Source organism: Lactuca saligna, chromosome 1, assembly GCF_052625555.1.
Source record: "Lactuca saligna cultivar CGN05327 chromosome 1, ASM5262555v1, whole genome shotgun sequence".
Classification (NCBI taxonomy): domain Eukaryota; kingdom Viridiplantae; phylum Streptophyta; class Magnoliopsida; order Asterales; family Asteraceae; genus Lactuca; species Lactuca saligna.
The window spans coordinates 104,197,851-104,269,939 of NC_136417.1; the positions used below are offsets into that span (position 1 = coordinate 104,197,851).

The following is a 72,089-nucleotide window of genomic DNA, read 5'->3' on the forward strand; positions in this document are numbered from 1 at the left end:
ATAAGATAATCCTTACCTTATTTTGTAACTATCACATAATTACAAATCAGCCCCTCTAGTTTAATTAATTACATTTGATCACAAAACTAATTCTTAATTAATTATTGACCAATATTAATTAAACAAATATGACTTCTCCTTTAATATATTATTCTTATAACATATTAATAAATCATATTATCCTCTCTCTCTTTATTCATTTCTCCAATCAAGTTGCTTTGGTGAAGGCAACCCAAAAGGACCATGCACCATCGGGTCAAGTACATACCAAAATAGTTATGGACTTAGACACTAATCCAACAGTCTCCCACTTGGATAAGTCTAACAACTATTCTGCGTATGACTTCAGATCCTGATCTGCAATCGTAGCTTTCCAAAGCCGCTGTCAACTCTGATCATATCAGATACGCGTGTCCTTAGATAAGGGATCATATATTCCTCCATTCTAGATATCGTATGAGATATGATTTCTAATCATTCTCTTTGTACTATATCTCGATTTCCGATTTATGACGACAGACTAATTGAACAAATCAAATTAGCCCTAGCCCGGCCGAGCATTTACGTATGTCATCACTAAACCATCGAGGGGCCCAAAGATATCGCTTTTATCCTACTTTGGATAAAAGGAACGGATAAACTTTGATACAATGCTCGCTTGCACTCACTCACCGAATTACACATAACAATATGTTTTATAACACCAAGTTACTGGTGCGTTTACATATTATCAATGTGCAACCGATTCGCAAGATACAACTCACACATCTCGGTTTCAAGAATATAAGATGTTATCGTCTCACCAATCACTTGTAATACAATTCATGGAGTGATCCAAGTGAGCGTGGGTTTAATCCAATGCTCAAATCATATTCATAAGCACTCATGAACGTTGCAGCAAACATTTGCTTATGTCTAATACTCTTCTAGACAATCCACACACCAATTCACGACAGTCTTCATTCATATCTACTTCCAACATATGAACGACTGTGGCCCGTTCGAATAATTCGATTATTCTTAATAAACTCAATTATTCTGGAAGTCAAAACATGCAAAGTGAAACACAAGAATAATACTAATCCCATATGGCCTCAACCCTTTGAGTATAAACAAAACACGTTTTATTTATCACCATATCGATTACTCATTATTTGTCGTTTCGGGTAATCAACTTTATACTTGAATTATTACACTTGTCCCATGCTCCTAGCTTGCACACAATGTTTACCTATGGTTTTTACTTTGTGAAATAGACAAATTGAACACATTTCCAATCATTCTCATTTTACAACTCCAAATCCATTTTCATAAGTGTAAGAATATCAAATTCTTGATACTTATAGAATATACTAGATTCTAACACTTTATGCAATGATCTTTTTGTAATGTCACTGCACCAAAGTCTCAAAGACTATTGCCAATGATATTACAAAGTCCTCTAACGTAGATTGTTACAAGACAATTCCTTAGATATGATGTCTCTCACTCAAAGTACATTCCTTTGAACATCCTTTTGCATAAATGTTTCTAATCTAGTCATAGATTTTTCAATATTTACTTCCCAATATGGATACATTTCCATACTTTCCATATGACAACTCATTTCTTAATAGAATCTTTTCTATTCATCATAATGTCAATATGGTCCATTAATACCATGCTTCCAACTACTCACAAGCAACCAATCTTCGTCGAACTTTGGATTGTTCTTTGATAGTTGTTTAATTATTTTAGTCAAAACCGATTCTAGTCCCTTTTCCCTCTAAATGCGCTAGACATTTGGAAAATTTTAGAATGGTCAAACATTAAAGCATTTGCAATCGATCCTATACTCGAAGCGTATGGGACACGACGCACAATGTTTTATTTGCTATGTTCTTAAAATTCGAATTGTGAAGAGGAATGCCGTAATCATAATCGAAATTTTAAGAACACACTATGTACCTTTGACTAAATTTATTAACATTCCACAACCTAATCCTTTAGATTTGAAATGAAGCATAATATTCTCTCCCTTAATTATAGCAAAACAACTATACAACCCTTACGACTTTGCAAGGTATAACTCTTGTTTTTCTATAATTAATATTGCCAACTATGCAATACTTGCCTTAATAATCATACAATCATAACATTTATGTTCCCACTATCATGATGATTATTATAAAACATAACACTTATGCTCCCACTAGCTTCGACATGTATTCATAAACATCTTAACTTTCAGAAAAACAATACTTATTGAATTTCTTAAGTTCATGTTTCTAATACTTAGTGCTTTGATAATCTTTTATCAAGGCTTCTTGAACTTATACACTTTTGCCTTAGATAGTTCATATGTGTGTCTTAACAATTAAGACTAATTGCCAAACCTCACAATTCAAATTATGGAAAGGGATGTCGTAACCATGATCAAATTCGAGAATGCAATTTTACAATCACTATCTTCTTAAAATCTTTCTTAGTGAAAGCATTTTCTCACAATCATTTTCATGAAGGAGGAAATCTTATGACACTTAGATTTAAATGGTGTATTTGTTCCTATCCATGTGAATTTGTTAAAACAAATTTTACAACAAATTCAAACTCATATGGACCGAACTTTCTTAATCTTGATTTCTTGCCTTATGGTAGCACAGCTGCCCACCACGTCTTCCAAGTAGTTGAGCATCTCACCTTCTTCCTATCAATGTACCTTTCATTGATCAAGGTCCTTGCCTTTTATGTATTCAAATGAGAACTCATAGGACTCACATGCATGATTAACTTGATTGGATTGGCACAGAAACAAAATAATGTCTTCACGATAGGTTGTAAACCTCAACTTGTGTGCTAGTGATGATCGATAAGGTTTATTTGATTTGTTCTTGAAACTTTTCAAGACTATTAAGACTCCCACTGACTCCTTGACATATAAGATTCTCTTGTCAATACATTTCTTGACAAACAAATATTCAAGAGTTAGTGTAGCTTTTATCAAAACACTTCATAAATTGGTCCAAGTTGGTCTTTGTCTTATTCAAGACATCACAACTTTCCACATTTGATGAATGTTATAAACCTTTAATACTTTTCACTCATTGTCACAATCTTAACTTTAATACTTGTTATTGGAACGAAGTATGATAGACCTCTTGATTTAACCATTTCTTTAATCCTTGATTCCTCTTCTTAAACATACAATTGTACTAAGACTCACTTAGAGGATCAATTGAGATATGGTTCTTAATCATTAAGACCTATCATAAAGCATAAAAGGTACTCTCCCTTCTTCTTAGAATGGAGAAACTTTTATCTTTCTGCCTACTTGACTCTTCTTATTCGTTCTGCTATTGATTTAAACATTTTCAATCAATTCAGAATTACACTTAATCTTATAAGCATAATCATATTTACTAAACCTTTAGTAAATCATGACGAATATCTTTGTTACTCTTATGGTGAACTGGATCAACACACAACTTTGTGTACTCGATCTCCTAGTCCTTCACTTGACACTTTGTCAATGAATTAGTCTAATTTCCAAATACGTAATTTCTCATTCATCGTGCATCCACGTTGCATGATTCCAAGTTTCTGTCCAATTGAAACTTGGGCGAAGAGAAACTCTCCTTATTTGGTAAATTCTTGACATTTCCATAAATAACATAACTAAGAATCATATCCATTCGTTGTAGAAATATGCAAACATCAATTTTCATAACAATTTCATTGCAAGGAAGTAAACAAATAAATAAGTTAAACAAAATTTGTTTTATTTATAAAAGCAGTGGAAAAACATTTGTCCTTACAATGCAAAATCTATTGAAAACTATGTAAAAAGAAAATTTCTAACAACTCTATCATAACTATCTAAGCTCAAAATCCAATCTTCAAGTCCATGAGATCGAGATCCATCTTTTGTGATTAGATTCATCTTGCTCTCTTATCAAGCTTCCTTTCTTTTCACCGATCCTTCAAAACATTCAAATGCAATCTTATCACATCATGTATTAAGAATCAATGAATAGGAACTTAATGGAGTTAGATAGTGGATTCTTACCTAAAGCGTAGTCATACTTTTGACTCTCCCATCTCTTAGATCTCTTAGGTAAATAGGGCAACTTCGTTTCCAATGCCCCTTCTCTTGGCAATAAAAGCAAACTGACTCCTTTGGAACAACACATGGAACTACCTCAGACATCGCCTTTCTCTTATGATCAAACTTTTCGATCATTGCATGTCTTTCATTGCTATTGTCTATATCCATAGAGGTCTTGAAGGCAGATTCACCAATCAACTTTGTTTTTCTATTGCGCCAAACCATTGCTGATTCAGCAACAATAAGCATATAGGTGAGATCCATAAGGGTCACGTTGTAGCTCATCATATAGTACTCTCTTACTAACTTACTATATGAGTTGGGAAGTGACTGAAGAACCCAATCAACAGCCATTTCCTCACAGACAACGGATCCTATCAATGTGTGACTTCATCCCTAAGACGTGTGCACACACGGACTTTCCCTTTTTACGTTTACTTGCCAAACGGGCTTGAGTGATATTGAACCTTTCAATTTTACAATCTTATGGGTTAGGGAGAATAATTGGAGGAGGAGGAGGAAGTGAAGCATGATTTCTTGTTCCTCGATCGAATCGTGGAATATCATCTTCATGTGGAATACTTGTTCCACGGGATTTGAGAAGACCATAGTTGTCGAACTTTGACATCGGGAGAAAAACGGATTCAAGTTAGTTGATTGATTAAGTCCTTAGTAAATCACCCAAATGAAATACTAAGGCTAGGACCCAACACAATTTTCTACAACTCGGGAGAGGGATGCCGTAACCCAAATCGCAGAACATTTGAAGGTAAGTGAATGACGATTCACTAGTTTCCACCATGAAAAACGAAAAGGAAATTTAAGTTTTAAATCTATGAAAACTCCTAGATCCTTTGAGATTCATTGAACATTTCAATGGCATGTTTAAATCTCGATATGCCCCTCTTGTGTGTGACTGGGATGCCGAGGATCACAAAGCGGGTGTGAATAACCATGCAAACTACATGGTGCCCTCACATGTTACAATCACCTATTCGATGTGCCGGTAAACCACACACGCTCCACCGAACTATGACAAACATTGAGTCACCCTTTGCTACCTTTGCTTAGAACCATTTAGTGTGCCGGTAAACCACACACGCTCCACTAACGTCTTCGCAAGGGCACAAAGTGTAATTTCATGGAATTGCATCAACTCACTTTGCCTAAGTAACTAAGAATGGGAATTTAAAAAAAAAACATTTAGTTACTTGGTATTTCATTATACTTATAATGGAAGGTTTTGTCCTATCCTACCCGTTCGGCTAACGACCCTCCACTAGTCAAGAGTGCGGTGGGTAAGAGTAGATACCCATTCAATCGCCATTTTGTAGGCAATTTCCTTAAACACCCCTTATAGACCAGCTTCGTGAATGAGGCCTACTAACGGTAAGACTGACTTTTACTCATACATATATATAATGTTAGACTTTTAATGTTATATATAGTATAGGGTGTATTTTATACTTTTAAAATACTATATGGTTAACTTTAACAATTACACTTTTAATTCAATTAAAAGGTTAACCTAAACTTTTATGGATTTATTAAATCTCTTTTAATTATACACCTTAATTAATTAATAAAACCATAAGGGTGTGATTTGAACTTTTTCAAAACAATACAAGAGTTTTAGAATTTAACATTTCTAATTAACCTTTTAATCAACCTTTAAATTCCAAAACTTGAGGGCAAGTTTTGAAACATTTCAAACCATAAGGGTTTAGAATTTAAATATGCATCAAAATTAAACTATTCAATCAAAATTTAAAATCCAAAACTTGAGGGCAAGTTTTGAAACCTTTTTCAAAACATTAGGGTTTTAACTATTTAAATTTCAAAACAACAAAACTTTTGGGGTTCAAATTTAAACTATAAAACCTAAAGGGATAAATTGAAACTATTTCACAAGATAATTCAAATCTAAATTACAAATAATCAAACTTTATCTAATAAAACAAGTGATTATCTAAATTTTGACAATTATCTTCTATTTAGGTAAGGATAATCACATAATAATGAAAAAATTCGGATTTTATCACAAAAACGAGTTTATGGTAATTATCCAAAACCAAAACAGGAAGAAAATCGTGAAAACGAGCTGGCAGACACTTTGACTCGTCGAGTCTGGGCTTGGACTCGTCAAGTTCAGCTGACTCGGCGAGTTCACCAAGTGACTCGGCGAGTCAAACCTTCAAAACTCAAAAAAATCGATTTTCAGTGCTTATTACGATCAAATATGCATCAATACAATAGAAACCAATCAAGGCTCTGATACCACTGATGAGTTTTAGTCATAAGATATCCTATGTGCTCATACAAACCCTAATGCTTGGATCTAGGTTTCTCTATTGTACATGCTTTGAATCCAAGACTATAAACCCTAATTCTAGCATACAAGTAATCATATTAATATGTAATTAGGTTTAAGAACATACCTTGATTGTTATATAGCAATAACAATCACAACTCCACCTTGGATTGACTTTGGAATGCATAGAGTCACAAGTATCACTCCTCTAATGGCTTACAAACACCATAAGCAAATGGAGAAGGTATAAAGAGAGAGGTGAGAGGTTAGAATTCGTATCTAGGACCTCTTGGGAAGGGATACACGAATTCATGACCCTAGGGGTGTTTATATAGGTGTAGAGATAGGGTTTCAGTCATTATCCTTATCTAGTTGATTATCCATTAAGCAACCAATAAGATAATCCTTGAATCCTTATCATACTCGAATTCTAAGGGATTTACACCTCAAATTCGTTCACCATATATATAAGATAATCCTTACCTTATTTTGTAACTATCACATAATTACAAATCAGCCCCTCTAGTTTAATTAATTACATTTGATCACAAAACTAATTCTTAATTAATTATTGACCAATATTAATTAAACAAATATGATTTCTCCTTTAATATATTATTCTTATAACATATTAATAAATCATATTATCCTCTCTCTCTTTATTCATTTCTCCAATCAAGTTGCTTTGGTGAAGGCAACCCAAAAGGACCATGCACCATCGGGTCAAGTACATACCAAAATAGTTATGGACTTAGACACTAATCCAACAGTTTTAATCAAGAAAATTTTGTTAAAAATATAATTATACACAATGCTTTAAAAATCGGTTTAAACTGGCTGGTAAAACCGATTGGACCGGGAACCGAATAAATGATTGGTTCAATTATCACTAGTTTTATGTCTATTTTTGAACTAGAACGACGAACCGTCAATTTTTACAAAAGTCCGGTTAAATTACACCGGTTGAACAAGTTAAATTGAATAAAACACATGAAAGAAAACTATTTTGCATAATAATTTTTGTGATTTTTTTTCACATTTATTTATATTTCTTCAAATAAAAATATATGGTAAATGTTATAAAGTTTTTTGATGCATTTGTATTTATCTAAAACTATATTTTGTTTCGATATTATATTTTAGACAAAATTGCAAAAATGGTCCCTGTGGTTTGCATTTTTTCAGGAAAAAAGTCCACACCACGAGTTTTTTGGTTTTGTGGTCCTTTTGGACTGGTTTGTTTGTGAGAATGGTCCCTATACTTAACACCCGTTAAAAAAAATCCGTTAACCCCCTCATGTGCCTTGCACGTGAGGGTATTTTTGTCTTTTTACTTACAGTGTCAACACTTCCTTCTACCTTTTATCCCTCATTTACAATCCCAAACACCCGTCAACTCCCCACCTCCCTCCTTCTTCCTTCTGCTCCATTAAACCTGCAAAAAAAAAAAGTCGTTATCGAAAGAACCTAATCGAAGCAAAAGGAGACAAGGTCATACTTTAAAGTCGAAATGGTGTACGTAATGTGGCAGATCAGACCAAAAAATGAAGTTGTCGACGTATCATCCTTATATGGTAAGTTGCTCTGTTTTCTTAAACATTCCTATTTTTCATTTTACCCTTGATTTATACTAAAATCCGCCAAATTTTGACTTTGTTATCATGTACAATTTTGACTTGTAGCGGGTGCACCCACATGGTTTAGTATTAAGCTTCATCATGGTGGGAAGTTTACTAAGTTACCTGACATAAAGTATACTGGAGGTGAAGTGCGTTATGTTGATTATGTGGACAAAGATGAGTTTTCTGTACATGAACTTGATGCCATAATGCTTGACCTAGGTTACCCAGACCCACGGATGATTGAATTGAGTGTTGAATCCCCAGTGATATACTACCATTTCAGGATACCCAATGGTGACTTTCAATTTAGTCTTAGAGCTTTAGGGAATGATCAGGATGTTATCAATCTTTCTAAATTTATTCAAAATAACAAGTTGATTGAAGTGTACACAGAACATGGGAAGACAAATCTACTCACATACTTCATGTCTCCAAATGCAAAGGGTAAAGTTGTCATTGAGGAATTACCAGAAAATGATGATCAAGGGGCTAAATATGAGGCTGAAGTTCATGTAGAATCTCCATTGAGAAATATGAACCATGTCAATGATGAACCAATTGGTGAGTACATGTCTTTGATTCTTTTTGGGAGTAAAACTGATGCATTATCTCCAGAGTATAGAAGGGGTAGAGTTGGGAATTCAAAAAGAGAGGAAGGTTCTTGTAGCAAGAGGCTTAATTTAGAGGATATTGATGATTTAAAAGAGAAGGAAAACACTAATGAGGGTGTTAAGGAGGTTCATGAGGCTGCAACTGTTGTTGAAGGATGCTACAATCCATTTACTTCAAATATTGCTAATGTAGGGGATGAGATGATTGGGGTTCATGATAATGACCATATTGATGGATGCTACAACACCCCACCCATTAATGATGATGAACAATATAATGAACTTTTTGACAACCTTATGGAAAATTTAAATGGAAGTGATGAGTATGTTGAAGAGTATGAAGGGGATGTTGAATCTGAAGAGAGTGATGAAGAGTATGAAAAGGATGAAGGTGATGATCATGATGGGAAACAATCAGAAAATGAAGATAAAGTGGATGACATAATGGATGAGGAGAACAATATAGAAGATGTTGATGTGGACATGGCAGACTTCTTTGTAAATGTTGAAAGTGATGTTGAAGGAGCATGTATTAATGATGGTCATGAACCTGAAGCTATGGAAGTGATCAACAATGAGGAGTTCGAATCATTGGATGAAGGATCAGACCAAGACAGAGAAAGAAGAGCTCTCATAAGAAATTTGGGAAAAGAAAAAAGGTGCAACCTTGGGTCAGTACATATACAGTCATTCTCAGTGGGGCAAAAGTTTAAAAGTAAAAAAGAATTAAAGGAGTTAATTGATGTGCACGCACTAGAAACAAGAAGGAATCTATTCTTTAAAAAAAATGACAGTCAAAGGCTTAGGGCACAGTGCAGAGGAGTTGTACCTGTCATTAATAAAGGTCAAGTGGGGACTAAACCTACCACTTCAAAAAGCAAGGGCAAAGAATTAAAGACACAAAAAGAAACATGTGGTTGGTATATACATGCATCTAGGTCAAACCCCGGATCTGATTGGTTTATAAGGACCTTAAACCAAACTCATACATGCTTACAAACAAGAAAACTCAGAGCTTGTACTGCTTCTTTAATCTGCAAGAAAATCATAGATCAAGTTGAGGCAGATCCGAAGATTCCTTTGAGAGCCATACAAGATCACTTTCAAAAGACCTACCAGGTGGGTATTTCAATGGATAAGGTGTTTAGGGCAAAAGATATGGCAAGAAAGCATGTAACTGGGGACTACACAAAACAGTTTGAGTTGTTGAGGGACTATGCTCTTGAACTTCAAGCTACAAACCCAGACACAACAGTCAAAATAGATGTGTGTCCTAATGGCAACCCTGCATCCCCAACAAGGCAGTTTAGAAGGATTTATGTATGCTTGGGTCCACTGAAAAAAGGTTTCAAAGCATGTCTTAGAGACTTAGTAGGTTTGGATGGTGCCTTCATGAAAGGCCCATTCCCTGGTCAGGTTCTTACAGCAGTTGGTCTAGATTCCAACAATGGAATTTATCCCTTAGCCTATGCAATTGTTGAGTCTGAAAACACAGCTAGCTGGAAGTGGTTTTTAGAAAACCTTGGGGATGACTTGGAGCTTGGGAGCAACTCAAACTATACTTTCATAAGTGACAGGCAAAAGGTAAATTAAAACTCATCAATTGATCATTTAGATTGTGTTTTTTTACCAAGAAATTAATTCTAATTATTGTATGTTGAGTCATGTAGGGATTACAAATTGCAGTTGATCAATTGTTTCCCAATGCTGAGCATAGGTATTGTATTAGACATATTCATGACAATATGAGAAAGAAGTGGGGGCAAACTGAGTACAGGGACCATTTATGGAGGTGTGCATCAGCAACCACCATTCCTGAGTTTGAACATTTGATGAAAGAGTTTAGTGAGTATGATAAGGAGGCATGTCAATGGTTGAAGCAAATTCCTCCTGTACATTGGGCAAGGAGTCATTTCTCAGGTAATTGTATATGTTTGCATATGGTAAAGATTATGTGTTTCAGTTATTTATCAGCATTAATTGTATGTTATTGTAATGTGCAGGAAGAGCTGTTTCTGATGTGTTGATTTCAAACATGTGTGAAGTGTTTAATGGGAAGATAGAGAAAGGCAGGGACAAACCTGTAATTTCATGTTTAGAGTTCATTAAGGAGTATCTAATGAAGAGGATATGCAATGTCATGAAGGAAATGAAGAAGGCTAAAGGTCCACTAACACCTACAGCAACAGACATCCTAGATGCAAGGAAAAAAGGTGCTTCACAATATATTGCTAGGTGGAATGGGGCAAACAAGTATCAAGTCACTGCAGCATTGCAAGATCAACATGTGGTGGATGTTAGGAACCAAACCTGTACTTGCAGAAAGTGGGAATTAATGGGAATACCTTGCAGGCATGCAATTGCAACTCTGAATGAAATGAGCAAAGACCCTGAGGCTGAGCTTGACATTTACAAGTGGGTACACAAGGTGTATTGGCTAGAGACATGGCAAAAAGCTTATTCATTTAAGGTGGAACCAATTAAAGGGAGACCCATGTGGCCTAAAAGTAATTGTCCAACAAAGCTAATCCCTCCTCCACATCACACTCAGGTGGGAAGGCCTAAAAAAAAAAGAAGACAAAGTGAGGGTGAAAGGTTAAGCAAAAGGCAGAAGGCAAGTGAAGGTGATGGAGTCAATGAGATGCAAGGAGAAAATTCCCAAGGGCCAAGAAATGATGGAGTGCAGAAGCTATCAAGGAAACATGTTAGTGTTACTTGTAGCAAATGCAAGAATAAAGGACACAACTCTAGGACCTGTAAAGGGCAAGGAGGGAATCAATCTAAGAAGTGATTGTGGTTATTTGTTGTGGTGCAATGACTATTTAGTTTCTAGTTGTTAAAAACTGTTTGTTTTTGAAAACTTTAGTTATGGTTTGATGATGTGGTTATGTATGGTGCACAGACACTTGTATGCTTAACTTGGTAATGGTTTTTGGTTCCACTCATGTGGTTAATGGAATGTTCATTTTGGTAAATTTATGACATGTATTTTGGTAATGTACTTTTGTTACATTTTGGTTCTATTTATGTGCTTATATCTGACAACTGATACACATTTTGAACACAACTGATACACATTTTGGAATTCATTACAAACATGATGAAGTCAAATTACAACAAAATTATACCATTTTTACCCTGCATCACTTGATCAACAAAAATCCCCACATTTGCCTAACCCTATCCCTTACATAGACCAAGTACTAAAGATAACAATCACAAACATAAACCAACTTGCACATAAATACATCTTCAGCTTGAAACCTTCATCCTTCAATGCATCACACCTTGCCTCCAACATGTTGTTCCTGCTCAAAAGTCCATTGCACTGTTCCTGTAACATGTTGATACTTCTTACCAGCCCATTACATCTTTCCTCCAATGTATTTATGTTTCTTAGAAGACCAGGTATGATGGTTTTACTCCTAGCACAAATAGGTGGGTCAACCCACCCGATAAACCCACAAACAGAATCCTTAGTAGGGCAAGCATAAAACCTCCTGCCGGGATTCAGTGGTGTCCAAGACGTTTTCACCAAAGCAAGCTTTCCACAAAAACAAACCACCATTGTTCGATTGCAAGTCAGGAAAGGAGAAATGGAAGATAATAGTCGTTGGGGAAGAACAGTTAAGAACGTTGGGGAAGAAGATTTGTTGGGGAAGAAGCTGGGAAAAGAAAACGATATATAAAGGATGTTTTATTTTTCCATATGCAAAAATGGTCCCTATAAGTAAAAGGACAGAAATACCCTCACGTGCAAGGCACATGAGGGGGTTAACAGATTTTTTTAACGGGTGTTAAGTATAGGGACCATTCTCACAAACAAACCAGTCCAAAAGGACCACAAAACCAAAAAACTCGTGGTTTGGACTTTTTTCCTGAAAAAATGCAAACCACAGGGACCATTTTTGCAATTTTGTCTATATTTTATTTTCTTTTTAATGTGTGTAGATTGATATAAAATTATGATTATGTGTTATTTTAATGTATTTGAATTAATTTACAACTTGGTTTTATATGTATTTTTAATATTTGAATTTGCGGACGTCAAATTCTTGATTTATGTATGTATGTGTATAAAAACAAATTTTTTTTATAGAAACCGGTTTACCTTGAAGTCGAAAACAAAAAAGTGCGGTATTTTTTAAATATTTTGAAAACTTCGTTATGTTTTTTAAGTTATTTTTCTGCTTACCTGAAGTAACTGTTTACCACAAGATTTATTTGTATTAAAAAAGCAACAATAATATTTTTTATAAATAATATTTTTTTAACTGGATAACATGATGGTTACCTTTTTATGTATTAAAAAAATAATAGTATTTTTTATATATTTTTATAACCGAGACAATAGTCCGTTAATGATATCCTATTTTTATGTATTAAAAAAGTAAGAATAATTTTTTTTGGGGACATTTTGACAACTAGTTTACCTTTTGAAATAATTGTTCTCTAAAACAGGTCTTAGAAAATTGACAGGTTATTTTCTAATACAATTATTTAAGAACCTTTTTCTCGTCATTATCTATTTTTTGATTTATAAATTATAATAATTGCCAGGTGGTGCTACAGTGCCCGCCACCGCCCACCAACCGCTGCGGCGACGCCGCTTCCCCCAAATGAACTTAAAATCCTTTTCAAGCAAACTCGACCTGCGTTTGTGAATAAACTGAAATATATCGAAGGGAAAAGACTAGCATTTCATCGGTAGACTCGTCGATCATCTACATTTTGGGGAATGGAAGCTTAGTTTTCGAAGTGTAAATTGCAATCTGCGGATTCCAGAAGAAACACCTTATGCTTCTGAAGAGTGCGAATTATCGAATATGTCTTCTTAATCAATTGCTACTTTGCTACTCGTTCTAAACCCTCACTTCCGCGAAGGAAAACAAACCGATCGCCGATACGATTCCAATGCATATCCAACAGCTACATCTCAAGGCTGAAGAACTACAATCTCGACCTTCCAGGTATTCTTCCGTGAATCGAAATCACATAAACTGCAATAATTTGTTGATTTACAGAAGCATACATGTTTTCGGAAGTAAAGTGTCCATCATTCACTCGATCTGTTACACAACACATCGATACACATTGTTTGAGATGATTTCTTGTAATTACAACATAACATTTTACATCTTAATATGCTGCAAGTCATTCTAAGCCACTAATCTCGATTTTGCTTTGAACCGAAACAATCAATTTTTGGTCCTTAATTCATTTTGATTCATGGTTTATACCTCCTAAATTTCATGGACCCCATAAATGTTACTTACTGATACCAAATTCAACCACAGCAGGCATGACAAATTCCATTCAACCTTGTCATCTTTCACAGAGAAACTAGATTCAGGTCTACCCATGGGAAGTACTATCTTACAGGTAAATGTCAATATTCTGATAATCTCTTAATTGAATATTATCTTTCCTGAATTTTTTGAGATTCATTGGTCTTCCAGCATCCTGATAAAGGTAGTAGGGAGCATACTAGGTAACTTTTTAGTTTATTTTTATATATGAATAAAAAGTAAGCTGAGTAGAAGCCTAGAATATATAACTTTTATTGTCAAATATATGCCATTCAAGTATTCAACCATGTGGTAGTCATTATTGGAATCTGAAAAAGCTGTTACTTCCCTTTTTGGATGCTCCTCAAGTGCATATAGGCCAGTGATGTTTTGTCAGTAGATATGTCGATATTGCACTTATGGTGTATACTGTCTCCTTGATTCCAGCCCTAGAGTTTTAACTGGAGTTTCATCAAAATCATAATGAAATTTCCTGCAGTAAATAGTAATCTACTATTCAATCAAAGACATAAAGTTCATTTAAAGGTTTCCATTTCACCAACATTATGTGGTTCAACTTCTCAATCATTATTACTATAAAGATTCCAATTCCACCTATTTTTTCTTCAGTTTTTTCTTTTTTTCAGTGACAACTTTTTAAAGATAACACACTAATTAATATGCAAATGACTATAGAATTATGATCCTTTTGGAATTTCGAAAATAGTACCATTGATGAAGCTCAATTGTGTATCCATAAACTCATGAAACTTGATTCAAATCCTTTTTAACTTGTATAAATGACTGAAATACCCTTTCGAAACCTATTGTTAGCACTGCACTATGCTGCTTTCTTTGTTTTCTGTTATTAAATTTATCTTTTCACCTAAAGATAGTCTTAAAGAAGTTTCATGAACAAGAATTATTAAAAGGGTAATTTAAATACTTGGACAAGTACTTAAAAAAGCTTCTTGATCGAGAAATCAGTTACATTCTAAATCATTTGATAGATTTAGAACTTAGAAGCCAAACAAAATCTACAAAGTGTGAAAATTTCACTCTAGATTGTGATGCAAATGTCATTCAAGTCATGATATAAGTCATTAGAAAAGAGTAAAGGGAAAGATTCCAAGTGGAGAGACATTTTGGCATTTAATGAAACAAATTCCACTATTTTCATGATAATGCCAAGTCACCCTTGACAATGAACTTTATAAGTATCTTATAGTTGTTGATGTAGTCCAATAATACATTATATCATCATGATTTTATAACTTGATTGGAAGAACAAATGTGGAATCTATTTTGATCCCATGTGATTATTATACTTTCCCTTACTTCATAGTTTCAAACATATTAAAATTAGTTTTGAAGTTTGAACTTTTTTAAGTATTTTTATTGTGTAAAAACACTCCTACAAGCCTACATAAACATGAACAACTTGCTTTATTATTTGTGTGTGTGTGTGTGTGTATTTACAATATCCTAATAAGAAAAATAATTAAAGATTGGAGATTTCTCAAAGTAAAATGCCTTAATAAGAAAAAAGGTTGTAAATGTGACTTTGACTTTGACTTTTGGAGTAAAAAGGCTATATTTAGCTTGTAGATTGATTTATATATTTATTTTACAAATTTACAAAGAATCAAAGAACTTAATAACTACATTACACAATATAAACAACACTATGTCAGAAAGAAAAAGATTTTCTTATAACTTTAAGATAATTTACATCAATTTAGAATCAATTAAGTGGCTTTTTGACTTTAGTATTCGAATCAATAACCACTTAATCTCAAAGAATGAACTTTGACTCTTCCAAGAAACTTTGTTGACCACCCGAATTCCCAATTTTCCACTTCAAGTAAAAAAAGAAAATCCAAGTCAACTCCCGTGATACTTTGAGTCAATGATACGGAGGTCATGATTTTTTTTTTTTTCTTTTTCTTTTTCAAATTCCTCCACTACCACACGTTCCTTTGAAAGGTCATTTTCGACTTTTCAAAATAATAATTATGATTTATATTTTTTGGTCATAAGTCGAATATACCCTTTTGAAAAATTCTGTGGCCAGGAGCAAGGATTGCTAATGGGTCATAAGCCATTTTCCTCCGTTGAAAAGTCTCCCATGTTTGACCAAAGTGGGCCCTCCACTCATCTTGTGTGTGAAAATGTGGTAAATATTGTTTGACTCCTAAGTGGGCTTCTTTGCAGAAATCCAAGATTTTTTTATTCTGACTCAGTAAGTGTTGTAGACTATCTTTTCCTTTGGTGGATAAAGGATTTGCTTGTGATAGAAATGCCACTAAGTAGAATATATCTTCATCTGGTATTACTGCTGAACTCCTGTTGCTCCATCTAAAAAAAAAAAAGTTTACATAAGTTTCACTTCACCCCCCTGCAGACTTTTTCCTTTGCAAAACTACCCCCTCCGCTTCACTAAATGTTTGTAAGGAATTGAGTCTCTCAAATCGTGAAATTAGTTTAGAAAAATTAATAGTTTTACATTTTTATTTATTGTAAACCTCAAATTTATTTTTTGACTGAAAAAGACCTTGTATATTTTTATTTTTTCCGAAAAAGCCCTTAACTTTGTATTTTTCTTGAAAAAAACCCTCAACCTTCTAAATGCTTCCAAATAAACCTTCGGTTTTTCTTGAAAAGACTCACGTTTTACCATTTGTTTTGGAAAAAAATGTCTATAAGGGCCAAATTGGAAAAAAAATGAAAAAAATAAAAGGTCTTTTTTATAGGAAAAAAATAAGTTTGAGGTTTAATCTGGAAAAAACATAAAGTGTAAGGTCTTTTATGAGATTAACCCTTTTATGTATTGTAATTATATATAACTGAATTTTTGTTGTTATTTATTTCAGTATGTATTATAGGGTTAATCTTATAAAAGAATTTATATTTTGTGTTTTTTCCGGATTAAACCTCAAGTTTATTTTATTTTTTTCCTGAAAAAGACCTTAGATTTTTTCATTTTTTTTTTCAAAAAGGTTGAGGGTTTTTTCGGGAAAAACTAAAAATGTTGGGGGTTTATTCGGAAACAGTTAGAAGGTTGAGGGTTTTTTTCGGAAAAGAAAAAGACAAAGTTGAGGGTTTTTTTTTTTGGAAAAAAATGAAAAAACACAAGGTCTTTTTCAGGAAAAAAAGACAGTTGAGGGGTTTTTTTTTTTTTTTGGAAAAAATGAAAAAACATAAGGTCTTTTACAAGATTAACCCTATATTACAAGGGTATTCTTGTCTTTCGATAAAAAAAAATTGAATCTCACATTTCAATTCCTTCATATTCCGTTAGAATACGTAAACAAATGATGAATGTAATGTATATAATAACTAATAATAATAACCCAGTTCCATATATTCAACATTCATCATTCTGTAATTTTATAAAGTAGAGGGGTTGATTTGCCAATCTGAAATAGTACAAGGGCTAAAAAAAATTACTTTGATTTGTTGACTGGGTAAACAAGGACAGGCCCATTGCTTGTATCTGCTAAAATCTTCCCAAAAACTTCATCACCAAATCTCTGAATTTTACTACTTGGAACAAGAAGATTTAGCCATGGATGTGGAACATCCCATAACCCTTTCGCTTGTAGTTTTATCTCTGCTGTATGTACTCTATCCAAAAACTCTATATACGTAACTTCAGTCATAAAAACTGTTGACGGAATATACCTCAACTCAGATAACATGCTCTCAATTTCCTGTTATCAATTTAAATCACTAACACTTTAATAAATCAAAAATCAAAACTCGTTTGTATTTGGTTCACATTTATCTCACCTCATAAATCTCACCAGCGTTATCTGATGGATTGAAATATTTCGCCAACTCAAGGCAAAAAAGTGTTTTTCCTTCTGACTTAAATTGACTTGCTTCATCATCATCTTTTGGGTTAAAAGATGATCTCCAATTATTGAGAAGACCTGTTCTGTTTATAATTACAAGTCCTTCTATGTAATCGAATGATTTTTTTGCTGATATTAATCGCTCTTGATCTCGAGTAAATGTCGAAAAATCTGAATACAACACTCTGATCCATTTCACCTGTTGATATTGGATTCAATTATTAGGTAAAAAAAAATATTAGTTTCCAAATCAAACCACAAAATTGCTCAAATATAATTCAAATATTCTCTAAACTTTTAGATTTTGAAAATTTCCAGGCGAATTTAAAAAAAAAAAAAAACGTAACGTACTTTTGCGGTTTAACCACTTTTACTTTATTTTTTCTGATTAAACCATACAAAAGTTTCCAACGTTTTTCCAAATTAATCATTTTGACCAAATATAGGTCTCACTATAATTAACAAAAAGTAACCATTTTGACCTGTTATATCATACATGACTATATCAAAGTCAAAACAGTCGAACTGAAAAATGTACGAAACCTTTATAAAAAAAACTAAGTATAAATCCTTAAACCGCAAAATCCCCCTTTTTTATTTTCCCATTTTTTTTTTAATTGCATCAAAAAATAAACAAATTACCATTTCCGCAGCCGGTTCAAGTAAAATCCTTGCCCGTGTAATTATCCCAAACTGCCCAAGCCCTCCAAGAACACCATTAAAAAGATCCGCATTCTTTTCTTCTGAACACGTCACCACCTCTCCCTTTCCTTCATCATATTACATAATTACTCATTACATTTTCTAATTTTTATAACAAAAAAAAAAAAAATTCATTTTTATATTTTTATATTTTATACAAACCTGTAACAACTTCAAGCTGTTGGACATTACTAATCTGAGGACCATGCCGAAACGCCTGACCACTAATCCCCGCATTCGACAACGTCCCTCCAACCGTCAAATGCAAATAATCAGTCCAAGATTTTGGCGCGAATCCAAACTTCAAACTCTCCTTCAAAATATTTATCCACAACTCCCCTCCCGAAACATCAACATATCCAAAATCAAAACCAAATTCAAATTCCATTTTCGGTTTCTTCAACGACTCCATATTCACCACAATCCCTCTGTGCGCCTGAGCCTGACCCTGAATCGAGTGTCCGTGCCCCCTGGCCGCAACCGTGAGCCCAGACCCAACCCCGAGGTCCCACACATGGCTCACGGTTGCAGATATGTCAGACACTGACTCAGGGTGCAGGACTGCAAAAGGAAGGAATTGAAATTGGTTTCCGTAATCTTTCGCGGCGAATTCGTTGTTTGTGAAAGTGAAATGCCCGTCGATACGTAAATCCGGGAGTGAAAATTGGGTGTTGGAAAAACAGAGGTTTAGTTGGATTGCTAAGAAACTTAACAACATGATTGTGAAACTAATGCTTCTTATGAAGAATGATAAAGATCTCATTCTTTTTTTTTTTCTGGCTAGAAATAAAGAAAAGAGGAGGGGATTTAAAGAGATTTGATAAGGATCCGTGTGTAGACTGTCTCCTTTAAAAGTTTCTGACTCCCAAGGGGGTGCCTTTTTAGCTTCCTTTTTCATGGAAAAAGTCACAAGAAAAAAGAAAGATTTTGCAATCTTTGCACTTATTTGGTTACAGTTACAACCATATTTTTAACTTCCTTTTTACTATCTATTTGCCAATTTTTAGGAAAAAGATACATTCTTACATAGTTACAGGTGTCTAAAGATTAGTCGCGGTTTAGTTTTAGTTTTGATTTGCTGGAATTAAAATGGCATTGTGGGGTCCACGAAATCATGCGAATTTCAATAAAGTTTTTGGGACCTCTTTCAACCAATGGTGTATGGACAATTGAAGAGATGACAGGTCATTAGAAAACATAGATATCTGTTGCCCATAATCACCCATGCTTTAGTTTTAATCCAAGTAAGAAAGTTACATCCTTTTTTAGCATCTTACTTTTATATAGTTTAACATGCTTCAATTTACTTGTATAAAATATTGCTATTTTACTTTTCATAATACAATACATTTTTTGGTTCATAAGTATAATTGAGTTTTGAAATTTTGGTCTCAAAAAGTTTTCTCTTGCAATTTTGGTCACAAAAAGATGGTCATTTTACCTTGAACAGGGACCAAAAATGTTACAAGAACCTCAAATAAGGGCCAAAATGTCAGAAGAAAAGGTTTATGGACTAAAATTGAAAAAAACTCAATAATAAAAAATGTTATTACTATGTTTTCTTATTAAATGGGTGAAGTGTTTAATGTTCAATGCTTAGGAGAAATGAAAGCAAGAAGCTATAAAATTTAAGAAAGTACGTTGCTATTTCTTGGCTTTAATTCTTTTAAAATTGTAAAAAAAACAAATGGTGAAGTTTGGGGTGTAGTGCTTTGAATGATGTTGCGACATATATATGTTTTTTTATGGAATATTTAATGCTGAAAGTTGTCCATTGGATGCTAAGATCCATATCTTGTCCCTCCTTACCACAACACACTTGACCCTTTTTCCTTTGTGGGCTATGTTGTGTGAAATCTCAACCATCAAACCCTACTCCCATTTTGTGGTCCAAAACCTAATTTGACCTAATTCTCTACATACTCACCGACCATTGACAAAACCAAAACAAAACAAAAAAAAATCTACAGTCTGCAGTGTGAGAGTTTCAGTTCCAATAAAGTAGCCTTCTTACAGGCACTAGGGGGTCGCCGTTAGGGCTGTCAAATCGGACATTCGTGTCGTGTTTTGTCTGACACGACACGACGCGACAATGTTTTGGATAACATGAACACGACACGATGTCGTGTTTTTTTTCATTAACACGAAAACGAATCAATTAAAACACGACAACAGGACACGACACGACAAATATAATATTACATAACTATTAGTGTATTTCGTTCATACTTAAAGATATATAACAAAACAAAAACGAAAAACACGATAGCCACATGCTTAATCGTGTCAATTTCGTGTCGATTTATGAAAACGAACACGATATGGCCCGACATCGTATTTTTTTAATCTTGACACAAAAACGACACGAACATGAATTCGAATTTTGATTTCGTCCCGATTTCGTTTCGTTTTGTGTATTTTTGTCGTGTCGTGTCATAAATTGACGCCCCTAGTCGCCGTGTACCTAAACGGAAGAATAATTTTTTTGTGGAATTTAGGATGATGTGATGAATGTACAAGTGTTGATGCATAGGGTACAAGTGGAGTAGTGAGGAGTAAGGACATATCTTTGTGAATGATAAGGGGGACAAGTGGGGTGAGATTGTATGCCACTATGAAAGATGAGATTGGCTAGGTGCCCACTAATGGGGTCCTCTAGAAGTTGGTGATAATAACCATTAACCATAGATGCTAAAGAAAAAGAGTTGGTAGGATTTAGACAGATTTAGGATTTTGCTAATTAAGATTACTAGTAATCATGGATGTTTTATCTAATCATGTTACATGTCTAACTTTCAATTCATTCTACTTGATGTTGTTTTGTCTGATTCACACTCCATCAAAATCTAATTTGATTTTGATATCATCTCTCCATTCATGTCTCACATATCAGACATTGTACTTGGACACAAAAATAAATCCATCTCTACCAAATCTTCACTTGTTTGTAACAGTCTATTTATTTCGTTATTCCTATTGTTACAACTTATTCATAAATAAATAATGTTGATTTTGACTAATAAAGTTATAGGGTATTATTTTAAGATGATTTTGTTGCTAATAATATAACTGTTGGTTATCTCATGTTTATCTTGAAATTATTTTGTTAACTCATAACTTTCTTTTCGTAATTATTACTTTATTTTAATGCATGTGTATGTCGTGCAAATGATGAAAGATACCATCCATATTCAACGGTGGCTTTTATTACCACCGTTTAATTCATTAACATCATTTTTCTTATTCCCTAAAACCAGACATATTCCAATTAGATCCTTATCGACCCACATACAAAAACAACAAAAACCATTGAAGAGATAATTTGTGATGTTAGTATAAAAATAAACAATATAATTACTAGTACTAGTTTAGGTATATTTTTTTGGTTAATCAGGTATTTTATGTTTGAAATTGTGACTGATACCCGAATTAAATTATATATCAGGTTGGCTGATTTTTTATACATGTACCCTAAATCCCTAATTACATAATTAAGAAAAATAATAATTACATAACTAAGAGAAAAAAAGAAGCAACCAAGCCACTTTAGCAAAGAAACGTGGGACTAGAAAGAAAAGAGTAAGTGGACATATAAAATGAATAAACAATGGCAACCAATTTGATTAATAGAAGCTTATGTTTATAGTCAACATATGCCATCAAATAGAAACGAAAATATTTTAATATATCAACTTGTTTTGTACTTGAAAGATGTATGAAATGAAGCCTTGAAAAGTGAAAACCACGAAATCCCTTGAAGATGAAAAAAAAAAAAGTTAAAGGTTAAAAACTTGATATGCTTATAGGAGTAGGTTAAATAAAAGGTTAAAAACTTGATAACGAATGTCGGTCATCTATTTTAAAATGCTATTTTTCGAAAAAAATTCCAAATATATCAAAAAGTTTGATTTTTTATTTTCATTTATATGGATATAAAAAGTTTGAACTATTCCCAAAATAGATCGTGAATTTGTTTTAGAGTAAATTATTGAAATCATCTCTTTGGTTTGGTCAAAATTGCACGTTTGGTCCCTAACTTTTTTTGCACTCGGATCATCCCTGTGGTTTGATTTTGTTGTATTTTTCATCCCTGTGGTATGATTTTGTTGCATTTTTCGTCCCTTACATATATAAAGTTAGGGACCAAACATGCAATTTTTACCAAACCATAGGGACGAAAAACGCAACAACATCAAACCACAGGGACGATCCAAATGAAAAAAAAAAGTTAGGGATCAAACGTGCACTTTTGACCAAACCACAGGGATGATTTCAGTAATTTACTCTTTGTTTTAAATGATGAATCAAATAAGTTCTACCTGAAAATCTGAAAAAAACTCGTAAAGCTTGTGCAAAGTGCCAAAGTCACTACTATGAAGAAAGGTGAAGATTATATCCATAAGTACTTATTATGTTCTAGACAACATTTGAACTAATAAAAATAGTTGATAGTATAAAAACGGTAATAATAAAACTCATAATCACGCATCAGAATTATTGGTTCTCAAGCTTGCGTTAATAAAATTCAAGATGAACCATGAGGATAAGGTTATGTTATATGCTCTTCAAGATAATGAGATAAAACCATAAACGATAAAATGTTATCATGAAGATTCACATATCTTAAATTCTCAAAGGAAGATGCCATATTCTCAACATCAAGTTAATGTATAGCGTTCATAAAATTCAAGATGAACCATGAGAATAAAGTCATGGTATATGCTCTTCAAGATATATAGATAAAACCATAATTGATAAAATGTTATCATGAAGATTCACATACGTTAAATTCTCAAAGGAAGATGCCATATTCTCATATCAAGTGGTCCATGAAATATCTAACATAAACATACGTAACTCTAAACCATTCAAGTTATTATACAAATCTTGGGATGGATTTGACAAAGTAACATGATACCAATTCAATTCATTGGTGAATTTGATGAACACATGGTAATGATATATGAAGAAAGTGTACTTAACCAATACATAATTTTTGGAATAATTTATTTATTGAATCTATTTGTTACTATATAGTCATTTTTATATACTATAATTTCTCGTTTTTCTAGGTATTTTTTGATTTTCATGCCACTCATGGAATCAATGATTATAAACGGTTGTTATATTTGGAGCTTGTTTGCTTTCTACCGAATTGATAGATTTGTATAAGTGGTTGTTACCGGCGTTTTAAGAAAACCTTTGGTAAATAAGTGAATATATATTTTCAAGGATTAAGATCCTTGTATCATAGAAGCTATTCTACTTGTCTTCCTAACTACAAGACATCGTGTATAAGTGACAGATTTATTGTCGAGTTAAATACATATATGATGATCTTGTTATATTGAATCATTTGTTTATTTTGATTCATTTTCCCGAATCAAAATCTATTTTATTATAAATTTTCTTAATATTCCATCACAGCTTCACTCTAATCTAACAAAGTCTAGTATTAAATCATTTAAATAGTTTAATTTGGAATCAAATGGTAGATATTAATGTTGTTTTGAGAAAGAAGGGTGGTTGATCATGGATAAATTGATGTTAACTAACAAGTGATTTAATTAATTTTTGAGTAAATTACACGAATGGTTCCTATGGTTTAGGGTAATTTGCGTGTTTAGTCTCTAACTTATTATTTTATTTTTATTTTTTTTAATTCGGAAGGTCCCAACTGTTTCTTTTTTTATCTTACTTAAAAAGACTATTTTTCTTTTGATTTATTAATTAATTAAATAAATATTCCTCCACCCCACCCTATTAACCTTAATTTTTTCTATTTAAATAATAGTTTTTTTAGGTAAAACAGGGATCAAGAACGTAATAAAAAACAAATAGTAGGGACCAAAAGCGTAACAAAAACAAACAGTAAATAAGTTAGAGACAAAATACGCAAATTACCCAAAACAAATAGGACCATTCCTGTCATTTACTATTAATTTTGTCACTCCTGAAAAATGGATTATGCAAATTATAGAAATTGGGCGATTTCAATTTGCAACTTTGATGAGAACCAGATCAAGAGTGGATTGGGTTTCGGGGTTGGGTCGGTTGTTTATACGTATACCCAAATTGCATAACATAGAGCTAAGAAAAAAAAAGCAACCAAACAACTCCACTTTAGTAAACAAACGTGGAACTGAGATGAAAGAAGAAAGAGTAAGTGGACAGATAAAATCAATAAACAATGATAACCAATTTGATTAACAGAAGCTCATGTTTATCGTAAAAAAAATGTGCCATCTTAGAGAAAATGAAAACTCTTAACCTTGGGTATATAAGCTTAGGTACCAAAACTCATCATATATATATATATATATAAATTCAGATTCATTTGAGACCATTTTAATTTTATGAGACCGTGAGATCAAATCTAAAAATAATTTTAAAATGCAAAATAAATGGAAAAATCCAAAAATTCTTTTTTTAAATATTATTTTCGAACTTGAACTAACTAAAAAAAATCCCGTTTTTTTTTTTGAAAAATACGTGAAATATTCTAAATAGAATATTACACTGATATATTCTAAAAAATAATTTTAAAATGCAAAATAAATGGAAAAATCTAAAAATTCTTTTTTTTTAAATATTATTTTCGGAATTTGAATTAACTAAAAAAAATCCTATTTTTTTTTTAAAAATACGTGAAATATTCTAAATAGAATATTATACTGTACATATTCTAAAAATAATTTTAAAATGCAAAATAAATGGAAAAATCAAAAAAAAAAAATTAAATATTATTTTCGGAACTTGAATGAACTAAAAAAAATAGAAAAAAATAAAAAAATGCGTCTCACGGTCTCACAAAATTAGGCCGTCTCACATGAACCTAACCCTATATATATATATATATATATATATATATATATATATATATATATATATATATATATATATATATATATATATATATATATAAAAGGTTGAGATCGGTTGAAAATTCATAGTTTTCCGAGAACCTGAGAACTAAATGTGGAACGTTAGATCAAAATTAATTCATACTGGGCATGATCGTAATTTTACCGATCTCATTTAATGTTTATTTTTTGTGTTATTGGACAAAATTAACATAATAAATCAAATTTTGGATTTTAATAATTTTTTTAAATGGAGTTTTTTTTTTTTAATTTTTTTTTTCAGAAAACATGAATTTTTTAAAAAAATTAAAAAATGTAATTTTAAAAAAAGTGCAAAAGTTTTCAAAAAAAAAAACTCCATTTTTTTTAAAAAAACTGCTTATTTATAAAAAAAAAACTGCATTTAAAAAAAAAGTGCAATGTTTTTTTTAAAAACAAGAAAAACCTGCAATTGTTTTATGAAAAAAACTGCAATTAAAAAAAACTCCAATTGTTAAAAAAAACTGCAATTTTTTCAAAAAAAAAAAAAAAACTGCAATTTTTTATAAAAACAACTATTTTTTTTGCTTAAAAAGTTGCATTTTTTTTTCAAAATAAAACTGCAATTTTTTCTTATACTATAATATTCGTAAGTAATCATAAAAGATCTTATTTTTATTAATCAATCTATAAACATAATGGTACAAATATTTTGTTCGATACAAAATAATATATAAAAAATAAAAAAAGCTTCAAAGATTCACAATGTTATCATTTCTTCATATTAAGATTTCCATATATATTTTTTTTCAATTTATCACTTTTTGCATCTTCAAAATTTTCCACAAATTCTTTCAAAACTATAAGAAAATAAAAAAAAATGATTAATGCAAGAATACTCACAAAAATACATATGTATATATCATGTAAGATTCACATTCGATTATATAATGTAATATTCACATGTGATTGTATCTTTTAAAATTCAAATGTAAAATTCATAAGTAAATAAAAATGAAGAACATTCACACAAAATTACATGTGATTCATATGTGAATTACATGTGATTTATATGTGAATCACATGTGATTTATATGTGAATCACATGTGATTCATATATGAATCACATGTAATTCATATTTGATTCACTTGTGAATTACATGTGATTCATATGTGAATTACATGTGATTTATATGTGAATAACATGTAATTCACTCATATTTCATATGTGATTTGCTTGTGAATTACATGTGATTTATATGTGAATTAGATGTTATTTATACGTGAATCACATGTGATTTATATGTGAATAACATGCGATTTATGTGTGAATCATATGTGATTTATATGTGAATCACATGTAATTCATATGTGATTCGCTTATGAATTATATGTTATTCATATGTAAATTACATGTGATTTATATGTGAATCACATATAATTCATATGTGAATTACATGTAATTCATATGTGAATTACATGTAATTTTTATCAATCAGACATGTAATGTAACTAACTGTCTAGGTTACTGTAAAGGAATTACATGTGATTCAAGAACAATAATTAATCAATAAAAAAGGAACGATTTTAGTAACTTTTTTTAATTCTTTTTTAAGAAATGAATTTTTTTTAGTCAACTTGAAAATTACCTACGTTTTGACTTTGAATCATAAATAGCTAATAGTTAAAGACGTAAAGATACTTTAGACATACATATTTGGTCTGTAATTTGCAATCACAAAATAAACAAAATGTAGCTAGTTGTACCTGTGCCTTCTGGGATGGTGTAATCCAACATCATATAGTTGTTTGTGATAATATTTCCAACTATATGAATGTTTTCCGGTAATAATTGAGTGCAATTTAAAGAGCCCATCCATCAATCACAAAAGCCACATCCTGCAACAAAATATATACATACCTTCTAATTAAATTTAAAACAAACAAACAAAACAAGTAATTGCATCAATAATAAATGTAAGTCATTTGTTACCTTAGGTTCTTCTTTTGTTATCTTCATTGTAAGAAAAATTCTTTCCATATTTCTATAAACTTCATCTTTTGTTTTTCCATTAACTAATAAAAGTTGGCCTTTTAACTAATAGAAGTTGGCCTTTGGATTCTGTACATGATTGAAACATAATGAAATTTGAAAACTACAAACAAATCATAAAATTCTAAAATTTAATCAAACATGGAAAACTATCAAATTCCTACTCAAGATACGAGTAAACTCAAGAAATAACAACATAATTTTGTTCATTTGTTTACTTTATAATTGAAAAACAAATTGAAATGGTAAAATCCTAAGAAAATATCATGGATTATTAGAAGTGAACAAAGGAATGCAAAGTTGTATACTTGTATTAAGCCAATCTACCTTAAAATTAAAGCAACCTAATCATATCAATCCACACAGTTCTTTCCTTAACAAAAAAAACCCATTTACAATCGGCCTAAACAAAGAGAAATAGGCCTTAATACCATTACATTTCTTGAACTTGGCGCAAACCTCTTCAGAAAAAAAATGTCAAATATACCCGATCACTAGCAACATACTTGATTTAAAGATCATCAAAACCTTTTTCTTTCAATAACACAAACAAATTTTGAATCAACCTAATATCCCTGATTTTCGCAAACACCGAAGCCTTTAAGGACAGATTTCCCAGACAAAGTACAAACATTAGGTTTAGGCCCTTTCATCCCATGCATACCCTTGCCCCCCATAACCACAGTCACATAGGATCCAAGCCCCTGCCCATTAAGTTTCGACACCACCTGATCACCATGCACATGTGAATTAGACAGCCCCGTATAATCAAGTTCTTGTTGAAAACGTGCTACTGAAGCAAATAGATGGTATGAACCCAACCAAATATCTCTAATCTTACTTTCCAACAGTTTCTCATCTGACACTTTAATGAAACGAACAAAGGCAAAATGTTTACCTAATTTGGATAGCTTCTTTGCAATGTAAACATCAACCACAATCCCCACCTTCACACATGCATCCCATAATTCCTTCACTCCGAAATCAACAGGAAAATTCGTCACATAAAACGGGGAAGAAACCTTTTCAATCAATTGTCGGCTGCCGACCTGAGTCCGAGACCGATTCCCAGACTCATTCCCAACCATCAGTGGCGGAGCCAGGGTCAAAACTAAGGGATATCCCAAACCGATGGGTTCGGTTTCTCGGTTTTTCAAACTAGGTTTCGGTTTAAACCAAATCCATTCGGAAGTTTAATTGGTTGAGAATTAAGAAGCTTATGTTGCTTATATAATAGTTATATATGAGTTATGTTTCATTTATGGCCGATGTGGGAAAATTTTAGAATTTTAAAAAACAAATTGAAAAAATAATAAACAAAAATAAGTAAACCAATGTAAGCATGCCAAGATTCGAAATTAGAACCTCGAATATAAAAGTTTAGCACTTTACCACTTAGAAAACTCAATATTTGTGTTTAATTTTCACAACAAAGAGCTAAGAAATAAATGAAGAAAAATGTTTGAAAGAAGATTTGAACTTGCAACCTCCAATAGGATTCCCTAACACCTTAACCATCTGAACCAAGTATAGTTTGTATTATTATCACGCTAAATATATTAATATTATGTAAAAATATACTACATAAAACGAAAATTTTCTAAAAAATTAAAACTAGCGAATTATTTTTCAGGGGTATCCCGGGATACCCCAGGATCTATTATAGATCCGCCCATGCCAACCATCGATGTCGCCAAAAATAATCCCAGGAGAAAAAAACAAAAAACCCCTACGTTTGATCCCGCGGGAGAATGAAGAAGTCGACGGAAAGAGAGACCCAAAATGGCCGGACCTTTAGGGTTTCTTGATTATTTTTTACAGACGGTGGTTATTTTGGTCTTTTACTAAAATAATGGTCAGTTTGTAATATGCATTTATAAAAAATGATCATTTGACTATCTTATTTTAATTTTCTAACTTATGAGAATTTTACAAATAATTCATAACTTAGCAAAAACTTGGCCATTAATTTAGAAAAGTGAGATACTTTTAACAGATTTTTAAGCTTCCAAGATTTCAAGATTTTATGTCATTTCCATTAAATTTGATTTTGTAAAAACTTGTAACAACTCAAGATACCCAACATCACCATCTATTATATCATTTTAGGACTACCAGACATGTGGTTTTCACAAACTTACAACGCACACCTCACTACAAGAACCCTATACTACTCTCAATAATAGTTCACTCAACCTAATCTAAAAGATGGATAAGAACAACAAACTTATATTGCTAAATACAGAGAAAATCTTGAATATCAAGTAAACTTTAAAATGAGGGAAAACGAGAGGGTTTGAGAGCTGAATAGAATGAATAATGACTCATCACAAGCTGCTTGAACCTTTAAGTATCCGGGTCACCTTCTACCCGATGACCTGCACACTAACCCGAGCTAAAAAATAAACTTAACACATTCACTCCTTCAACATTTCAATATTACCTGAAACACCCTTTTATAAAACAAACTAAACAATACAAATCAAAATGTTAGTTTGAAAATAAACATTATAAATTTTAACAATCCCCTTCAAACTAAACATTTTGAAAACAATTACTTAGTAGAAAAAGGATCAACCAAACAAAGCTTATCACTAAGAATCTCATGTTGTGAAGACACAAGAGACTAAGTGAATATATCTGCAACTTGATTAGAAGAACTAATTTTAACCAATTTTACAACTCCTTTTACAAATTTCTCCCTTATAAAACGAACATCAATCTCAAAATATTTGGTCTTATCATGAAACACTAGATTCATAGCTAACTTGATAGCCGACTCATTAGCACAAAAAATATTTATAGGAATAGAAACATTAAAACCAATATCATAAGGAATTTTCAGAATCCAGATTAATTCACATGATAAAGAGCTTAAAACTTTGTATTAAGACTCTGTAGAAGAACGCGATATTGTAGTTTGTTTCTTACTTTTCCAAGAAAGAGGTGAATTACCAAAAAAAAACACTACATATCCAGTTACAAATTTTCTAGAAAACAACCTTTTTGCCAAACCAGCATCAGAAAATCCTTTTAATAACAATTAATTAGACTGAGATTTCAAAAAACTAACACCTTTACTTGGAGTGAGTTTAAGATAACTTAATAATCTCATTGCAACCTGAAAATGAGCTTTAGTAGGCTTATGCATATACTGACTCAAAACATGCACAACATATGCAATATCAGGCCTAGTAATAGTTAGATAAATAAGTTTACCAACTAATTTTTGAAAATCAGTAATATTTTCTACCTAAACATTTTTGCTATCATCGAAAACAACATTTGACTCAAGAGGAGTCTTGACAGGCTTGCAACTCAACATACCAAAATCATGTAAAAGCTCCAAACAGTACTTTCTTTGACACAAAAAAATTCCATTTGGAATATTAACCACTTCAATTCCCAAAAAATATTTTAACTTCCCCAAATCTTTTATAAGGAACTGTGATTTCAAAAAATCTTTTACCTTTGTTATTTCATTTTCACAATTTCCTGTAACAATAATATCATCAACATACACCAGAAGTATAACAACCAACTTCCCTGAAACCTTAACAAACATAGAATAATCATTATAAATCTGTTTAAAACCAAAACTAATTAAAGAATTACTTAATTTTTCATTCCACTTTCTTGGTGCATGGTTTAAGCCAAATAAAGACTTTAACAGTTTACAAACTCTGTTGTCATTTTTACTATGATAACCAGGAGGTAATGACATATAAACATCCTCTTCTAGTTACCCATACAAAAAAGCATTATTAATGTCAAACTGATACAAATTCCAATTAGAATTTACAGCCAGAGTAAGAACAACACGTATAGTAACAATTTTGGCAACAGGAGCGAAAGTCTCCTCATAATCAATACCTGCCTTTTGATTATAACCTTTAGACACTAGCCTAGCTTTATATCTTTCTATTTCTCCATTTGCTTTATACTTTATTTTATAGATCCAGCAACCACCTATAGGTTTCCTATTGTTAGGTAAATATGTTATTATCCATGTATTATTTCTATACAAAGCTTCCATTTCCTGATTCATAGCTTTAACCCATTTAGGTTTAAGAGATGCCTCATAAAAGGCTTGAGGTTCAACAGTTTTATCAAGATTAGAAACAAAACACTTATTTTCAAAAGTTAACTTTGAATAATGAAGAGTTTTTTCAATGCCATATTCATATTTTCCTTCTACAATATAATCACTGAATTTAGATCGAAGTCTAGTTTCTCTTCTTGTACGAGAAAGTCCAATATACTAAGTATCAGAAGAACTAGGAACAAAAGAATTATTTTCCTCAGTCCTGACAGAAGAGTCAGGAGAACTAATAGAACTAGGACCAGACCCATCAAATAAAGGCACATTGTACTCTTCAATTCTCAAACTAGTATCTGGATCTTTTCCTGTAGGATCTGTTCTACTAGGACTTCAAGGAGAACTAGCAACATCTAGATGATGATCTAGTCTCTGAGTTCTACTAGACACACCATCATCAACATAATTTTCAAAAGATACAGGATCATCATATGAAAATTGATCAAACCCACTAGAAACATCATTAGGTCAACTAAAAACAACATTTTGCATTCTGAATGGAAACACAGACTCGTAGAACTTAACATCCCTAGAAACAAACATATAATTTGAATCAAGACTCAAGACTTTATATCCTTTCTTATCTAAAGAATAACCCATAAAGAAACATTTTTCAGAACGAGGAGAAAACTTGTCGCAACCCCAAACCAAGGATGGCGGAAACGTCCGCGGGTGGCGGAATTCATTTATAGTATCACAACAACATGTATAATAGTGATTAAATCAATACAACCAACCATAAATATAATCGAAAAAGAATTATATGGTTTCAAGTGTTACGTATTTCAATGATTGATTACAACATGGAAATAAAATAGTTCAACGCCGTAGCGTTCCATCCTCAAAAGCTTGTGGTTACTTGATTTCGTTGATTTCCTGAGAATACAAGTATTTTTGAAAAGCGTCAACAATTAAGTTGGTGAGTTCATAAGCTTTTAACTGTGATGCTAAAATCCTTTTCTTTGTAAAAGTGATGTTTGTTCAAGAAAAATCTAATATTTCCCTTATAAAATGTATTGTAGTCTTAAAATTCAAGACCGAAATGTACAAGTATTTTTCCATACTTAAAGAACTTTTATACAAATTTAAATTGACCTAAACTTGTTAAATTTAAAAGTAAGAACCCGTAAATCGTATGTTTTGTTAATACCCCATGTGAGTTATTATAACCATACTATGACCTGTCGGCCTCGTAATACGACGTTCTTCAGGCGTCGCCAGTTAAATGACGCTTGTCACCACAGACCTGCCGGTCTAGCTGTTGCATGCAGCTCAGGTGCGGGTTGTTAGACCCATTATAGATCTATACACAACTATTATGTTCTCCCTATAAGAGACTCTGGTTACAATTTATAGGATTTTTGACTTTGTTACTTTGGAGGTAACGCAAAGCGAATGTCTCACAAATTTATTCATTAACAAATTTACGTGAACTGAACTGAAAAACCCTTTTTGTATAAACCCGCTACTTTGTATTCATACCCCATTTATATGAACTGAAAACCCCTTTTTGTATAAACCCGATACTTTGTATTCGTATCCCATTTATATAAACTGAAAACCTTTGGTAATGAGTTTGAAATGTAATTGAAACATAAACTATACCTATTATAGTTTATCATAACTGTTTGTAATGTATATGAAACATAAACTATACCTATTATAGTTTATCCAAAACGTTTGTAATGCAAATGAACCCCATTTTACGTGAGTCGAATGTATAGCAAAAACATAACTATGTTTATCATGCCTCATCTTGTATTATTTGTAATGAAAAAGGAGTCTTACAAATCAGTGGGTAATTTACTATTATATAATTATACCACAATGGAAAACATAGGTGAAATATGAAATCATCAAAGATTAACACTTTGCTCAACATGTTACAAAGTGTGATGAAAGTTGTAAGTTGTTAACTTGTTTTTAACATTTTTGCACTGTTTTGGAAAAATCACAGAAAAATCATACGACGTCGAAAACTAGATCCGTAAACTCTGAGTGCTTAGAAAATGTGTCTAGTTTGTTCATAGATTTTATCATGATTTTTAGATGTCTCTTAACTTGTGTGAAAATGTCCATATTCACAGACTGGTCCGGATTCGTAGCTACAATGGTAGGCAGTTTTGTAAAAATAGCCATAAATTGTAGAAAAAGCGTATGAACATGTGCAAGTAGTCATTTTAAAGGTATAAACCTGATCTATTTGTATTTATTATAGTTTTGAAAAATAAAATGTTTAAGTTAACCAAAATAGTCTGTGAATGGAGTTAAACTTTTCTGATGAAAGCTGTTGGATGAGTTTAGTTATGTTCTTGGTGTTTTAACTTGTATCCCCCCCTTAAAACTTGAGAAAAACATGAAAATACAGGGGTATGAACTCACCTTGAGTGATTTCAGTAGATGGATGATGAAGAAAAGAAGTGTTCAACCCAAGAACACTTAGAAGATGCCTTAAAGGTTCGAAGATCTAACACAAATGTGATAAAATTTGTGTAAGTAATCTATGATTTTGGGTAGGAGGAAGTGAAATAATCATAAGGAGGATGTTAATACTTAACAAAAGTAGAAGAAAAGCTTGGAGAATAGTCTTGAATCTCGAAATTTTATAGAGAGAAAGTGAAAGAGAAAAGTGTTTGTCTTTTGGAGGAAGAATGAGAGAAATGTGAGAAATATGATGAGAGATAAGAGTTTCTCCAACCTTTGACTAAGGGTGTGGCTGGAAAATGGTGGGAAAAGGACAATGAAATGACTAGGTATGGTGGAATAGTGATTGAGGGCTATACTATGAAGGTATGGGGGAGGTTGCTTGTGTCATACTCTAGATAAAGTCAACACTCTACCCCAAAATCTAACTTATTAGATTTTGTTCTTATGCAGGGATTTTCCCCAAAATATAATTAAAATATGAATATTTAGAGTTTATTATGTTAAAATATGAGTTTCGGTGAAAATCCCGCGTTAACATCACGAAAAACGGGCACAAAACATGAAAATTGTCAAAAACCGGGAAAATATGCGAAAATCCGAGATCACGGTCGGAGGTTCTGTCCTTTATGATTGGAACCGAAAGTAGGAGGGAGTCGAAGGGAGGGCTCGGTCGGGGGAGGGGAATTGAGAGAGAGGCTTGGCTGGAAACTTTCGCAGGTGAGGTTCGGCTCTGACATGTTCGACTCTGACAGGTTCGGTTCGGCTCCCAGGGTTTCGGCTGATGCGAGGTTCGGTTCTGGTGCTCCCTGCGAGGTTCGGTCTTGGCTGATTAAGGAGGCTCGGCTTCGGCCGCTTCTTGGTTCAGGAGGGTTCGGCTCTTAAGGAGGTTCGGGTCCTAAGAGGGTTCGGCTTCTTAAAGATGTTGTTCGCGTAAACTTCCGTTTTCAAGCGGTTTTCGACCAAGTCAGGGTCAGGATCCCCCACGTGATTATAAGATGTTGGGAGAGAGAGATTGAGAGAGATATGGGAGAGATTTCACATACTTGGAGAGATTTATCACACAGAGAGAGATTTGGGAGAGATTTCACATACTTGGAGAGATTTCTCACACACAGAGAGATTTGGGAGAGATTTAACATACTTGGAGAGATTTCTCACATAAAGAGAGATTTGGGAGAGATTTCACATACTTGGAGAGATTTCTCACACAGGGAGAGATTTGGGAGAGATAGAGATTGACAAAGAGGGATTGAGAGGGACTTAGTTTGTGACCTTTTTGAGTGCTTAGCTTTGCAACGCAAGGTCCGCAACCCCATTTAACCCTGTTCAAGAGTCTTACACCCCCCCCCCCCCCCCGAAAGGGTATGTATTAGTGTTTTATCGCTTTGCGACCTCACTTATCCAGATTAGGGTTTAAGAAGTCTAAAAATACAAACTTTTCAAGTGATGATTTCTTATTAAAATAGCGAGTTGAACAACTTTAAGCATAAGGGAAACCCTAATATACAAGGGTTAGATGAGTTGATCGGTTTGACCCGTTGACTTTATTTGACTTTGACTTGACCAGAAATTGACGATTGTCACATCATCCCCCCATGCGAAATTTAGCGGTGGTAGAGAAACATTGCTAAAATTAAGTATATCTCTAAGAATGTTTAAAGCTTGGTCAGCAGGATGACCAAGTCTACTATGCTAAGTAAATTTAGACACACAAAAAACATTCTTTGAAATAGAGGACTTACTACCTGCTATATATGGATCACGATAATAAAGACCACCAGATTGATAACCAGTCTCCACCATCCCCTTGGATTGTGAATCTTGAATATGAAAATTATGTTCATTAAAAACAACTTCACATTTGCTGTCTTTGCACAACTTATGAACAGATAACAAATTAACATATAAATCTGGAATAGCAAAGACATCAAATAATGTAAGAGAACTTGACAACTACATATTTCCAATTTTATTAATTTGAGCAGAATGTCCATTAGGGTGACTAACCCATAGATTTAGTCTAGAAACTGTTGGGTTTTGAGCATTCTAACACTCCTAAGTGTACATGCAACCCTAAATACCTTGGATCTATGTTTTCTTTATTATACATGCAAATATGAACATCCAAGGTATTATACTAATCTAACATACAAAACAATGAATGTAACAAGATAGAATACATACCTCTTTGATGTAGAATGTCCTCATGAAGCTTGAGTGCCTAGTGCCCCAAGTGTGACACCTCAAATGGTTCACACAAGATCAATTGCTTTTGGAATAACCTTGAGAGAAATGTAGAACACTTGAAATCGGCTAGCCCTTCTCTATCTTCCATAGTGACCGATTTTTCCAAGAGTATGATCTTTATATAGTGTTACAATTAGGGTAAACCCTAGTTGTCATGACTTTCCATTTCCTTGGATCCATGGGTTCAAATACACCATGGAGCATCATATGGGTTTTAGCCCAACTTGATAATCCATGGAGCATTAGCCCACTATACAAGTATGGATGATTTACACAATTAACCCATATATTTAATTAGTCTTCTTTTGATCACTTAATTAATTCTAGATTAACTCTTGATCAATACTAATTAAATAATCTTATTAATATACTATAACTTATAATATATTAACAAACCTTAAGTGTTATTTCTCTCATTATAGTCTATCCAAATGCATGATGCCATGCAACCCAAATGGACCATGATGGGTCGAGTCAAGTCTTACCAATTATAGTTATGGACTTAGACATTCATCCAACAGTCTCCCACTTGGATAAGTCTAAAACTATTATTGCGTATGACAAGAACCGATGGCAATCATAGCTCTCAAAAGCTTCCGTCGAACTCTGACCTTGCTGATGATCTCTGACCTTTATTAATGACTTGTCCATTAGATAAGGGATCATATATTCCTCCATTATAGATATCATATGGACTGAGACATCGATTGTAAATCATTCTCTCTGTCTATCTGTTGTTTCCTGATTTCCGATTTGTGACGACTGACTGATTGAACAAATCAAATCAGTCCTGGCTTGGCCAAGCACTCACATGTGTCATCGCTAAATCATCGAGGGGCCCAAATATATCTCTTTTATCCTGAAGGTAAAAGGAATGGATAAACTTCGACTCATATGGCTTGTTCTACTACTTGTTGAATCATACATAAAGACATGTTTTATAACATCGAGTTACCAATGCGGTTTTGTGCAATCAATGTACAACCAACTCATAGTAACAACTCATATCTCTAGGTTTGAAGAATATAAGATATTATCGTCTCATGATCACTTGTGATAAATTCCATGAAGTGATTCAAATGAGCGTGAGTTGAATCCAATACTCAGAACTTATGAGTACTCATGAGCGTTGTAGCACAACTTTGTCCACCAACTTGGACCTCTACAAGCCAACCCATGACAGTCTTGATTCATATCCACTTCCAACATATGACCGACTGTGGATGGTTTGAATAACTTAGTCATTCCGGAAGAATAACCTAGTTATTATGGAAGTCAAACATGCAAAGTGAGACACAAGAATAAATGAATCAAATATGGTATCAAACCCTATGAATATAAATAGGCCACTTCTATTTATCACCATACAGATTCCTCATTATTCATTGTTTCGATTTTATCAACTTTATACTTGAATTAAAACACTAGGTATCCCATGTTCCAAGCATGTGTACTATGTTTTCCTAAACAATAGCTTTGCCATACACCAAGTATGCACTCTATGTTTATCTATGATCCTTACTTTGTGAAATAAACCAATTGACTAAACTTTCAATGATTCTAATTTCACACTCCCAAATCGAAATGTTGTTAGGATTTTAAACTTAAATGCACTACCCTCTTGCAATGAATGTGTATAAAGTCACAAAGACTTATCAACAACCATTACAGGGTATTCCAATGAAGACCTACTCCATGGACACAAAGCCTTATGTTCAAAGTATGCATTGCTTTGAACATGCTTCTTGCACTAAGTTTTTTTCTTTTCTCTAATCTTACACAGATTGCTTCCATCTATAGAGACAACTCTATATTTACCACTTCTGAACAAGAGTTGCCTCTTTTCAGACTATGTCAATATGGCCCTTCCAATATTAACAGTATACTTCCAATTGTCCTTGAACAACCAATCTTTGGTAAACCTTAGATTGTCCTCGACAATTGCTTAATCACTTTAGTCATATCCAATTCTAGACATTTTCCTCCTTAATGCCCAAAGACATTTGGAAAATTCAGAAGGAATAAATATTATAGCACAAGTAATCGACCTTGTACCCAAAGTAAATGGGACACGATTCATGATGTTTCACATAAAGACATGGTTCTAGACCAGTCTTTTTCCATAATAATTTTTTGTTTTCCATATTCTCAAAATTACTATGAAAAGGGATGCCGTAATCATAATCGAATTTTGAGAACAAAATATATAGAATTTTCTTAAGTTGAACCAATCCAACATGAAATTCATATATATTCTTGACTAAAGGTGATTAAAATCTTAATATAAGCTCTTTAGAATGATTATAAACTTAATCTAAGCTTTTCATAATTGAAATGAAGTATAATTTTCTCTCCCTTAATTATAGCAAAACAACTTTTTCAACCCCTGCAACCTCACGAATTGAAACTTTTGTTTTCTATAATTAACATTGCTAACTTGCAATACTTATCATAATTACCATGCTCCCACTAACATTATGATTATTAGCATAACACTTATGCTCCCACTAGCTTTGACATGTACTCAGAAATCAGCTATTGACTTTTTTTTTACCAAAGTTCAGATTTCTGACACTAGATTGCTTTGATAAGACTTTATAAAAAACATACACCTTATCTTAGATAGCTCACAGGTGTGTCTAAACAATTTCAGAACTATGAAAAGGGATTCCGTAATCATAGTCTTAATTGTTTAGACCTTTTCTATTTCTCATAAGTCCATGTTAGTGTGCCTACTAATAACTTTGAGAATGCAAAGATTACTATCTACTTAAAAATCTACTTAGTGAAAGTGTTTCCTCTCCATCATTTTCATGAATCGGAGCGAAACATTATGACACTTAGATTTTTATGGAGTATGAGTTCCTACCCATATAAATTTGTCAAAACCTTAGTCACAAGACACGGATAATGACAAATCCAAACACATACAGATTGAACTTGTGCAATCTTAAGTTCTTGCCATTTGGCAGCACAAGGGCCTGTCATTGCTTCCAAGTAGCTATGCAACCAATTGAGGACTCTAAGAACTCATATGCAAACCTAACATTAACTGGAATGGACACAGAAATGTCAACACGATAGGTTATAAACCTCAAGTCGTGTGCTAGTGAAGAACCTCAGGTTTTATTCTTGATTAGTTCTTGAGACTTTCAAGACCTTTAAGACTCCCACTGTCCTCTGGACATATAAGACTCTCTTGTCAAATATTCAAGGGATAGTGCGGATTCTTTATCAAGACAAACACTTCACACAATTGGCCTAAGTTGGTCTTTGTTTTATCCAAAACATCACAACTTACCAACTTCAAATGTACAAGATTAGGACACTTTTACTCTTACATTTGACACGTGTTTTTAAACCTTTCATTAAGATAGGTCACTCAAGTTACAATCTTAGAGTATAACTCTAAGGATTGTTTTGGAACGAAGTATGACTCATCTTCTTGATTTAACCACTTCAACAATTCATAACTCCTCTTCTTAGCTATCAGAATGCACTTAGAGGATGAATTGTGATAAGGTCTCTTAATCATTAAGATGATCATATAACATGATACTAAAGTACTCTCCCATCTTTTCAGATTTGAGAAACTTTTATCCTTCTGCCTAATTTGATTCTTCTCATTCATTCTGCCATACATCGAATCTTTTACAATGCTTCATAATTATACTTAGACTTATAAGTATAACCATATTTACTAAACCTTAGTAAATCATGACGAATAGTCTTATCCATCTTTTGTGGTGGACTTTAGCAAGTGCACATGAATGTGTACTCGACCCTTTAGTCCTTTACTTGACTCACACATCCATGTGAACAAGTAATTAGTCTTAATTTTCCAATGCTTGAAAGCTCTCATTCATCATACTATACAACTTGCATGATTCCAAGTTTCGGTCCAATTGAAACTTGGGTGATGAGAATATTTCCTTATTTGGTAAATTTAGACACTACCACAAATGAACGAATCAAATTCATATTTCCAATATTGCTATAAACATACAAACATCAAGTTTTCATGAATGCCATTGTAAGGAGATAAAAATAAAGTAAAACAAACTTTTATTTATTTTAAAATGCGGAAAAAACTTTTTCCTTACAATGTAACTTGAAATGAAAACTATGTTATTACTTGTTTCCTAGCAATCTATCATAACTCCTAAGAGTAGCTCAAGAATCCAATCTTCAATCAAGCGATAGATATCCATCTTCGTGATCAGATTCAACATACTCTTTCTTTAAGTTTCCTTCACTTTTCCTTCGATTCTTAAACATCAACATGTGACCCAATCACATCTTGTAATAAGAATCTAAGAATAGAAACTTAACCGAGTTAGATAGTGGACCTTACGTGAAATAGAGTCAAACTTATTGACTTTACTAGCCTTATGATCTTTTAGGTAAAATTGACAGCTTCGCAACCAATGCCCTTTCCTTTTGGCAATAGGACCATATGGACCCTTAGGTAATAGTACATGGGACTATCTTGGACTTAGCCTTTCTCTTTACCATTTGGTCAACCGAGTTGACTATGGCCGATCCCTTTCCATTGGGAAGAGAATGCTTTTCTGGATTTCCTGTGTCACTATTGTCCCTATCCATAAAGTTTTGGGAAGTTGATCTCCTAATCAAATTTGCTTTACTAGTACACTAAATCATTTCTGATTTAGCGGCACCAAGCAAATAGATAAGATCATTAAGGGTCTTGTCATAGTCTGTTTCATAGGAGTCCCAAGGAACTTACTATGTGACTTAGAAAGTGATTGAACATCCAACTTTCTCAAGACTTTGACATCCAACTCTTCTGGCTTGTCAATATGTGACTTCATCTCCAAGATGTGATCACACCTAGACCTTGCCTTGCCAATAGGGCTTGAGTGACCTTGAACTTGTGGGTTAGAGAGAATAATTGGAGGAGGTGGAAGAAGTGAAGTTCCAAGAGATTTGGGAAGATCATAGATGTCTGAACTAGACATCTTTTGGGAGATATTCAAATTTAGTTGATTTAAGTCCTTAATATAACACCCAATATGAAATATTAAGGCTAGGACCCAACAACATATTTATAACTGGAAGAGGGATGCCGTAATCCAAGTTATAAAATAGTTGAAGGTAGGTAAATGACGATTTACCAATTTTCACCATGAAAAACGAAATATAATTAAGTTTTAATTGGATTTGAAACTCCTAGATCTTTTGAGATTCATTGAACTTTTCAATGGCATGTTTCAATCTCGAGTGTGCCCTTCAGGTTTTGTAACCGGGATGTCGAGGATCACAAAACAAGGTGTGAAATAACCATGCAAATTACTTGGTACTCTTAAATGTTTATCATCCAACCGATGTACCAGTAAACCACACACGCTCCACCGGCCTATGATTAAACTTTAAGAAACCCTTTGCCTACCTTGTTAAATCAAGCTAGTGTGCCGGTAAACCACACACGCTCCACCAATCGACTTAAGCAAAGTGCAAAGTGTAATTTCATGGGTTAGCACCTTATTCACATTTTCCTAAGTAACTAAGATTGAGAATTTATAAAAGGTTTAGTTACTTAGTATTTATCATTAATACTTTTAATGAAGGGAGAACTTATAGTCTTAGTCCTACCCGTTCGGCTAACGACCCTCCACTAGTCAAGGAAGCGGTGGGTGAGAGTGGACACCCATTAAACTGCCATTTTATAGGCAGTAACCTTATACCCCCCTTATAGACCGACTTCGTGAATGAGGCCTACTAACGGTAAGACTGACTTTACTCTTATACATATATATAAATATTATTAACTTCTATTATTATAAAGTATAAGGGTTGAATTTTAACTTTTAAAAGTCTAAGGGCTTAACTTGAAATTAAAGTATTCATAAGTGAAAACTTTTCAAATTCCAAAACTTGAGGGCAAGTTTTGAAACTATTCAAAACTAATTAATTCCATAACTTATGTGTTTAAAGTAGTTTTAATTAAAAACTCTTCAAATTCCATAACTTGAGGACAAGTTATGGAAGACTTTAAACTATTATAGAATGTAACTTTTCTTTATTTTGTAACTTATGGAACTAATTAAGGTTACACTTTATTTATTTATTTATTTATTATTTTATGAAGAGACTCTTGGTCCTACATAACTTGAGGACAAGTTATGGAGTCATAAAACCATTTAATTAGAACTAGACTCATCATTTTTGTAACCTTTGCCAACTTTTATGAGTTTTATGATTCTTAAATGTGACTCTTCATATATCTTGATGACAAGTTACAAAAACACACTTTGGAATCAACTCTTAGATTAAAATGGATTGAAAACAACTATTTCACACAACTTTTCTATTAATCTAAGCAACTCATATGAACATGATAATTGGAATCAAACTTTTCCATGTAATGAGTCTAAACCTTAAACTAATACAAAACATGAATCTATTGACAATTATCTTTGAAATTGGATTAGCATGAACATTACCACATCAAAAACAAGTTTATAAGTCCAAAAACATCTTAAGGTAATGTTTCTTGTCCAATTCCAGCCAAAAAAGTCGAATTTATGCTGTCTGGGGGTCCAACTCGTCGAGTGCATGAACCAACTCGGCAAGTTGGATCGTTTTTGATCACTTTTAGGCATGGACTCGCCGAGTCTCCAGATGGACTCGCCGAGTCTGATGATTAGACAACAAACAACTTCGATTTTTTGAGCAGTTTTGCAAGTATAACAAGAAAACAAGCCTAGGCTTTGATACCACTGTTGGGTTTTGAGCATTCTAACACTCCTAAGTGTACATGCAACCCTAAATACCTTGGATATATGTTTTCTTTATTATACATGCAAATATGAACATCCAAGGTATTATACTAATCTAGCATACAAAACAATGAATGTAACAAGATAGAATACATACCTCTTTGATGTAGAATGTCCTCATGAAGCTTGAGTGCCTAGTGCCCCAAGTGTGACACCTCAAATGGTTCACACAACATCAATTGCTTTTGGAATAACCTTGAGAGAAATGTAGAACACTTGAAATCGGCTAGCCCTTCTCTATCTTCCTTAGTGGCCGATTTTTCCAAGAGTATGATCTTTATATAGTGTTACAATTAGGGTAAACCCTAATTGTCATGACTTTCCATTTCCTTGGATCCATGGGTTCAAATACACCATGGAGCATCATATGGGTTTTAGCCCAACTTGATAATCCATGGAGCATTAGCTCACTATACAAGTATGGATGATTTACACAATCAACCCATATATTTAATTAGTCTTCTTTTGATCACTTAATTAATTCTAGATTAATTATTTATCAATACTAATTAAATAATCTTATTAATATATTATAACTTATAATATATTAACAAACCTTAAGTGTTATTTATCTCATTATAGTCTATCCAAATGCATGATGCCATGCAACCCAAATGGACCATGCCGGGTCGGGTCAAGTCTTACCAATTATAGTTATGGACTTAGACATTAATCCAACAGAAAAAAAAATTGAATCTTGAAGATGTGATTCATAACTAATCATATGTTGACTAGCTCTAGAGTCAACAACCCATTTAGAACATTTATTATCAAGAAATGAGTTACATGAAATACCTGCCATGTTGGCATTGATAGATGTATCATCTAACCCTTGCTTATTGTCACCAATGAGACTGAGAAACTTAGATTGTTGCTCATTAGTTAAAAAATGACAATCATTACAATTATCACCAGCTCTATACCCAGAAGATTTAGTTTGAAAAACAGAAGTTGAATTACTAGAAAAAGTTTTATTTTGATTATTAAATTCGGAGCTTGGCTTGTAATCCTTTAGATAACCAATAATTTTGAAACATTTATTAATAAAATGACCCTTAAGACCACAATTTTTACACTGTGGTATTTGACCCTTAGACTTGGACTTTTTCTGATCAACAAATTTGGATACAAAAGCAGAAGCAGAATTCTTAGAATTTGAATTTAAAGAATTAGAACCATGTTTTTTATTTGACTCCTCACGAGATACTAAGGAGAAAGCAGTTTTGACAAAAGGAAGAGGATCCATTAACAAAATGTGACTCTTAACTTGATTATAAGAATCATTTAAACCGCTCAAAAACTGCATTAACTTCATTAGTTTTGAATGACTCTTAAAACTATCAGCAACTTCACAAGTACACTCAGTAAGATTAGTTAACCCATCAAATTCTTTCCAATATGAATCTAGTTTACTAAAATAATCAGACAAAGACAAACTACCTTGAGAAAGAGACACAATTTTTTTATGGACATTAAAAATAATGTAACCATCTGTTTTATGATAAGTTTCATTTAAATCATTCCAAAGATCATAAACACTTTCTGAACAAGCATGGTTAGCATATAGATTCTCAGAAATAGAACCAAGAATCCAAGAACAAGTAATAGCATTAGCACGTTCCCATTTAGACTCTTTAACAATATCATTAACAGGTTTAGACACAGTTCCATCAGTAAAACCAAGTTTATTACTGTAACAGCCGGAGTTTGGGTATGTAATTATATTATTTTGAATTTTTATTTTATTGGGGGAACTCGACGAGTTGGTGCCTCAACTTGTCGAGTAGAGTCTTATCTGTTGACGCGGTTTTGCGACCGGACTCGACGAGTCGGGTATCTGACTCGTTGAGTCGGTGCTAATTAGGAAAACCCGAATCCCCGGGTTTGAGAGCCTATTTAAAGACCTTTATGGCCTTCATTTGCGGCCACCTTATTCCAGAGAAACCCTAGAGATCAGAGATAGTGAGTTTGAGGGCAAGAGGAGGCTATTTCTTCATCTTTTTTTGTGGTTTTGCTTGAAGGAAGGAAGGAGCACAAATCTAGAGTGTGAAGGGGACTGGATCTGACCTAATCATCTAGTGATATCATCTTTGGAGGTATAATCCTTTCCATTTCGTGTTATATTGATGGATTTCTTGATTTTAGGGTTTTTACCCTCATTTTATGAAAGATCTAGTGAGTATAAGGTCCTCTTTGGGATTATGACATCAGATCTGGACCATGAGAGGTCCCTAGAGCCATTACCGTCCAGCTTTCTTGCAAGCAAAAGAGATGTTAGAGACTAGGTTGCCATTTTTAGAGTTATTTCACCATTTTTGGCTTGTTATGGGTTGCATGCGCGTAAAGGTTGCACCTTTATGTGACTTTTGGGTATTTGAGGGATAGATCTATGGTTTGGTCAAGCAGATCTGACCTCAGAAGGTTGTTTGAGCAAGTTCATGGAAGAAACTCATCGAGTCCATATGCAGACTCAACGAGTCGGATCGGGTTACCTCGGGATCTGACTCCAGTGGAAACCCAGTGAGTGGAGGGACGACTCAGTGAGTCGAGTGTGACTTGGAAAGGGAAGAGTATGTGGGGATGCTGGACTCGCCGAGTCATCGTATGCACTCGGCGAGTTTATTCAAAATGGAGAGTTGACTTTTAGGGTTTGTCACCAAGTGGGCCTTTGGGCCTGTAGAGGGGTAGAATGGTCTTTTACCCTTCTAGGGATTTTTATGAGAGAATATCGAATTTTGTGGAAAGACATTTATTTAGTGTAATTTATTATTGTGACTAGGCGGAGAGTCTGAGATTTTACCGAAATTCCCGAGGTGAGTCTTCTCACTATACCTTACCTAGAGTAGTAATCAGAGTTATGTGATGAAGTATCTTGTATGATAATTATGTGATGTGATTTCTATGTGATTTGTGTTATGTATGATTTAGAGTTTACAGAGTTAGGACCAGAGGGTCTACAAAGTTATGGGTCTGAGAAGGTCCCACAGAGATACTTGACCAGAGGGTCATTCAGAGTTATAGCCTAGAGTGGCTGATATATGTTATATGTGGTATTTTGGGGAACTCACTAAGCATTTATGCTTACAGTGTTTTGTGTATGTGTTTCAGATACCAATGATGATCGCGGGAAGGCGCCGACATGATCTGTACACATCTGTGGAGTTTTGTTTATGTGATTTTGGGACATGTTTTTACTATGATGACAGTGGATACATCATGTTTGATATTAGTTTATGAATGAACGTATGTTTTAAAAATGAAAATTTCGTTTTGAAAAATCTGGTGTTACAATTACAAGCCTTCAAAGCTCTAACCATAGAACTACGCCAGGTCCTAAAATTTTCAGTTCCTAACAACTTGAAACTGATGACACTAGTAACAGTATAATCTGAAGGATGAAAATATAAAGGATCATCAAAGTTGACAGCAGGATCAGGTTTAGCCCCAAACCCACTAGAAGATTCAACACCAGAACCAGTCATATTTCTAAGAAATCAAACAAACAAAGATATCAGTGAAAGCCTTAGAGTCCAGATGGTCACAACAGTATGTCGGGGCCCAAGACAAACAATCACCGAATCAAGAAAAACAACAAGAACTTGAAATTAAAACAAGATCTTATCAAAACAACCAACAAAAAAAATAGGAACAAGAAATCCTCACAGTGAGAGCAGATGACAACTAATAGACAAAAATCGATCGGCTCTCAGATCCGTTCTCTACTAAGGTTTATCGGTGATGAAATCCGACCCTTAAGAGAGTTATTTCAGACCTTGTGAGATTAACCGACCGATCTATCAGTATACAAAGCCTTCAAGCAAACAAGAGATCTGATCTTCGAAGTCTGCAATACAAATCAGAGAACTCACAATAACCAAGATCGAGAAACAAAAATTTTGCAATGAACAAACAAAAAAACCCTAATCTTACACAATCTGAAGTTGGATCTAGATTTCAACAAGAAACCTAGACAAACCCTGATTATGAAGATCAGCAAGAGAAACAAAAAAAGGAAACCGAAACAGTTACCTTAATTTAGTTAAAATGAAGCGTTGATAGACGATCCGAGACTAGAATCAGAGCCCTAAAGCTCTGATACCATGTAAAAACTTGTAACAACTCAAGATACCCAACATCACCATCTATTATATCATTTTATGACTAACAGACAGGTGGTTTTCACAAACTTACAACGCAAACCTCACTACAAGAACCCTATACTACTCTCAATAATAGTTCACTCAACCTAATATAAAAGATGATTAAGAACAACAAACTTATATTGCTAAATACAGAGAAAACCTTGAATATCAAGTAAACACTAAAACGAGAGCGTTTGAGAGTTGAATAGAATGAATAATGAATCATCACAAGCTGCTTGAACCTTTAAGTATCCGGGTCACCTACCCGAAGACCCGCACACTAACCCGAGCCAAAAAACGAACTGAACACATTCACTCCTTCAACATTTCAATATTACCTGAAACACCCTCTTATAAAACAAACTAAACAATACAAATCAAAATGTTAGTTTGAAAATAAACATTATAAATTTTAACAGATTTTCATGTACATTTTGATGTATTTGGTTAAAAAAACATCATAATAATATTATGTTTTCAAAAATGTTCAAACAGTTAGGAAGAGACATTTTCGAACACTTGAATATATACCAAGATATGGCGGGATAATGACTTTAAAGGGTAACGAACTTTCGATTTTTATCACATTTAGTCACTAAACTTTTTTTCGTTATCTATTTGCTATTGAACTATTGAAACTGTTCACATTTTACCCTTATGACCGGCTATTATCGGTCATAAGGGTAAAATGTGAACAGTTTCAATAGTTCAATGACAAATAGATAACAAAAAAAAGTTTAGTGACTAAATATGAACAAAATCGAAAGTTCGTTTCCCTCTAAATACATCAATGACTAAATGTGAACAAAATTCCTCTTGTATTATGTTTTACCAAATTATTTATTTTTGTTAAATTGTAGCAACATTTGTTGATGAAGAAATCTATGAAATAAAAATAAAAACAAAACAAAACAAAACAAAACCCTTAAAATATATTAAAAAAAAAACAAAAAACCAAAACCGAAATAAAAAACCAATGGTTTGACATTTTCCAAAATAAAAAATCAAAATTTCCAATCTGATTTTGGTTTTATAAAAAAATAAATTGTTCTCACTGATGTGAATTATGACCATTGGTTTGGCATGTGAAATTTGTGACATCCCATGAATATGTAGTTACAACATTGTCTGAACTCGTAATTCATAGTAAGGGGTTAGAGTATCATCGCATGAATACGTAGTTACAACATCGTCTGAAATCGTAATTCATCACCTACAGGTTATGGGCCTACTGGTGTTTCCACTGGGTTGTCTAGAATAGTCTGTGGTCGTCATCTATACTCTGGTAGATTACTACATCGCCACATTGTTGGTTAAAGTTATGGTATCTCCTTTCATCCTACATCACATATTCATCATCATCTATTTACCTAATTATCATCACCTTTCTATCATCATTTATCTCTCATCATTTTATTTCATCACATTGCTGGTTAAGGTTATGCTTCCTAACTTCGAACCCCAAGGTTTACTCTACTAAAGCTTCATATTCTCGGCTCTCTGGACCTAAAAGGGTCCAGATCTATCACACCAAAAATCTCAAGATAGCTCTTCCTCTCACTCTACACACTCAAGCACGCTAGGGTTCTCACTTATGCGAAAGGTAGTCGCAATTGAAGGCCATAAGTGCCTTTAAATATGGCTTGGGCCCAAAGATTTAGGGTTTTTGCCAACAACGCGGACTCATCGAGTCGCCTCACCGACTCGTCGAGTCCATTCATTAATTCGAATCATCAGTCGCGACCTTACTCGGCGAGTTGATGCGTCAACTCGTCAAGTCTCTCTTCTTAACTCAAAAGAAAAATACTTAAATTATGATACCTGGAAATCTGGATGTTATATTTTGTTTTTTTATTTCATAGATTTCTTCATCAACAAATGTTGCTACAATTAAACAAAAATAAATAATTTTGCTAAAACATAATACAATAGGAAGTTTGTTCACATTTAGTCATTGAACTTTTTAGAGGAAAACGAACTTTCGATTTTGTTCACATTAAGTCACTAAACTTTTTTTCGTTATCTATTTGCCACTAAACTATTGAAATTGTTCACATTTTACCCTTATGACTGGTAAGGGTAAAATGTGAACAGTTTCAATAGTTTAGTGGCAAATAGATAACGAAAAAAAGTTTAGTGACTAAATGTGACAAAAGTCGAAAATTCATTACTCTTTCAAGTCATTATCCCAGATATGGCTAGACCAAATGGCTCTTTTATCAAGAAATTCCATACATGCTTGTGAGATTAAATGGTCGGGGTTTATTAAAATAGTTGCATGTTCGTTTAAACTATTTTGTGTTAAAATGAAAAATTTTACGCCATATTCTCCTAAGATCGTTAGATTCATTTTATGACATGTTGTAATATTAAATATCGATAGCAAGTTATCAATGGAAATGATGAACAAAACGGGTCATGCATGCATCTATTACGTGCAATTTGTGAAAATGCAACTTTGTTTGGAAATTTTATGCATTATACTTTACATGCACATAAATATTATAATGACCATGTGATATTCTATAATCTATATGCAATAACTAAACCTTATACATACATTGTATTTAATTTATTACATTAATTCAATTCACATACCATTCTGTTATGTTGTAGTATATTATAAACAAGGGACACACCAACACCTAGTCAACTAGATTGTTTGGTTGCAAACCCGATTACGATCATCTTATTATTTTTTTTCTAGCTTGCTAGTAATTTTCTTATTAAAATGCAATGTATCAACATTTGTCGTTAATTTGTTTACTATAAAATCTTACTTTTATATATTTTCCCGTTACAAAATTGTCAATAAAAAAAAAAAAAAAAAAAAAAAGAAAAAAAAACTACCCATCATTTGCAATTTCTTCAAGATACTAAAAGATTTGCACGGCTATAATTGGTTAAAATTTTCAAAGTATAGCATCCTAAAAAGATATAAAAATTAAAGAGTAAATTACACGAATGGTCCCTATGGTTTTCGATAATTTTCATGTTTGGTTCAAAACTTATTTCTTTAACTCGGAAAGTCTCTACTGATTGGACCTTAACTTACCTAAAAAGACTATTTTTTGTTACACGTTTGATCTATGTCTTACACACCTCCAAATTACCCAAACCATAGGGACCATTCATGTAATTTACTCAAAATCAAAAGAACAATGCTAATGACTTTTGTAAATTTCAAAGTACAGATCCTTAATAACAAATTTTACAAGAAACACAAGTAACAAAGTTCATCTATAGAGCAAAATCAAACAAATTTTACATAATCAACAGTCAAAAAGTCAAAACTTTGAAGAAAAAAAAAAACTACTGCCCCAAGAGTGAAGGCATGTAAAAAGCATGAGTTTGGGCCATTTCAATTCGATCTCGAGGATCATTCATTGTTTCATCTCTCAACGCTTGAAGAATAGCTTGTGTAGGAACCTCCCTAAAAAAAATCAAATAGTTGATAAATATTGCAAGATATAATCACTTTCCACTTTTCATTGCTATAATTAGATAAATTCTGATGATGACTTTCATGTTATACAAGATAATTGGGTAAGATTTTCAATGTCTCGAGAAGAAAAAAATTGGAAGTAGGATGCTACAGTAAACAACTAAATAACCGCACATTGCTATATCTTGTATAACATGAAAATCATCATCATCATCAAAAAAAAAAAAAAAAAAAAAATTGAAGGGTTTACCTTGAAATTAGAATTTTGTGTAGGATTTTCAAAATGGGACAAAGCTCAACTGGAGCAACATGCTTTTTCTCTTCTGGATGGATGCTTAAATGAGATTGACTAAGCAGCTCATAAAACGCTTTCACCGCCGAAATTCCCTAAAATATAAAAAATATACAATGTTATTTATTAGTTCCTAGAAAATCTCACCGTAAACACAAGGGTAAAATGGTCATTTACTCACATTCAAACAGTTCATTCCGTTCAAATATAACGAAACATCATCTAATAGTGTTTCTTTTTTTACTTAATACAGAAAGAAAAAATTAGGGCAAAAAGAGGCTTTCCCATTAAATGATTTAAATCACAACTTTTTAACAAATTTGTGGATATGAGATTTTAAAAAAGAAAAAAAAAACAAACTAACCTGAATCATACCCTTTCCCTTAATGCTATCACCCATATCAAGAGTTAATTCTCCATTAGCCAACTTTTGTCCATACCACGCGTTACGACCTTTTAGTAATGTAACATACGTATCTGCTAAAAGTGGGCCCGCTAATTTTTCAGGATTTTTAGCCAAAAGATGAGTTATGAATATCATTTCGGATGTACAATGTGCAAAATACACGGATTTGCTAGTTGCACTCTCATTCGTTAAAGATGCTACCATGCCTATAAAATCAAAGTTGCAAAAGTAAATACTAAATAAAAAAATTATTTTCACATTTTACTAATTTGCCCATCGGATATTTTAAATATTACCAGCTCCAATGGCGTAGACATTCTTCAACCCACCCATGACTTCATGAGTGACAAGATCACCATTATCCCACACAATGAAATGTGGTTGCCTTAAGAACTTCGCTAATGGCTTCCTCCATTTTTCTGATCCACAAATTCTTGCATTTGCATATTCTTTGTTGTAAATCTCTGATGCGATATTAGGGCCTCCAAGGTATAAAATGTTCTCCATCGAAATTCCAGCTGTTAAACATAATCATTATTAAAAAATTGGGAATTTAACGAAATGAAAAGTAAAGAAACAAGAATATCTTACTTGATCTACTAATCATCTGAGTGGGAGTGATTATATGAGGTTCAGGTTCCAATTCAGCTTCGATACCTTTGGATAAAGAGATTATAATAGGAACTGTAATTCTTTCCTTCCAATACTTACTAATCTCTTGAAAAACTTGATGAGTTTCAGTCGATGGCAACCCATTGATGACGATATCAGCATCCCAAACAGCTTCCTGTAGATTCGTCACTACTTTCAATGGACTAAGTGGAGTATCGATCATGTTCAAACAAAACCCATCTTTCAAAATCTCATCTGCATACAATACTCGATCACCTAATCTAGCTTCGACGTATTTCAAATACGCACATCGTCTAATCAATCGTCTTAACACGTCTTCTCGTGAGTTGATTACATCGAATAAATGTTGTGCTGTGGATCGATCGACTGACCTACCTGATCTTCTCCAGATCCTGATTTGAATTTTATCTCGAAGATGACCATAACCATCTTGTAACATTGCTGCAAACACACTGCCCCAAGCACCGGCTCCAACGCTCACGATTCTTAAAGGATCGTCGTCGGTTTTACCCAATAGGTTACGAAGCTCGTCGAGTTTTTCCTCTAGAGACCCGTTGTTGATTTGGAGTAATCCATTAGCGTAAGCATTGGATCCATCGATTTCTGCTCCGACCATTGTTTTCTTGCACAAACCTCGATGGATTTGAATTTTCTGAATTGGGGATTGGGTTGATTTGTATCGAGTGAGATCTTCGATTACAAATGATGGTGTGTAATTTCTATAAGAAAACGACGAAAAATACAGCGGTGGAGGTGAATACGTGTTTTGTAATAAATGTAACACGTTTAACATCTACAAGAAGGTCGGCTGAAGTAAACCCATCAGGGAATTCAGTTTGAAACGGCTGAAAGTCTGAAATTGAACTCGAAATGCATCGGAGTTCACACGTTGATTGATATTGAGGAAAGTGGTGAGAGGTTACATACCAATGTAGGTTTTGCGTTTCTTTGTATCGTGTGGGATTGAGAAACCCTTTCGAAGGATTTGAGAGCCAAATTGTTGATGAATTCCTAACAGAACTTTGTTTTTGCTTGTAAGAAAACGAAGAACCTATTTTGTTTTCACGTTTCGAACTCACCAAGGGGGATAAAGTCCCACGGCGGTGTTTCCAACGTGGTTGTCCAGAATGTTAAGTTTGTCAAAATTTCAGAGAATTCCTCTCAAGTTTGAGGTAATTACATATTGGTCCTTTATATTGAAGTTTATGATTTATTTTTAAGGGTTGATGCCTAATTGCTTGATATGGTAAATCGTAAGTATCACTTATGGTTCATTTGGTAAGACACTAAGGTTGTGTTTAAGTATGAACCGGGTCCAAGTGACGATTTGGTTAAATTCAACATGGTTGTTATGATATTTTAGAGCTTAAACTCCGTCTGATAATTTCATTTAACTCTCTCCGCAAGTGAAATGACAATGATTGGGAACAAAAATCAGTGTGTACGTTTTGTCCTACTCATCGCAATACAAGAACAAAAGATTGTTGTGTAAATGTTCCTTCACCTCCACAACGCCTCCTTCCTCGATCGTCTTATGAATAAGAAACCTTCTGGGATGTCTTGTTTGGTCTTTTTGGTTGTCATGTTGAGCAATTGTATATTGGCCATAAAAATCATGTTTGTTTGGTCGTTTTGTTGATGTATTGATTTTTGTGTTATTTGTGGCATTTTGATGAGTAGGGGTATTTTGGGTACAAAAATATTATATGAATGTTTGGTTTTAAATGTTGAATCAAATTTATATTTTCATGTGTGTGTCAAAAAATGACCCAATGAATTATTATAAAAAATGTTGTTTGAGGATAATATAGTTATTTTGTACATTCACTCAGATGCAAAATCAAACAATAAGTTTTAGTTAGAAGTAGTCAAAACTTCTAACACAATCAGTTCTAACTCAATTAGCAACTATCAAATGATCCTTAAAAATACTTATGACTCATTTGATAAGAAATTGACTTTTGTATGATATATTTTTAAGGACTAATGCTTGTTGGGTTTTAATTAAAAAGTGGTCTAATTATAGTGATAAATTCGACGTAATTAGCAACTGAAATATTTTACAAATTTGAATAAACTAAAACCATTTTACCCACTAAATGTCATTTTGCAAGACTTAGCAAGATTAAACAACCATAGAAAAGTAAAATATTACAACCTTTGAAGTCTTTGGTTCCTTTTGGTAATTAGTAAGCTCATGAAGATGATAAACTATGTAAAGAAAATATTCTCTAAAAATATCCACCGAAGCAAGTGTCAACTACTAAAACATGTTATTCTTCACTTGTATTACATTTATTCTTAAGCCATTAAGACATATACTAAAATATGCTTAAGGAGAAGCAACTTAATCAACCAAGAACATGCTCCAAAAATGCAAGACATGGAGAAGGGATAAGTCCTTAAATTCTTGAAAATTGAGAGAGAAAATAGAAAAAGAAGTCATCAAAAAACTAACTCAAAACCACTCCATACACTAGCTTATTTACTTAAACAAAAGTAACAAGGTACTATACCATTTAGCTAGCCAAAGCATGCTCTCGAAGGACAAACATTTGGAATAAATTAATCAAAAAAACTCCTCCCTAATATCACAAAAGCTATAGCTATGAGAGGGAGGGCATGTTGTGTTTTTCTCTTTATAACAACTAACTAGTACTCCAAGTGCCCAAAAAGTTGTATATAACATTTAAATACATACCTTATGTACATATGTAGTTTTCTCTTTATCAATATTTCCTAGGAACAATAATTCTTAATATATTGATAAAAAAAAATATTATTTTCATAAAATAATATTTTATTCAATTAATATAAGTGTTGATAATATTTGTTAATCTTTAAATTATAATAATAAATAATCAATTACTAGTAACTTGTTATAAGATGTGACACTATAAGATCATATGATATTAGCAATATCATTCTATAATGATAAGAAATTGGCTTTCTTATCATATATTTTTAGGACAAATGATAATGCTTAATTCAGTGAATCGTAATTATTACTTATGGTTCATTTGGTAAGACATTAAAGATATTTGTGGATCATTTAATTAGAAACTAGCTTTCTACATGGAGGTCTACGTTTTAATGACGAAGGTTTCATTTATGGATATTTAGGAGGGATTAATGTTGCATTGTTTGTAAATATAATACATTGTTTGTAAATATAATACATGATGTCTTCACGTCTTTCACCAAAGTGATGAACCATTTTCGGGGAAGTTTGCTCTAAATGGGAACACCCTTTTTAAGAAGGAGAAAAATGACTAATGTGGTAAGCATTTATATCTCGTGCACATATTTAGTCAAGGGTGGATGAAAAAATATCTAGAAATAGTGGCACCAAAAAAAATCTGGTCAAATATAATAACATAGACTTGTAAAATGGGTTTGTGTCGGATCGAGGTCAAGATAAAACAAACCTATGAAACCCGTCAAACTCATACGAACTCAAACAAAAAAAAGCTTTACCTAAAAAAATTAGTTTGAGAAACACTAAAGAAACCCAAATTTTAAACCAAGTATTTTAAGTTTGATAAAGTTTGTAACCTGAACTTACAAAAGACAACCTACATAAAAAATGACCACCAACAAGATGTTTTCCTGTAGTTTAGAGTTGTCTTTTTATAGAAGGAATTTGACTCTTATGTTTCCATCCATCAACAATGTGGGATGAGATGAGATTCATTCATAGTATATCTCTTTCAATATTTCAACAAGTAGAAATGAGTTGCTCATTTTAATTAGTATTGGACGAATTCTCGCACGTTGCGGAGGTTAAGATTTAGTTTTTGAACATCATGATAAAATAAACATACATCATCAAATTTTGCAATGGCCTCTATCTGCGGTTTACACATAAATAAAATTAAATAAATTTTTTGATTTGGTATTACTTTTAACTATTGTTATGATTAATTAATTCAAAAAATATTTATTTGATTAATTATTATTTTTAAATATTGTTATGGTTAACTAATAAAAAAAACTTAGTTTTAAAACATTCATAATAAATGGTTCATGAACATTTTTGATAAATATTAAGTAAAATAAAAAAAACATTTTCATTACTTAAATTATCTTTAATGGCAGTTTCATTACTCACTAACATGGATAACTTATTTGTTAGTATTTATTTACTTAATATTGTAGCATCCCGATGTTGAGTTGCTTTATATTTTAACCCTATGTATGAATAAATATTGCATTTTAGTCCCTGAGTATAAGAAAGAGTGCAAAATGGCCTATTGTGGCATTTTGGGGATTTTGGGCTAAAGGAAGTATGTTGGGCGTACGTTGTGTACGTTGAGCATTCTAGGGCGAACCCTAGTACATTGGACGTACGTGGAGAAAGTTCAAACGTTAATTTTTAGGGCTGGGTCCATATATAAGCATCATATAGCCTCATTTATCATTCCTTCATCACCCTCCATCTGAGAATTCAGTCATCTAGCAAACCCTAAGTGAGAAGAGTGTTTTGAACGCATTTGTGTGCCTTTTTGGTGTTTTTAAAGAAGGAGAAGTTGGTGCAAGGACCTTGAAGCTTGGAAGCAACTTAGATTTGGGATCCTCCACTTGCTAGCAACCTCTTGGAGGTAAAACATTTATAACTTGATCACTCTATCTTATAGAACTAATCATTTCTTCATTTAGGGCATTTTTGGTCCTAAATATGGTGAGTCTTGAGCATGACATGCTCTTAACCCAATAAGTCGTCCTTTCAGACCTTATGAGGGGTCTTGAGTCATAAAAATGTGGTCTTGATGCTTAATTTTACTTTATGCATGCTATAGAAGGTCTTAAGGCATTAAAATGTTGGGATTTTGTGTATTAAGCACTTAATGGACATGAAAAGTCATAAAGTTGGAAACTTTATGACTCTTAATGGTATTTTAGCCTTGGATCTGCAATTGGATGTGTTAAGTCGAAGAAATAAGCACTTAATAGATTAAGAAGGGGATTGTTGTGTACGTGGGGCGTACCGAAGGGTATGTTGTGTGTACGCAAATCTGGCCCCAACGCCTCAGACAACTAGTACACCCCGTGTACCTCCGAAGTATGACCCATGTATGAAGCTTGAGTCGAATAGGTTGTGTTGACTTAGTTCACTCATTGATTTTGACCAATTTTGACCAAGTATATTGTGAGGAAATGTTATTAATTTAGAATTCAAATGTTTTGACATTTAGGATTTGGGTTGAGTCAGTATTTGGGAGCAAAGTATCGATCAACTATTCTTTAGATTTTTAGGTGAGTTTTCCTCACTGTACTTACGGGTTGAAGGCACCAAGGTCATCTCATTAGATCCATATCATGGTTTACCGTATGTTGCTATGTTATAGTGATCTGTTAGATTTGTATCCTAGTATATATGATGTTGTTATGTTGTAGTGTTTAGTTAGATATGTTTGACCAGATGTATATGCTAGCTATTGATTGTTATGGTATATGTTGATATGCAATGGTGTACTGGGTTGAGGCGGTGTTGCTTTGTGCTGAAGGCCACGATACGCAGGGAGGTTCGGATAGACTGAAGCCCTGCAAGGTGGACCAGTCAGGTCGAAGGCTCGGAGAGCAGTCCAGATAGGCCGAAGTCCTAGTGAGGCGGTCCAGTCGTGATGAAGGTGTGACAACTCTCAAATTCTGGTCAAATCAAAGTCAACAAAAGTCACCAAGTCAAACCAATAAACTCATTTAGTGCTTGTTTGATAGGATATATTCTATGTTTCTAATGAAAAACCCTCTATCATAATGCAAAGTATCACTCAAAAGTTTCAAATGTCCAGATTTTCTAAACCCTAATCAAGGTAAGTGAGGTACTGACTCTGTAAAGCACTAGCATGTACCCTTCGGGGGCGTAAAACACTCATAACAAGGCACAAAGGGGTCTACGAACCTTTCCCTATGGGGCCAAACCATAATAAAGGTCAATGGCAAAGTCTCTCTCAATCTCTCTCGCTCTATCTCTATATCTCTCTCTCTCTCTCTCAAATCTCTCCCAAATCTTTCTCAACTTTATCATAAACATTTGTGCCATCTCGACACTTCAAATATTTAAAAATCCCTTGAATCGAGGTGAAAATTCAAAAAACAACACTTTTGGAGCGAAGCCTCTCAAGAAGCGAAAGTAACTTTCGGTCCCAGCCGGGTAAATTCGCCCTTATGTCTCGGAAGCGAAGCCTCTTTCGCTTCGGTAACCTTCGCTCGGACACCTTCAGCTCTCGGTTCATTTCGCCTTCGCTTCCCACTCGACACCTTTGTCTGCGAGCTTCTTGGACCGAATCTCTCTTTGCGCGAAACCTCCCTTCACGCTTGACCTTCTCTTCGCGTCTGAACCCCTAAGCCTCGCAGATTCATTCCTTTCTTCTCGGTTTTTAACCACTTTCACGTTTTAACCCCATTTTTGATGATTTTAACGGGGGATTTTCACCCAAACTCATATTTTGACATATAAGACCCCATATATTCATATTTTAATCATATTTTGGGGAAACCTTTAACATAGATAATATCTTTTGTACAAGACATTATCAAGGGTTGGTTGACTTCTCCAAGAAGTTATGACACCATACCCACTTTATGTCACTATTCATTCCCTACTATATCAAATCACAATCCTTTTATGCATCTTCTAACACTCCATTTGACTTACTTACACTAAATCCACCTAAAAGATCTATATCTCACTCACTCCTCAAAAGAATCATTTATCACATTCTTAGAATCTTTGCATTCTCAAAGTTGTTAGTAGGCATAGTAACATGGACTTATGAGAAATAGCAAAGGTCTAAACAATTAAGACTATGATTATGGAATCCCTTTTCATAGTTCTGAAATTGTTTAGACACACCTTTGAGCTATCTAAGATAAGCTGTGTGATTTTAATAGAGTCTTATCAAAGCAATCTAGTATCAGAAATCTGAACTTTGGTAGAAAAGTCAATAGTTGATTTCTGAGTACATGTCAAAGCTAGTGGGAGCATAAGTGTTATGCTAATAATCATCATGTTAGTGGGAGCATGATAATTATGATAAGTATTGCAAGTTAGCAATGTTAATTATAGAAAACAAAAGTTTCAATTTGTGTGAAACGACCCAAAAATTTTGTTTTTCAATATAATCAAAACCATAATATGGGTATCATAACATAAAACATACGCGATGTATCCCAAATCATAATAAAATACTGTGCGGAAAACTGTATCATACTATATCCAATCGAAACTACTAAAACAATCCCCAGGATAAAAAGCTAAGCTGTGGTGTGTGCGATGCTATCACCCCGAGCTCTTCCCTTTGCTTGCGGAAGTACTTGAAACCAAAACTGAAAATGTAAGCACGAAGCTTAGTGAGCTCCCCCAAACTACCACATACCATACAATAACATATAAACACATATTGGGCCTAGCCCACTGCATCGGGCCGAAATCCGGAAACTGCATTGGACCGAAGTCTGGAACTGACTGGGACCTTGTCCCCTGCATCGGACCGAAGTCCGGAACTAACTGCATCGGACTGAAGTCCGGAACTAACTGGGACCTTGTCCCCTGCATCGGACCGAAGTCCGGAACTAACTGCATTGGACCGAAGTCCGGAACTATCTGCATCGGACCGAAGTCCGGAACCGACTAGGACCTTGTCCCCTGCATCGGACCGAAGTCCGTAACTGACTGACTGAACATGGCCTAGCATCACATATCATCTAGCATGAACACAAATGCTGCATACTACATCGGGCCGTAGCCCGGAACACATAACACTTAACACATAAAACATAGCATACAATTCCTGTCTGAGCCACGAAGGCATCAAACATACTAGCTACTGCATCGGACCTAGGTCCGGAAACTACTGCTAACTGAACGGGCCGGCATTGTGGCCTTAGACCCGTTCCTACTGGAAGGAAACTCACCTCGTAAACTAGCTGCTGAGTGTGTGGCTCTGGAAGCTAACGGCTGCTGCTCCTGTATCTCCCCGGCTACAAGTCCATAAACACACTCAATCAAATACTAAACACTGCACTTTGGGTAAAATGACTCTTTTACCCTTGGTCAAAGTCACTCTCATTTGGACTGACTCGCCGAGTTGGGCCACCCAACTCGCCGAGTCCTACTCTCACTTTTCAATCCTACTCGCTGCTACTCGTCGAGTATGGCATCGACTCGACGAGTACCCTCTTGATCCAAGAACTCAGACAATCTTCATCCGACTCGCCGAGCCGTATGAACATACTCGATGAGTTGTTCTTGATCTTAAGAAGATTGCCTTGGACTCGCCGAGTTGTATGAACAACTCGCCGAGTCCCTCCATTACTGAGTCTACCCTCAACTCGCTGAGTCCACTCTCTAACTCACTGGTTCCACTCGACACTGCTAAAAAATGAAGGAATCGGGGACTCGCAACTCAACTCGCCGAGTCGTTCTTCCCGACTCGTCGAGTTACCGCCATGCAACTGCTTTTCACTCGATTTTGCTTGAATCCAACACATACAATTGATAGATCTGAGTCCAATAAGCTGATTTACCACATAAAGTTTCCAACTTTACGTGTACAACCACATGAATAAGGGAAATAAGGCTAAAAGGTGCATAAAAGGGATAGATCTAGGGTTAATATGCAAAGTATCCTCATAAAGGCAATAGATCTGGACTATGGAACTACTAAATGAATAGATCTCTGGACATCTCGACCTATTAGGTCATTCACACAATCATAAAGCTTGGGAAAAGCATCCACTTGATCTAGAAGAGTCCCAAAGCATAAAACAAGAGGGAAATCCGAAAAATACCTCAAAGAACTCTGATTTGCCCTTGGATCTTTGCACTACTCCTCTTCTCCTTGCTCCTTTCTTCTTCTCCTTCTTCAAGCCTTCACAAAATGGCGCAATAACACTTAGTTCACTCAAGGGTGGATTAGGGTTTTTCTCACAGTGTTCTCAGGGTGAAGGAGGCAAGAATGGGGCTATAAGGTGGCTTAAATAGTGGGCAACCCGGGGATTTAGGGTTTCACACAGATGGATGGACTCGCCGAGTCCCCGGCTCACGCGTGCTCGAAGTTGCGACCCTACTCGGCGAGTCAGGCTATGAACTCGCTGAGTCCCTCTTGCAAAACTTAAAAAAAACAATTACTAATGAGTTAACATACCGGGAACGGGTCGCTACATCGTGAGGTTGCAGGGGTTGAAAAAGTTGTTTTGCTATAATTAAGGGAGAGGAAATTATACTTCATTTCAATTATGAAAAGCTTAGATTGAGTTTATAATCATTCTAAAGAGCTTATATTGAGATTGTAATCACCTTTAGTTAAGAATATATATATATATATGAATTTCATGTTGGATTCGTTCAACTTAAGAAAATTCTATATATATATATATATATATATATATATATATATATATATATATATATATATATGTATGTATTGTGTTCTCAAAATTCGATTATGATTACGGCATCCCTTTTCATAGTAAAATTTTGAGAATATGGAAAATAAAAATTATTGTGGCAAAAGACTGGTCTAGAACCATGTCTTTATGTGAAACATCATGAATCGTGTCCCATTTACTTTGGGTACAAGATCGATTACATGTGCTATAATAGTTATTCTTTATGAATTTTCCAAATGCCTTGGGGCATTAAGGAGGAAAATGACTAGAATTGGATATGACTAAAGTGATTAAGCAATTGTCGAGGACAATCTAAGGTTTACCAAAGATTGGTTGCTCAAGCATAGTTGGAAGTATAATGTGAATTTTGGAAGGGCCATATTGACATAGTCTGAAAAGAGGCAACTTTTATTCAGAAGTAGTAGTCAAAATGGGAAATAGAGTTGTGTCTATAGATAGAAGAAATCTGTGTAAGATTAGAAAGAACTTAGTGCAAGAAGCATGTTCAAAGGAATGCATACTTTGAACATAAGGCTTTGTGTCTATGGAGTAGGTCTTCATTGGAATACCCTGTAATGGTTGTTGACAAGTCTTTGTGACTTTGTACACACTCATTACAAGAGGATAGTGCATTTAAGTTTAAAATCTAACAGATTTCAATTTGGGAGTGTGAAATTAGAATCATTGAAAGTTTGGTCAATTGGTTATTTCACAAAGTAAGGATCATAGTTAAACATAGAGTGCATACTTGGTGTATGGCAAAGCTATTGTTTAGGAAAACATAGTGTACATGCTTGGAGCATGGGATACCTAGTGTTTTAATTCAAGTATAAAGTTGATAAAACCGAAACAATGAATAATGAGTAATCAGTATGGTGATAAAGTAGAACTGGTCTATTTATATTCATAGGGTTTGATACCATATTTGATTCATTTATTCTTGTGTTTCACTTTGCATGTTTTGACTTCCATAATAACTAGGTTATTCTTCCGGAATGACTAAGTTATTTAAACCATCCACAATCGGTCATATGTTGGAAGTAGATATGAATCAAGACTGTCATGGGTTGGCTTCTAGAGGTCCAAGTTGGTGGACAAAGTTGTGCTACAACGCTCATGAGTGCTCATAAGTTCTGAGTATTGGATTCAACCCGCGCTCATTTGAATCACTTCATGGATTTTATCACGAGTGATCATGAGACGATAATATCTTATATTCTTCAAACCTAGAGATATGAGTTGTTACTATGAGTTGGTTATACGTTGATTGCGCGAAACCACATTGGTAACTCGATGTTATAAAACGTTCCTTTGTGTATGATTCAACAAGTAGTAGAACAAGCCATATGAGTCGAAGTTTATCCATTCCTTTTACCTTCGGGATAAAAGTGATATATGTGGGCCCCTCGATGATTTAACGATGACACATGAGAGTGCTTGGCCAAGCCAGGACTGATTTGATTAGTTCAATCAGTCAGTCGTCATAAATCGAAAATCGGGAAACAACAAATGGATAGAGAGAATGATTTACAATCCATGTCTCAGTCCATATGATATCTAGAATGGAGGAATATATGATCCCTTATCTAATGGACAAGTCATTGACAAAGGTCATAGATCATCAGCGAGGTCAGAGTTTGACGGAAGCTTTTGAGAGCTACGATTGCCAGTCGGTTCTTGTAGTCATACACAATAATAGTTTTAGACTTATCCAAGTGGGAGATTGTTGGATTAATGTCTAAGTCTATAACTATAATTGGTAAGACTTGACCCGACCCGGCATGGTCCATTTGGGTTGCATGGCATCATGCATTTTGGATAGACTATTATGAGAGAAATAACACTTAAGGTTTGTTAATATATTATAAGTTATAATATATTAATAAGATTATTTAATTAGTATTGATCAAGAATTAATCTAGAATTAATTAAGTGATCAAAAGAAGACTAATTAAACATATGGGTTGATTGTGTAAATCATCCATACTTGTATAGTGGGCTAATGCTCCATGGATTATCAAGTTGGACTAAAACCCATAGGATGCTCCATGGTGTATTTGAACCCATGGATCCAAGGAAATGGAAAGTCATGATAATTAGGGCTTACCCTAATTGTAACAACTATATAAGATTATATTCTTTGACAAAATTGGCGACAAAGTTAGAATAGAGAAGGGCTAGCCGATTTTAGAAGTGTTCAAGTTTCTCTCTAAGTCTTCCAAGTGCATATGATGTTGTGTGAGCCATTTGAGGTGTCACACTTGGGGCACTAGGCACTCAAGCTTCTTGAGAGCATTCTACACCAAAGAGGTATGTATTCTATCTTGTTATATTCATTGTTTTGTATGCTAGATTAGGATAATACCTTGGATGTTCATATTTGCATGTATAATAGAGAAAACATAGATCCAAGGTATTTAGGGTTGCATGTACACTTAGGAGTGTTAGAATGCTCAAAACCCAACAGGTACATCCCCGTTCGATCTCCTTTATGGTCAGAGAAGCAGACTCCTATTTGTAGGGGCGAGGTGGGGCGGAGAGTCATGGGGAGCACGGAGGTTGTGCTTAACTCGACTAAGCTTATTCCGTAGGTTCGACAAAGGCTTTTGACAATGCAGAGCCGTCAGAAGAGTTATGCGGATTGGCGACACTCTGAGTTAGAGTTACTAGTGGAGGACTTAGTGCTCCTGAAGGTATCACCCTTGAAGGGTGTTATCCGCTTCCAGAAGCGGGGCAAGCTGGGTCCCAAGTTCATTAGCCCTTTTCGAGTATTGGCCCGTGTAGGCAAGGTGGCTTACCGGTTGGAGCTATCGGAGGAGCTTAGTCAGAGACATGATACCATCCATGTATCCCAGCTATGCAAGTGTATAGCTGATGAGGCGACTGTGGTCCCTTTGAGGGCATTCAGGTCAATGGTCACCTCAATTATGTGGAGAGGCCTATAGCCATTTTGGATTAGAAAGTGAAAGCCTTGAGGAACATGGTTGTGAACTTGGTCAAAGTTCAGTGGCAACACTGTAGAGGTTTGGAGTGTACATGGGAACCGGAGTCCAAGATACGTGAGCAGTATCCTGAGCTGTTTCCGAAGAGTGACTTCGAGGGCGAAGTATGATTTTAGTGGGGGAGAATTGTAACATCCTGAAATAAGGTACGTTCATCATTCTTGAATCTTTTCCTTAAAGTGTCAAAATTAGTCCCTAATAGAGAAAAATATGCAAGAGTAGTACGCGGGGCGTACGCATGAGTACGCGCAATGTACTCATGCACCATGCATAATCGCGAAGAACCACCTAGTATGCTGCGCATACTAGGCTCAGGTGAAAAACCCTAATTTTGAGTTGATCCCTATATATAGAACATTATGGCTTCATTTCTAACCACCCTTATCAGCTTCCAACCCTCTCATAAACCCTAATCTCCTATGTGTGGCTTGAGTGTGTATTATTGAAAGTTTTGAGTGTTCTTAGCCCTCGTAGTTGAATAAAAAGTTTAGAGAAAAAGAAGAAGAAGGATGTGATAGCAAGCTTGAAGATCCCGAAACTTCTTAGCTTTGTGCATCATTTTCAAGTATAAAGCTTGAACCTTGTCTAGTGTTCTTCTAGATCTCTTTACTTTAAGATTTATGTGCTTAAGTTCCCAAGTTTGGACCTTTTTGAGTTTGGGGATCTCCAGAGAGTTTAAGTTGTCCTTTCACGCATCTTAAGGCATCTAGATTGATAAAAATGCTTGCTTGATCTTCCGTTTTGACTCATACATGAGTAAAGTAGACTAGAATGGGTAAAATGATGTTTTGATCCTCACCTAGCCATGCAATGGATTAAATCCCATGACTTTATGGATTAAGAGGCTTTAAATTAGTCAGTTATGTAGTTGGAATGATTGTCTTAGTGGATAAAGATGTCAAAAGATTGGAATTGGAAGATTATGGTGTACGTTGTGCGTACTCCTAGCTACCCGCAACATAGTCGGATTTCACCCTATCGCATGCTTGATCAGTTGTACGTCCAACGTTAGGCGTAGTACGTCCAGCGTACTCGTTGGGTGTTGACTTTCTATTAACTTTTTTTTCTTTGACCTTTGGTCAAAGTTTGGGGTTTTGGGACCAAGGGAAGGGCAAAATGGTCCTTTTTACCTTAGTAGGTTTTGTCGTGGACTTTGGAATCGTGAGTGGTTTTGGATCTTAATTTTAAATTAAGGTTAATTATTTTGTTAACTAGGGAGAGTCTAGATCCAACAATTCAGGTGCTAGGTTTTCGTGTCATCACTATCAGGTGTCTTTTCACTTACTCTTACATATATGGTAGGCTAGTTATATTATAATGACTAGTTGGGTCTAGCTGTTATGTTATGTTATGATATGATAATTGTATGTGACTGGGGTTGTTGATAGCGAACCGCGCAATGCTGATAACCCTACGAGTGTGCTGTTAGCTCAGCAAGACTACTGATAGTCCTGGGGTTGCAGATAACCCGTAGTTGTTTAGTTATGTTGTGTTATATATGGTATCTTGGGGAACTCACTAAGCTTTGTGCTTACAGCTGTTAATTTATATGGGGTAAGTACTTCGCAAGACAACGGGAAGGAGAACATCTGATTGAACACGCGCGGTGGGGAATTTATTATTTGGACATGTTTTTATGTACTCTGATAATTATGATACTTGTTACTTTGGGATGATCCTGTATTGATAACTTGATTCTGAAACTATGGTTTTTAGTGTATTAAAAATGAAAATTTTGGCTCAAAATTTGAGGGTGTTACAGTCCAAATACAAATCCAAGGTTAAAATACCATCAAGAGTCATAAAGTTTCCAATTTTATGACTTTGCATGCCCATTAAGTGCTTAATACACAAAATCTCAACCTCTTAATGCCTTAAGACCTTCTATAGCATGCATGGAGAAAAACTAAGCATCAAGACCACATTTTTATGACTCGTGAATCCTCACAAGGTCTGAAAGGATGACTTATTTGGTTAAGAACATGCCATTCTCAAGAATCACCATATTTGGTACCAAAAGTGCCCTAAATGAAGAAATTGGTAGAGTACAAGATAGAGTGGTCAAGTTATGAACTTTTTACCTCCTAAAGGTTGCTAGCAAGTGGAGAATCCCAAATCTAAGTTGCTTCCAAGCTTCAAGGTCCTTGCACCAATTGCTACTTCTTACAGAACACAACCAAAGCACACAAATGAGCTGAAAATGCACTCTCTGACTTAGGGTTTGCTAAGGGGTCGTATTCTCAGTTGGAGGCTGATTAGGGTGAAGGTCTTACGGCCATAAAGTTGTTTAAATAGGGTTCAAACCCTAAATTTTAGGGTTTAGAACCCTCGCACGTACACCCAACGTACAAAGAGTATGCCTAGTGTACTAAGTCCCTTGCATGTACACCATGCGTACGAAGCGTACGCCAGTGTACCAAGTCCCGACCAGAAATTATGAAGATGCCACTATGGGTCATTTTCCACTCTTTCTTATGCACAAGGACTACAATGAACTTTTTATTCATGATTAGGGTTAAAATTGAAATTACCTCATCATCGGGATGTTACAATCTCCCCCACTTGAACTAGACTTCATCCTCAAAGTCGATTGTCAATAATAACTCAGGATAATGCTCCAAAGGTAACTCCTTGATGTGTAGAATCTTCATCTTTCTTTCCATTATTGTTACCAGACTCTCAATATAACTCAAGCGTTCGTCAACCTAAATATCATCAAAAGGGACCACTACCTCATTGTCTAATACATACTTTTGTAGCTGCAAAACATGGAAAGTGTTGTGGATATGGCTGAGCTCACTAGGAAAATCCAACCGGTAGTCCACCCTGCCTATCCTGGCGATCACTCAGAACCGTCCAATATATCGGGGACCCAATATTCCCTTTTTCCTGATGCATATCACACCTTTCCACTATGAGACCTTTAGTAGCACCATATTGTTGACCTGGAATTCCAACTCTGATTAGCGCTGATCGGCATAACTCTTATGCTGACTCTGTGCAGTCTATCATCCTTGCCTGATCTGCTGGATAAGCTCCGTGGTTTGGAGGACTATTTCAGTACTCCCCATGACCCTATGACCAACTTCTCCCCAACAAACTAGGGTACGACATCACTGACCATACAAGAGTTGAAAAGGAGGAGCACCAATGCCAGAGTGGTAGTTGTTGTTGTAGGAAAACTCTGAAAGTGGTAGGTAGGAATGCTAACTCCCACCAAAATATATGACACAAGCCCACAACATATAATCAAATGTCTTGATGGTCCGCTCACTCTGACCATTAGTCTGCGGATGATAATCAGTGCTCCAGCCGACGTGCGGCTCAAGCCATCCACGACCACATTCGCTTCACCCGGATGGTAAAGGATCTTACAGTTATAATCCTTGACCACATATAGCCACCTACACTAACTCATGTTTAGGTTTGGCTGTTCCATAAGATATCACAACTCTTGTGATCCGTGTAAACGGTACAATGGACCCCATATAGATAATGTCTCCAAATATTAAGGGAAAATACTATTTCCCCTAACTCTAGGTCGTGAGTAGGATATCGTGCCTCTTGTGGCTTTAGATACCGAGAAGCATATGTAATCGCTCGGCCCCTTTGCATAAGGACCGCCCCTAAATCATTGATGAATGCATCATAAAATACCATGAAGTCCTCGACACCCTCTAGAACGGTCAACAACATGGCATCACATAACCTCTGTCGCAGTGTCTTAAACGCCGTCTGTTGCTAAGGGACCCATCAAAAATCTACTCCCTTCCATGTCGAACGAGTGAGGGGTACGACAATCTTAGAGAAGTCCAGGATAAACCTTCGATAGTATCCCGCCAAATTGACAAAATCCCATTTTGGTTAATGAGATGTCCCAGGAACTAGACCTCTCGTAACCAAAACTCACACTTCGACAACATGGCATATAGCCGTTCTCACCTTAACACTCCCAAAAGCTCTCAAGGGTGCTCCTCATGCTGTTCTTTGGTCTTGGAATACACCAAGATATCATCAATAAATACAATAAATGATCGATTGAGCATCAGACTACATACCCGATTCATCAAATCCATAAACACTGCAGGCGCATTGGTGAGCCCAAACAACATCACCACGAACTCATAATGCCCACATCAAGTCCGAAATGTTGTCTTCTCCACATCCTCCTCTCTCACTCTCACCTGATGATACTTAGACCTTAGATCCATCTTGGAGAACCAAGATGCATCTTGTATCTAATCAAAGAGGTTGTCAATCTATGGAAGGGGATAACAGTTCTTCACCATCAACTCGTTCAACTCCTAGTAACCAATGTACATCCGGTATGAACCATCCTTCTTCTTGACGAACAATATCGGTGCTCCTCACGACAAACTACTCGTTCTGATGAATTGCTTTCCTAACAACTCTTGAAGCTGAGAGGACAACTCTCGCATCTCGGGGATGCCAAATGGTACGACTCCTTGACAATCGGAGCCCCACCTGACACTAGATCAATCCTGAACATCGTCTGTCTCTCAGGAGGTACACTGTGTAATCCTCTAGAAATATATCAACAAATTCCCTGACAACTGGCACATCTGAAACTAATACATACTCCCTAACTTGAGTATCAACCACATATACAAGATAACCCAGAAATCCGTGCTGAATATACTATCAAGCCCTAACCTCTGAACAAAACCTTGATCCAACCCTAGTACCCTCTCCATAAATGACCAGTTCTCCTCCACTTGGGGTTCGAACTAGAACTAACTAGCCCTCACAGTCTATGATAGCACCAAACTTGCTCAACTAATCCAACCCTACTTGACGGGTTTTGTACATAAGAACATTCCTAAGTGCACATACAAACCCTAATACTTGGATCTAGGTTTCTCTATTAAACATGCTTTGAATCCAAGACTTCTAATGACTTATTAGGTGTAATAACAATACAAAATCAGAGTTAGAATCATACCTTGAGACACTTGTTTGATCTTCTTGTTCTTGGAGCTTTAGAGTCACAATTGTCACTCCTCTAATGTCTTACAAACACCAACTAGCAAAGAGGATGATTTGAGAAAGAGGAGAGGGGAGGAATTCGGCCAGAGCTTCTCTACTTTAGGTCATGTGTCGAATTCCCTCAGCCATAGGGTCTATTTATACTTGTAGACTCCTTAAGGGTTATAGCTTAAACCCTAGTTGGATAACTTAGACTTTAAGTTAATCCATATCCTTTCCTTGATAACCCTTTGGATGATTTTGGCTTATCCTAGCCCTATAAATCGTCCAATCCTTTATCAATAAGGATTTACAGTCTAAAGTTTAACTATCAAACAATTGATAGTTTATACCCTCTTATTTAATTAATCTCATTAAGTCACCAAATTAATACTAATTAATCTATGACTTATATTAATCAAATAACTATATTATTATTCCTTATATTATTCTCATAATATATTAATAATATCTATTCTCTCATAATAAATCATCCTACCAAGTTGCTATGGTGAAGGCAACCCAAAAGGACCATGCACAATCGGGTCAAATACTTGCCTAATATAGTTGCAGCCTTAGACACTATTCCAACAGTCTCCCACTTGGATAAGTCTAGTAACTATATGTGCAGGTACATTCCGATTTGCAATCGTAGCTCTCAAAGACGCTGTCAAACTCTGATGTAATCAATCTTGTCCTTCAGATAAGGGATCGTACAGTCCTCTGTTAGATATCATGATGACAATACTATGGAATAGTTAGTCTAGCATTTGGTTTCTCGATTTCCGATATATTTGACATAGAACTTAATCGAACACATCAATTCAGTTCTGACCAGGCCCGACACATAAGTCAAATCAAATCATCGAGCGGCCGAGATATCACTTTTTCCTTCAAAGGATAAAAGTTACAGATAAACTTCGACTTATATGCATTTACTTATTCATTAACCAACTACACACAACAATGCGTTTTATAATATCGTGTTACCAATGCATTTTCGCATTATCAATGTACAATCAATTAACCAATAACAAACCATATATCTAGGTTTTAAGACTATATGATATTATCGTCTTGCGATCACCTTTTTACTATCACATCCCATAAGGTGATTCCAGCAAGCGCGGGTTTGTTCCAATGCTCAAATCTAGTTCATAAGCACTCATGAACGTTGCAGCAATCTTTTGCTATGTCTAACACCATTTAGACACTCTACACACCTATTCATGACAATCTTCATTCATATCTACTTCCGACATATGAACTATTGTGGACAATTTGAACAATTCGATTATTCTTAATAAACTCAATTATTCTGGAAGTCAAAACATGCAAAGTGAAACAATAGTTAAACAATTAACATAAGATGGTAACATTACTTATAAATAAAACTCCTTTATTTAATCATCAGATGTTAATTACATTTATCTATTACATGTTTCTAATACTATCTAATCTACACTAATATCATCCTTCAGCCCAATACTCCTAGCATGCTGCAAATGCTTAACCCTACTCAGTCCCTTCGTAAGCGAATCTGTTGGGTTATCTTCTGATGATATCCTCTTCACTACGAGTTGTCCTTCTTCTACACGATGTCTAATAAAGTGATATTTTCTGTCGATATGTCGTGATCTACCATGATCTCTCGGTTCCTTGGTCAAGGCAACCGCACCTTCATTATCACAGAAAATCTCCATGGGCTCCTTTTTGGCAGGTACAACTCCAAGATCACCAATGAAGTTCTTCATCCATATTGCCTCCTTCGACGCTTCGCTCGCTGCGATGTACTCTGATTCGCACGTTGAATCAGCTACGGTTTCCTGCTTGGAACTCTTCCAAGTTACTGCTCCTCCATTCAGGGTAAAGACCCAGCCCGACTGCGAACGGTAGTTGTCCCTGTCGGTCTGAAAACTGGCGTCACTATACCCTCGCACCTTCAAGTCATCACTCCCTCCAAGGACTAAGAACCATTCCTTCGTCCTCCGAAGGTACTTAAGGATATTCTTCACTGCAATCCAATGGGCTTTGCCAGGGTTCCCTTGATATCTACTAACCATGCTCAAAGCAAAGGCTACATCAGGGTGAGTACAAGTCACAGCGTACATGGTTGAGCCAACTGCGGAAGCATATGGAACTCGACTCATTTCAGCTATCTCAGCTTCGGTACTCTGACTTTGAGTCTTACTCAACTTGGCATTGCTTTGTATCGGTAATTCTCCCTTCTTCGAGTTTTCCATACTAAAACGTTTTAGTACCTTCTCTAAGTAAGTGTTCTGACTAAGTCCTATTAGTATCTTACTTCTTTCTCTTACTATCCTTATTCCCAAAATATAGGAAGCCTCTCCGAGGTCCTTCATACCGAAGCACTTCCCGAGCCAGGACTTAACTTCCTGCAGAGTCGGGACGTCGTTTCCTATGAGTTGTATGTCATCGACATATAAAACGAGGAAGCTTACTACACTCCCACTGGCTTTGACATAGACACACAATTCATCTTCGCTTCGTACAAATCCAAACTCTTTGACTTTCTCATCGAAACAAAGATTCCATCTGCGAGACGCTTGCTTTAGTCCATAAATGGACTTTTCAAGCTTACACACTCTATTCGGATGCTTCGGATCCACAAACCCCTCTGGCTGAGCCATGTAAACATCCTCAGCCAACTTCCCGTTAAGGAAAGTGGTCTTGACATCCATTTGCCAAATCTCATAATCATGAAATGCGGAAATAGCTAGCATCACTCTAATAGACTTTATCTTCGCAACTGGTGATAAGGTCTCTTCATAGTCAACTCCGGGAGTTTGAGTAAAGCCCTTCGCAACTAATCGCGCTTTAAACGTG

The 72,089-nt window shown here is 34.5% G+C and overlaps 3 protein-coding genes and 1 long non-coding RNA gene across 12 annotated transcripts; 2 read left to right on the forward strand and 2 right to left on the reverse strand.

Annotated features, from left to right (window-relative positions):
- The first annotated feature begins 9,609 nt into the window (after positions 1-9,609).
- Positions 9,610-11,625, forward strand: LOC145042754 (protein FAR-RED ELONGATED HYPOCOTYL 3-like). Its single transcript, XM_078991231.1, has 3 exons — positions 9,610-10,212; positions 10,299-10,548; positions 10,632-11,625. Exons 1-3 carry the CDS (start codon positions 9,760-9,762, stop codon positions 11,417-11,419), a joined length of 1,491 nt encoding a protein of 496 aa, XP_078847357.1. The 5' UTR covers positions 9,610-9,759; the 3' UTR covers positions 11,420-11,625.
- A 1,530-nt stretch (positions 11,626-13,155) lies between these two features.
- On the forward strand, positions 13,156-46,212 carry LOC145042776 (uncharacterized). Of its 9 annotated transcripts, none has more exons than XR_013680749.1 (4): positions 13,156-13,598; positions 13,926-14,010; positions 44,965-45,039; positions 46,052-46,212. It is a non-coding gene; the product is annotated as an uncharacterized LOC145042776 (long non-coding RNA). The 9 variants fall into 9 exon arrangements; XR_013680756.1 differs by having other exon boundaries at positions 44,969-45,039; XR_013680761.1 differs by having other exon boundaries at positions 13,929-14,010; positions 46,052-46,210.
- Positions 15,492-19,348, reverse strand: LOC145042764 (cytokinin dehydrogenase 6-like). The gene is made up of 5 exons (XM_078991241.1): positions 18,638-19,348; positions 18,416-18,543; positions 17,709-17,972; positions 17,367-17,629; positions 15,492-16,274 (listed from the first exon to the last, which is right to left on the reverse strand). Exons 1-5 carry the CDS (start codon positions 19,236-19,238, stop codon positions 15,950-15,952), a joined length of 1,581 nt encoding a protein of 526 aa, XP_078847367.1. The 5' UTR covers positions 19,239-19,348; the 3' UTR covers positions 15,492-15,949.
- A 4,026-nt stretch (positions 46,213-50,238) lies between the features above and the next one.
- LOC145042800 (putative glycerol-3-phosphate dehydrogenase [NAD(+)] 1, cytosolic) lies at positions 50,239-52,982 on the reverse strand. The gene is made up of 5 exons (XM_078991284.1): positions 51,820-52,982; positions 51,525-51,746; positions 51,187-51,434; positions 50,781-50,917; positions 50,239-50,518 (listed from the first exon to the last, which is right to left on the reverse strand). The coding sequence occupies exons 1-5, from the start codon at positions 52,652-52,654 to the stop codon at positions 50,398-50,400; spliced, it is 1,563 nt and encodes a 520-aa protein (XP_078847410.1). The 5' UTR covers positions 52,655-52,982; the 3' UTR covers positions 50,239-50,397.
- Between the last annotated feature and the right edge of the window lie 19,107 nt (positions 52,983-72,089).

Excerpts from the sequence above, each read along its gene's own strand:
- LOC145042800 (XM_078991284.1), bottom strand. The coding sequence starts at position 52,654 with ATGTTAAACGTGTTACATTTATTACAAAACACGTATTCACCTCCACCG. Across the intron at positions 50,918-51,186 it reads AGGGAAAGGGTATGATTCAG|GGAATTTCGGCGGTGAAAGC; the intron begins GTTAGTTTGTTT and ends TTTATATTTTAG. Across the intron at positions 50,519-50,780 it reads CACAAAATTCTAATTTCAAG|GGAGGTTCCTACACAAGCTA; the intron begins GTAAACCCTTCA and ends GATTTTTTTTAG.
- LOC145042754 (XM_078991231.1), top strand. The coding sequence starts at position 9,760 with ATGGATAAGGTGTTTAGGGCAAAAGATATGGCAAGAAAGCATGTAACT. Across the intron at positions 10,213-10,298 it reads TCATAAGTGACAGGCAAAAG|GGATTACAAATTGCAGTTGA; the intron begins GTAAATTAAAAC and ends TGAGTCATGTAG. Across the intron at positions 10,549-10,631 it reads GGCAAGGAGTCATTTCTCAG|GAAGAGCTGTTTCTGATGTG; the intron begins GTAATTGTATAT and ends TGTAATGTGCAG.
- LOC145042764 (XM_078991241.1), bottom strand. The coding sequence starts at position 19,238 with ATGAGATCTTTATCATTCTTCATAAGAAGCATTAGTTTCACAATCATG. Across the intron at positions 18,544-18,637 it reads ACAGCTTGAAGTTGTTACAG|GAAAGGGAGAGGTGGTGACG; the intron begins GTTTGTATAAAA and ends AATATGATGAAG. Across the intron at positions 16,275-17,366 it reads TACCCAGTCAACAAATCAAA|ATGGAGCAACAGGAGTTCAG; the intron begins GTAATTTTTTTT and ends TTTTTTTTTTAG.